The 72,089-nt window shown below is 33.3% G+C and overlaps 3 protein-coding genes across 3 annotated transcripts; 1 reads left to right on the top strand and 2 right to left on the bottom strand.

Moving 5' to 3' along the window:
* Positions 1–32,467: 32,467 nt before the first annotated feature.
* LOC126657192 (uncharacterized) lies at positions 32,468–33,575 on the bottom strand. The gene is made up of 3 exons (XM_050351847.1): positions 33,375–33,575; positions 33,186–33,290; positions 32,468–32,881 (listed from the first exon to the last, which is right to left on the bottom strand). Exons 1-3 carry the CDS (start codon positions 33,573–33,575, stop codon positions 32,468–32,470), a joined length of 720 nt encoding a protein of 239 aa, XP_050207804.1.
* A 9,216-nt stretch (positions 33,576–42,791) lies between these two features.
* On the top strand, positions 42,792–48,480 carry LOC126655674 (potassium transporter 6-like). Its single transcript, XM_050349921.2, has 8 exons — positions 42,792–43,296; positions 43,459–43,954; positions 44,073–44,126; positions 45,163–45,423; positions 45,513–45,565; positions 46,373–46,496; positions 46,589–46,843; positions 47,279–48,480. The coding sequence occupies exons 1-8, from the start codon at positions 43,258–43,260 to the stop codon at positions 48,340–48,342; spliced, it is 2,346 nt and encodes a 781-aa protein (XP_050205878.1). The 5' UTR covers positions 42,792–43,257; the 3' UTR covers positions 48,343–48,480.
* A 2,451-nt stretch (positions 48,481–50,931) lies between these two features.
* LOC126656469 (LOB domain-containing protein 29-like) lies at positions 50,932–52,510 on the bottom strand. The gene is made up of 2 exons (XM_050351044.2): positions 52,122–52,510; positions 50,932–51,606 (listed from the first exon to the last, which is right to left on the bottom strand). The coding sequence occupies exons 1-2, from the start codon at positions 52,398–52,400 to the stop codon at positions 51,169–51,171; spliced, it is 717 nt and encodes a 238-aa protein (XP_050207001.1). The 5' UTR covers positions 52,401–52,510; the 3' UTR covers positions 50,932–51,168.
* Positions 52,511–72,089: the final 19,579 nt, after the last annotated feature.

Below are 72,089 nucleotides of genomic sequence, written 5' to 3'. Positions count from 1 at the left end.
ACCAAAAATGGATAAATATAGAGACTCGAATATGTATTTTACCTTAAAAAAAACCATACATGCATGGTTTTACCGACCTAAGAGCGACGTCAATGCCCTCTTTAAAATTGTTAAGCTCACTAATTTAAATAATTTGATAATAAACTAAAGAGCTAATGACTCTTTATTATTGAAATTAATAATAGAGAGTGAAATTGACTCTTCAAATATAGAAAGTCAAATTCATTATGTATTTCATATTTTATCAACAAAATTTCAATTTTAAAATAATTTTTATTATTTTTTCTCTTAAAAATATATTATTATCTCCTTTTCAACATTAAAAAACTATAAAAAAGTAAACTATAAATAAAAATAAAATGATATTATTTAATATTTATAAAAATAAGATAAAATAAAATAAAAATTTATAAATTAAAAAATATGTTACACTAATTAAGAATTAAACTCTTTATATTTGAAATTCTCTTTATTTTACTAAAAATACTTTTTAAAGTAAAATGTATCATGGGAGATGTTGTAACTCCATCTTAAATTTATAGATGTGCATTGATCATTATAATAACAAGGAATTATTCAAGTTTATATGTATATGTTTTACTAATGTTTTTTTACATATAGATAAAATAAATATTAGTTTTAATTATAAATTTATTAAAGTTTTAAAATAATTTTATGAACATTTTGATAATTTTAGTTTTATTTTAAAAATTATTTATGATTAATAATAGAAATTACTGATTTAATTTTTAATAGTAATAAGTTGAATTATTTTTAAAAAATCTAAATAATATTAAGATCTAATTAAAAAATAATAAAAATAATAATATAATAGTAAAAGATAAAGGATTAAACTGTAATTTTTTATTGAATTAGCGCCATTAATACTTTCTATGACGGAGGGACCCGATGATTATAAAATTAAAAGTGTAAGGACTAGATGCTGATAAATATAAGCATATGGATCCAATGATAAAAACAGGATAAGTGTAGGGATCCAATCCGTAATATGCCTTCTTTTAACACATATACATGCACGTGCTCCTACTTAAGGTAATTTTAAAAGAGAACAGCATTATGTGTAGCTTTACCTTTTGAGATTAATTAATTGACTAATCATTCACAATTTCACATGTATGTATATTAATTGGACTATAATGGGCATTAATAATCAATTGGGTAATTAATTTATGCCTTTATTTCTTTTTCTGGTTCTTTTTTTTGGAAATTGAAATTATTTCACTAAGAACAATCAGACCATATTACATCAAAAATAAAATCAGGGTTGACTAACCCAAAAAAAAGAGAAATATCAAAAAAAAGTCATTTTGAAAAAAGAACAAAGCATCAATTCATTCAATTTGGCACGAAATATCAAAAAAGTCATTTTAAAGACTTTTGGGTCAAACTAACCCACACCTTGCATTTTCGTATCGAAAACACCCAAAAAGAGTGGGAATATCACCCCTCCTAAACTATGTAAACCGGATCTATTCACCCCTCCATTCCCACCGGAAACAACTCTAATTTAACTACCGACCGCCGCACTCATCGGATTCGCTGCTGGAAAAATAATTCCAGCAGGCACCACCCACTGCCAGACTTTTTTTTCGCAGATTTGTTCTTCTCGCGAAGAAGAACAGTCTGTTCTTCTCGCAGAGAACAGATGATATGTTCTTCACGAGAAGAACATCGGATTTGCTGTTCTTTGTGAAGGATATATGCATATCTAATCGTTCGAAGAACATATCTTTTGATAAGTTCTTCAAAAGAACAGATCTGCCGGAAAAAAAATTCTAGCTGCCGATTTTTTTTCCGGCGGCGGTTGTTGGTAGCGGCGGGTCGGTGGTATCCGGTGGATGGAGGGATAAAAAAATTACAATAAAATCCTTAAAGATATAAGATTATCATTGTTTGAAAGTATTAATTTAAAAGGTTGAAAAAAATATTAAGGACTATTAATTTTTTTTATCAATTCTTTTACAAAGAGAGTGTTTCAAACGCTCGTTGAGAGTGAGCTAGGATGGGAGAGGGATTGATTTTATGCATTTTGACATAATTGTGGATTTTTTGATTCAAAATCTCCTAAAATGACTTTTTTGATATTTTGTGCCAAATTGAGGGGTGAAATGATTCTTTGTTTTTTGAAAAAAACATAGCTTGAAACTTTTGTTTTTTTTTTTTGATGAAAGCTTAAAACTTTTTATAATTGCTTTGTTTTTTTTTTTTGGAAAAAAACCTTATGATCAAGTTTAACTTATGGAGTACTATTAAATAACTTTCTTCTTTAGTTATTTTATGATTCTTGACCTAAACGAACAGCCATACAAATATTAGTTCTTCAATTTAATTTAGTGCGGCGTTCGCTAAAGTTGTTACAAATTAATTAATTAATTAGCATATGACAGGAGATACGACCTTGATTGTTGAAATTTACCTAATCTCATGTTAAAAAAATCAAGGCTTAACCAACAAAACAAAAAACTAAACTTTTTATACGATTAAAATCGTAAATTGTGGCATATTTTTCACATTTAACTTTTTAATTGTAGCTATTTATTCAATTTAACGTTCTATTGATTAGAAAAGATCAATTTATATAACTCTAACTGAATATAATATTTTTCAAATGAAAGGTATTTAGCAAATTGAGGTTATAGTTTACGGAATTAAAAGATTTGATTAAAAATAAAAATAATTAAAAAATCTAATTGTTGATGAATAAATTCTCAAATTAAATAACTGGTTATAATTGAAATTTATAATATAAAAAGTGATTGATGATTTTATTAAAAGTTTTCATTTTTATTTTTTGAATTAGAAGCATATGTAAATATTTTGTTTTTTTTAGGCCAATTGTATTAAGAAAAAAATACCCCCGGTCCCCCCCCCCCCCCCCACCCCCACCCCACCTCCCTCCTCTCTCTCTCTCATAATAATAAAATAAAACATTATATAATCATTATTATTATTATTTTAATATTATTTATTACAGTATAAACTAGTTATAAAATAAATAATGTTTATAAGTTCACATCATTAAATTTCTTATATATATTTCAAATTATTTACATGCCTATAATAACAAATTGAGTTTACTTTAAGAAGCTCAGTCTCAATAGACAAATTGCTCTTAAATATTCTATACATTTATATACAGTTGGCAACTTGGACACTTCAAGGTGCATCCATTTTTAGAATAGTTAAGATGATCAATAAAAGAGAGAATAAAGAAAAAAAATACTAATTCTGAATTTGTTCTCACACCTACTAGGAGGCATGGTTTATTCAAATCTTGATCAAAGTTATGAATTTATACTTTTTTTATCTTGCTGAAATGTCCTTTTCAATGAAATAAATTAATAAGTAATAATTCATATAAATATATAGATATATAAGGTTCTAGCATCAATCCATTGTTTTAAAAATTTGTATTAAAAATTTGTATGTGTCTCCTCTCTAATTATCATTTACAATATTCGCAAATTTTGTGGTCGATCGTGCTAATTTTGAATATATTAATTTGTTTTATAATGTGTATACAATTATTTCTATATTTTTAATGTATATTGTATTTAGTGATTCAAGATGAGATTATCTAGTTTAGTTAGGCAAAATTAATTTTATATCCATATTTTTTATCATTTTGTCAAATAAATTCTTAAAAAATATACTTTCAAAGATATACTTAGTTAATTTTACGATTTGAAATAAATACATCTAACTCTCAAATTAAATTTCTTTTTTTGGAACGTAATTCTCATAAATTCATATAATAACCTTTTCTAAACTGAATGAAAAGAGCAATTATATAAAGGCTGATCACCTTAAAAACTACCGACCTTTCATTTTGTTTTCAATAACACCCCGACCTTGCAATTTCGTCAATTGCACCCTATTTCGTATTTTTACGTTTCAATAGCATCCTAATTTAGAAAAAATAGATGATTTTACTATTATAAGGATTAAATTTTATAAAACAATCAAATTTAAGGGTCATTTTAAACCTTTTTTTATTTGGACAAATTCTAATAAGTTCCTTAACTTAATTTTTTTTTAAATAAATTCTAAATAAAAAAAACTAATTAAATACATATACAATTAATCATTTAATTCAAAATTAAATAAATACTTAAAATGGAATCTGACATCCCCGCCACCCGCCGCTCTCATCGGAGACGAGCTGCTCGTCTTTCATGGAAGACCAGATCGGCTGGTCTTCAATGGAAGACCAGCAAATCTAGTCTTCCTTGGGGAAGACGAGATCGTCTTCCCCAAGAAAGACCAGCAAATTTGCTGGTCTTCTTGGTCGTCTTCCCCATGGAAGACCAGCATATCTGCTGGTCTTCTTGGTCGTCTTCCCCATGGAAGATCAAATCGTCTTTTCCAAGGAAGACCAGCAGATCTGTCTTCCATGGAAGATGCGTAGCTCGTCTTTCATGGAAGACCGGTGACGGAGAGCGGCAACGAATTTTTATTTAATTTATTTATTTATATATTTTTTATTATAGAGAAGGGGGTTTATATGAGTAATTTAAAATATTATATAACATTTTGAGTTTTTAAAAAAATATGAAGGATTTGTTTTGAATTTTATTCAAGTGAAAAGAGTTCAATTTAATATTTTAGGGTGCTATTGAAACATAAAATTATGAAATAGGGTGCAATTGACGAAATTACAAGATCGGAGTGTTATTAAAAAAAAATAAAAAGTCGGTAATTTTTAAGGTGATTAGCCTTATATAAAATAATCTTTTTGATGAATATAAAAATAATTATGTATAGAATCAAAACTAAATTATCAACTATAAAAATATATTCTAAAATAAATATTATTTGGGACAAGGGTATATTGAAATTTTAAGGATCCGAATTTATAATTTTTTTTAAAATATATTTGATAAATGATCATAATTTATGGATATAAAAAATTATTTTGGCTTTTAGTTATTAGGTGAGCTTTGCGAGATAATTAATGTATGAAAATTTAAGAAAATAACAAGATAAAATATAAAAGCTGAAGCAGCAAAAGTTGTTTAAAATTAATTTCAAGAAGAAATTAAAATCACGTTTGAGCAAATTAAGGAGGAGAAGGCAAATCAGCAAATGGATTAATTTGTGTTTTTTTTTTAAATTAGAATTATTGTTGAAGATTAAATTATAAAAAGTGAAAGTCATATAACAGAAGTCATATATATAATCTTTCTAATTTTGAGATAGTAAATAATAAGCAACGATTCAAATAAAAGCTATAAAAAATCGAAAAAATAGAGAAAAAAATCTAAACTTGAGTCCCGGAACTTAAACACAACGATTTCGTTGAGCGGGTGTTAGATGATTCTTTTTTCCGATCTGCCCGTCGATCAGCTTGATCCGTTGAAGTCTACTATTTCCGATCTCCATCTTCATTTAGATCTTAAAAAGATATATCCACAACCTCACTATTTTAAAGTCTTGAGGAAGTTTCCTTGTTTTTTACAAGCGGATTCTCTTATTACCATTCACAATTTTTACAGTATACTCAATGATTACAACATGGTTTCGTCTGACGCTAAAGTTTTTCTGAACGCTTCTCCTCCTCCCATGTACTTATTTGTTTTTGAGGAATAATTGTTGGGTGGCCTTCGTTTTCCTCTGGATCCTCTAGTGCTTTGTTTTCTTGACTTTTGGGCTATTGCTCTTTCTCAATTGCACCCAAACTCGATTCGCCATATTATTTGCTTGAAGTCGCTTTTTTTTTTCATGGCGAACAGTTGACGCTGACTCGCCTTCATTACTGGATGAACTCCCCTTTTCGCAGTAGAGATTGGTCTTTAATTACCTTAGGTTTTAGGTCCGGTCTGAAGATGTTCATGGATATTTCTGACTCCGTGAAGAAATCAAAAGATAGATTCATCTTGGTTTCTCATCCAAGTGAGTCGTTCGGACCCCGATCATGGCGCTCCTACGTTGAGCAAAAACCTACTCTTGAGGTCCCTCGCGCCGAGTAAGCCATCATGAACCGGATAGACACTGCTTATTTTGAAGATCAAATTGTGTACACCACATATATCAGTGACTATGTCTGGCGTTTGTCCGCTCTTACACCGCTCCTTCGACAAGTATCTGTCTTCTTTCCTCTAGCCTTGTTTGATGCTATTGGCGAGTTTCCTTGTGTCAGATATTTTATGGATGTTTTGAAGGTAAATCTTTACCGGTTGTTTCTATTCCAACCACGAGGGAGGGGGTTCCAGCCGTTTCTCAAAAACGTCAGCGGGAGGATCATCTATCCTTATCAGCGAAGAAGAAGGGATTATCCAAGTACACTGCTTCTTCCGAGAATCGTGGTCTTTGGAAGGACCCTCTTTTGCCTGGTCTGCCTTCTTCTTCACCAACTGTATCTGTTTCTATTAGGGGAACGTTTACCTCTGCTTCTACTAAAGTTGCTTAGGACAGCGCTTCTCCTTTAGCCCTTCATATTTCATCAATGAATATATCTGCTTCCTTGGTGCGTCCACATGCTTCTCGTCTCCTTCATGTGGTTGTGTATGCTGCTTTATGCCTCTTCTCCTAAGACCGTTGGTGATACCACCGTTGCTTTTCCGAGCTTAGCCATTCATGCCGGTTTCGTCTCGTACTTCATTACAGTAGCCCACAAAAGGACTTGAGCATTCTTCGCCATCTTCGTGATTTTATCGGGAGGATGGAGCCTTCGTCGCCTTATTCTCATCTTAAAGATAACGAGCTGTATAATTCTATCTCAAACGGTTTTCTTACTATTGTTGATGGAATCAGGATTCCGCAGGAAATGTATGTTGTTAAGGAGTGTGAATTGGAGGCAGAGAGGGCAGACCTTCGATTTGTATCCAATCAAGTTGAATCTGCTCTTGCTGATCAGGAGGCTCAGAGAAAGGATGTCGTTGCTCTGAGGACTAATCTCCAGAACCTTCAATCAGGTCACGCTGCTCTCGAAGATAAGTACGAGGATTCTTGTTTCCTTTTTTCCCGGATGTTGAGGTTAAACCGGAAGACTATTTGTGTAATACCCAAAAATATTTAAGTATGTAAATGGGATCACGTGTCCAGTGTTAAGTCGCCGGAGTGGCGATATCGGAAAGATTTCCGAGAAATTAAGATAAATGTTAAAATTTTAGCAGGACGGTTTTGAAAAGATTATCGCGGGAAATTTAATATTATATTTCAGTTCTCAAGTTAGAATTGGAATTTGAAAAGAAAAATATTAAGATAGTCGCAAAATAAAGTATAGGGACTAAAATGGTAATTTAGCCATATAAATTCCGAAGTGAAAATTATTTCGCCAAGGTCCGCGAAATGTTTTATAGTATATGTGGTAAACGTTTCGGGTCGATCGGAGACCTTTTAAAATTTGGACGCGGATGCGTTTTGGGCTAAATTGCAACTTTTGAGAAGTTTAAGGGCTAAAGTGTAAATTAACCAATTAAGCTTCGAGAATAGTAATTTGAAGATTAATGATGAAAAATAAAAATATTGGGTTAGTATTATTTATTGGATATAAATAATACCTAAGTAATCGAGTTAAAAGGATAATTTAACCGTTTGGTTAAATTAGAAAGTTTAATAGAGAAATGGTTTAAGTTAAAGAATTGAAGGATCAAAATGGACAATTAGCCAACCTATATATATAGAGAACGAATGAATCAGATTATTCACGAAACTTACAGAAGAAAAGAGAAAGGAAATGGCGATCGATTCGATCCGCCGCCGTTTCGCCGTTTCTCGTCCAAATCGAGCGTCCTTTATATCGATTTGTTCAGAATTCGATTCTCTATCGATTTTAAGCTTCAAATTGAGGTAAGCTTGACGTGTTTGCTGCGAGAATTAGTAAATAAAGGTTATTTCGTTTTAACGAATTAAACGAATTATAATCGCGTTCCTATTATCGTTTTGATGAATTTGGAGTTGAGTTTGTGTTAAATTGAGATAGGAGCATGGCGGAATTGAGTTTTACCACGTCGGAATGCCCAGAATTGGATTCCGGGGTGTGTGCGAATGACCGCACCCAAAAGTGTGCGGGGCACACAATTGTGTGCGGGCGCACACAAAAGTGTGCGGGGCACACAATTGTGTGCGGGCGCACACTAAAGTGTGCGGGGGCACACTAATGTGTGCGGGGGCACACAAAAGTGTGCGGGCGCACACCAGATCGTGCGCGTGCCCAACATCTTGAGCATTTCCGACCTGTTTCAACCTAGATTTCTGACTTTAAGTACGGCGGACATTAAAAATGAATCACTAACCCCGGAAATAAGAAATTTGGATATCGAACATAACGAGTTCGAATAGGGTTTTAAGATTAAGTCTACGTTTATGAATTAAACGTACGTATGATTTGAATAGGAACTGACGTATCGACGGGCTACCATGCCGATGAGCTGGAATAGCTGTGTGATCAAACGACGCATGAAGTTCATGGGATCTTTATATTATTATTATTCGGAAAGCGGTCACTGTGAGTGGCAAATTTATTTTCGCGTATTATTAGTATAAAAGTTATTTTCATATATATACGTATATTGTTTATACGCATCGCATTACATATGATTGATTGAGATGTTATATGTTTTATCAAGTTTATATATGAAAGACTAGTATGCGATCCGAAGAAACTAGCTACCTATTGGGTGTCAATAGGCTGTGTGATCACCAGTATTGAATCAGTCTAGTATGTTTGCATTTGAGAAATGACTTGACACAGCTGGGAGCTGATGATGATTATGAAATTTACGTGGCTGGGCCACCAGCGAGTTGGACTCGCAATTGATATTTACGATTGGATTTTTGATACGAGTGAGTACTCGGCTACAGTGTAGTCTGGAGTCCCCGTATCTAGTGGCTGGGCCACCAGCGAGTTAGACTCGCGATTGATCTTTACGATTGGGTTGAATGATAATGATTATTCGAGAAATGTGTCGCATGTTAGGATATTAGTTTCGTACGGATCAAATACATGTTTATATGTTTTATATTATTGTTTTCTTGAGATGCGATGTTATATTCTTATGATAATACCATTAGTAAAATGCAGACTCACTCAGTATTTCCCCAAATGCTGACCCCTCACCATTGTTGTTTTCAGGTGATCGGAGTCGGATCAGATAGACCATCTCCTTTGTGTTGGAAGTCGTTTGACTTGCATAAAGCACGTTGTCCTTTAGAGTTGCAGTAGTCCGTAGGTGTCTACATGAGATTTACGCTTATTTTCAAACGGTATTTGAAATATAAATTCTGATATAAGAAGCTGTGCATAACAGTAATGTTTAACCGTTTGAGTCAACCAATTACCATATGTGGGATTGGTAGTGACTGTGACTAGAAGCAGGGCAGGGCTGGATATGGGATATAGCACTGTAAGACCCTAGCTATGACGAATCGTGTTTTAATAGTTTTCAGAAAGTAATATGAGATTTTGATATTTATTAATAAAATGTTTAAACGAGCTTTCTGAAAACGTTTTATATATAATAATATGTTTTTAATTGCGAAAAATTAATAACGATTTTAGGCTTGCTACGGGTTTCGGAGCTACCACTCCCATTCCCTAGCGCCGGTCGCGACTCAATAATTTGGGTCGTGACAATTGTGGTATCAGAGCAGTTGGTCCAGTTACCTCTGCTAATATGTGTTTTGTTGGTTAAATGACCTAGGAACTACTGCAGCTATAGAGTTGAGTCTGTCTGATCCAAGTCGTTAGTGTGATTTGATTTGAGATAAGTATGATAAGTTGATTTGTGAAATGTTTACTTGTTTCTTGTGACACGTATATACGAGATATATACATATATATTGTTTTGATGAGACATGCATATATGATTTGCATTTGAGATGAAGCTTCTAGGAGATGTATTGCCTCCTATGAATAGAATATATTAAGATAATTGCAATTTGATGATATGTATGTATGTGTGTTTAACATCATATAAAGTGAGAAATGTTATAGGATTCGATCGATCGAAAGTTTAGAAAGAGTGTGAAGAAGGAATGCAAAGTTGTAGAAGTTGAGGAACTTTCCAGAAGCAGAGTTTAAAGGTCTAGAGAACTTACAAAACTCTAAGTTTATAACTTTTAAGAGTTATTTGTTTAACGATTCTGAAAGCATAATTGTGCCTAGACCCGATATAGAAATACATGATTGTCACGACATTGATAGAAATGCATCACTACATACATCAATACATGCATTAATAGGACATGCATCATATGCATTATGTTCAGACGAAGAGGTGAGATGTGGCAACTCTTTGGGGATGAGAGACGTCATCACCCTAGTGCACAATTTTGCTAAGATTTAAATGAAATTTTCAAATGATTCGTTTTATTTGAAAGAGTTTTCAAAGAGTTTTGTTTTTAATGTGAGTATACCTAGACCAGAACTCTGTGACAGAAGTAAAGTGCTCGCGAGCAAGCTGCGGTCAAGACTATGAGACGAATGAATACGTATAATTGAGAGAACATAGGATTTGTGCCTCTAGTTATTGAACTTAGCCTTGATTAAACAGGCTAGTACACAGCTAGAATAATATATGTGTTCGATTAATAATGTATAGAACATGTATGATGTGATTTGATACCCATGATGTTTGATTAAGTCCATGTGAGTGGAATGCTCGCAAGACTTAAGATGCGATATGTAATCAAGAAAATCTAGGGAACAATGATTTTTTTGAATCCGGTCAACATAGATGCTTATAGCTACGATAGTAATATGCGTTTAACATATACAACGCGAGTATATGTTTAGATAATTGGCCAGTCTACGGTGAGTCAGAACACTCATACGACTTGCAATAAGAGACGTAATCATAGAAGGTTTAAAGGAAGGAGACGTCCCTAGAGTCCAACATACGTGGACATCGATTAGACGTGATGATTAGTAAGGATTATATTTTAAGGAATTTATCGGTATTCCTTTATATAATCGTTATACTAGGAACGTAGAATTGCGCGAACGCGTGCTGTTGCACAGCAAGTATATGAGGCGCAAAAAGGAAGATCGAGGTGACAAAGGAGAATGCAACCTAGTCCAAGGCCTGCAAAGGTCAGAAATGCGATGAAGGTCAACGGGAACCTAACAAGGTAAAGTGGGAATATACAAGTATCAGAAGTACCGCAATAACCCAACGACATTAAGAATCAGTTAGCAGTAAAAGTAACTGATATAAGGAATTGTGTGCCAATGATAGGACAATGGATATAAAGATAGTATCAACGTGAAGAAAGGAACACCTATAGAGATTTGATGTTAGTATACTTAAGTTAAGACTAAAAGAGTTTGACGGATCAAGTGGTATGCTAAATCCACTAGGGAAGTAAAGTAAGATGCTCGTACACATCGAGCGGATGAAGGACAAACAGTAATGTCGATAAAGATGTCGATGAAAGGTTCAACCTATGATTAGTTCCGACATGCAATTAGAGCAGTGAAAGACCAAATAACATGAACTAAGTTTGTGACCCGATTTGGGAAATTCTTTCAACTATTAGTTCCAGTTAAGGATAATCGGGAAAGATCAAGGTACTTAGGTCAAAAGACAAACAACAAGAACTGTAATCGGTGGATTGAGAGTTGAAACTTCCACCTTAAGATTTCGGTTATGAAGTGGAATAGTAAGTTGTGAAAGGTACAAACGTAATGGATGTTTGTGAAGTGTTAGCCTTAAACTTCAAGTTAGATCAAATAAAGAGTGATGTGATCAGTATAGAAGATTGACTATGATCCTTAATGGATTAAGATGTATTAGGCACGATCAAATTTGTTTGATATATTCCCAGAAAGAGATCCTCAAGAAGAGGACTTCGGGAAAGAAGAGTTGTCAGACGAGTTCGATGTCGAGAAGTACCGGAGCAAGTATTTCTGGTCCAATGTACGGAAATATCGCAATCTAAGGAAGGATGCAGAGATAGCCAATGGTCAGACTCGAGTGGCTCTGATCAGGTTAAGAAGCAAATGCGCTCCTTTCCACAAGGAATACTACCAGTGGAACAGTATTCCACTAACTTCCTGCGTACGGTCGAGGGATTGCCAAAGGTACATGACGTATATGATAGAGTATAAAGACGCAAAAGTAGATTATGGATAATAAGAAATTAGTTAAAATAAACAGAGTTAAGGAAAGTACGGATAACCTGCGTATGTCGCAAGGAACTTGATAAGAGTTATTGAGAAATGAAAAAGAGAAAGTCACGTGGAAAGATGACGAGAGGATCATATGGATTAAATTCTATGTAGTCATCAACGCATAGAGAAAAAAAAGGGATAAAGATGATAGAGTCATATGAATGGATCCACTGACAGTTAAGATGTCAGTAAGGTACAATAGGACGATATGTAAGTAATGGAGAATGCACTACGTCGATAATTCAGGCAAAAGAATTGCGACCCATTATTTAATTGGTAATCGACGTTCAGAGTGCCGAAACAAGAAATATCAGGAATACGAGATGCGATAGAGGTAATACCCGCATATGATCGGCTTTACAGACGGCCATGATGATAGTACAAATACGATAAGACGCAAGTAAACAAGAACGTACCATGTCAAGGAATTCAGACGAAATAGGCTACGACCACAACTCATGATCAATGTTGTGAATGCTAAAAGAAAAGTACACGATGTACAAGATGCGATTAAAAAGAATACAAGAGATGCAACAGAAGATGATCGAGACGCATGATAAGAGCGTGAATATGGAACACAAGGAAGGTACCGTAGGGTTATAGCATTACGACTATTAATCCTATTGGTTGATTAGGAACAAGAAGTCAAAGAAGAATTATGAAGAAATACATCTATGATTTGGACAAAAGTAGGATTAACAAGATCATGATTAGTAGTGAGACGTAAGCTTAACGCTACGTGATAATAAAGATAAATGATTTGGAAGCAAAGAGTCAGATTAAGATTGAGAATTGGAAGGAAGAAAGAGATAAGAAAGAGTTGGATTATGACGATAAATGCTAAAAGCATTCTTAAAGGTCAAAAGACGAATAATATCAAGAAGACGACAGAAAAAAAAAGCGTAGATGAAATGAGAAAGGATGATAAATAAAAAGATCAAACATGGACCAAGTAACGACGTCATCAGAGGATATTCTGATGTCAGTATATAATTGGAAGAAGATGAAGATCCTTATTTAAGGATTATAAGTAAAGAAAGCTTACGAGAGCATTAGTCACACGCTGTCTTATTAAAATAAGAAATCAGCGACCCATATGAAAATCCTATCTGGTTGAAAACCAGATTAATGAAACAGATCGACGTGAAGTAAGAAGAGACAAGAAATTTCAAAGAATAGTACGTCATGTTTAAGAAAAGGAAAATAGATCAATGGATATACAAACAAATAAAGAAGTATACGAGATATCAAGATGCAAGAAAAAGGTTAAGTAAGCTTTATAAGACAAGTGAAGACCTTATCAGGATACGTCATGAGAATTCACCTCATGGATAATCATGATAAGCGGCGATAACAAAGGAAATTTCGTACGAAAAGTGAAACACGAGTTGTTTGGGTGTCCACATTACTCAACTAGGAATAATGATAGGATTAGATGTATTGAACAAAAGTAAAGCATCAAGAGCAGAGAGTCGTAATTACAGATGAATACGACTAATGTCGGCATAAAGGGATGTATTGAGTGACGAGGATTATCATCCTTAGTAATAACGTATCATTAGAACGAACTGACATTGGATATCAGTAATGAACTGAAAGTTCAAAGAGATGAAATCAAAAGTAAGGATTGTCAGCGATAACTGACATCAAAGTGCAAGAAGTGCAGAAATTAGAATGACAATTCCTTGCGCTGACCAGTGTCGTAAGACAAACACGGTATCTCTACTATAAATAAAGATTCTAGATGTAAAGAGGATTAAAGTAAGAAAAGAATATGAAAATTCGAGGACGAATTTTTATAAGGGGGGAAGAATGTAATACCCCAAAATATTTAAGTATGTAAATGGGATCACGTGTCCAGTGTTAAGTCGCCGGAGTGGCGATATCGGAAAGATTTCCGAGAAATTAAGATAAATGTTAAAATTTTAGCCGGACGGTTTTGAAAAGATTATCGCGGGAAATTTAATATTATATTTCAGTTCTCAAGTTAGAATTGGAATTAGAAAAGAAAAATATTAAGATAGTCGCAAAATAAAGTATAGGGACTAAAATGGTAATTTAGCCATATAAATTCCGAAGTGAAAATTATTTCGCCAAGGTCCGCGAAATGTTTTATAGTATATGTGGTAAAAGTTTCGGGTCAATCGGAGACCTTTTAAAATTTGGACGCGGATGCGTTTTGGGCTAAATTGCAACTTTTGAGAAGTTTAAGGGCTAAAGTGTAAATTAACCAATTAAGCTTCGAGAATTGTAATTTGAAGATTAATGATGGAAAATAAAAATATTGGGTTAGTATTATTTATTGGATATAAATAATACCTAAGTAATCGAGTTAAAAGGATAATTTAACCGTTTGGTTAAACTAGAAAGTTTAATAGAGAAATGGTTTAAGTTAAAGAATTGAAGGATCAAAATGGACAATTAGCCAACCTATATATATAGAGAACGAATGAATCATATGATTCATGAAACTTACAGAAGAAAAGAGAAAGGAAATGGCGATCGATTCGATCCGCCGCCGTTTCGCCGTTTCTCGTCCAAATCGAGCGTTCTTTATATCGATTCATTCAGAATTCGATTCTCTATCGATTTTAAGCTTCAAATCGAGGTAAGCTCGACGTGTTTGCTGCGAGAATTAGTAAATAAAGGTTATTTCGTTTTAACGAATTAAACGAATTATAATCGCGTTCCTATTATCGTTTTGATGAATTTGGAGTTGAGTTTGTGTTAAATTGAGATAGGAGCATGGCGGAATTGAGTTTTACCACGTCGGAATGCCCGAAATTGAATTCCGGGGTGTGTGCGAATGACCGCACCCAAAAGTGTGCGGGGGCACACAATTGTGTGCGGGCGCACACAAAAGTGTGCGGGGGCACACAATTGTGTGCGGGGGCACACAATTGTGTGCGGGCGCACACTAAAGTGTGCGGGGGCACACTAATGTGTGCGGGGGCAAACTAAAGTGTGCGGGCGCACACCAGATCGGGCGCGCGCCCAACAGCTTGAGCATTTCCGACCTGTTTCAACCTAGATTTCCGACTTTAAGTACGTCAGACATTAAAAATGAATCACGAACCCCGAAAATAAGAAATTTGTATATCGAACATAACGAGTTCGAATAGGGTTTTGAGATTCAGTCTACGTTTATGAATTAAACGTACGTATGATTTGAATAGGAACTGACGTATTGACGGGCTACCATGCCGATGAGCTGGAATAGCTGTGTGATCAAACGACGCATGAAGTTCATGGGATCTTTATATTATTATTATTCGGAAAGCGGTCATTGTGAGTGGCAAATTTACTTTCGCGTATTATTAGTATAAAAGTTATTTTCAAATATATACGTATATTGTTTATACGCATCGCATTACATATGATTGATTGAGATGTTATATGTTTTATCAAGTTTATATATGAAAAAGACTAGTATGCGATCCGAAGAAACTAGCTACCTATTGGGTGTCAATAGGTTGTGTGATCACCAGTATTAAGTCAGTCTAGTATGTTTGCATTTGAGAAATGACTTGACACAGCTGGGAGCTGATGATGATTATGAAATTTACGTGGCTGGGCCACCAGCGAGTTGGACTCGCAATTGATATTTACGATTGGGTTTTTGATACGAGTGAGTACTCGGCTACGGTGTAGTCTGGAGTCCCCGTATCTAGTGGCTGGGCCACCAGCGAGTTAGACTCGCGATTGATCTTTATGATTGGGTTGAATGATAATGATTATTCGAGAAATGTGTCGCATGTTAGGATATTATTTTCGTACGGATCAAATACATGTTTATATGTTTTATATTATTGTTTTCTTGAGATGCGATGTTATATTCTTATGATTATACCATTAGTAAAATGCAGACTCACTCAGTATTTCCCCAAATGCTGACCCCTCACCATTGTTGTTTTCAGGTGATCGGAGTCAGATCAGATAGACCATCTCCTTTGTGTTGGAAGTCGTGTGACTTGCATAAAGCACGTTGTCCTTTAGAGCTGCAGTAGTCCGTAGGTGTCTATATGAGATTTACGCTTATTTTCAAACGGTATTTGAAATATAAATTCTGATATAAGTAGCTGTGCATAACAGTAATGTTTAACCGTTTGAGTCAACCAATTACCATATGTGGGATTGGTAGTGACTGTGACTAGAAGCAGGGCAGGGCTGGATATGAGATATCGCACTGTAAGACCCTAGCTATGACGAATCGTGTTTTAATAGTTTTCAGAAAGTAATATGAGATTTTGATATTTATTAATAAAATGTTTAAACGAGCTTTCTGAAAACGTTTTATATATAATAATATGTTTTTAATTGCGAAAAATTAATAACGATTTTAGGCTTGCTATGGGTTTCGGAGCTACCACTCCCATTCCCTAGCACCGGTCGCGACTCAATAATTTAGGTCGTGACAATTTGTTATAATTTTTTGTCTCTCAACTTGGGCGGGGATACTTCAATTTTTGGCCGTGGATGCAAGCTTGTTGAGGGAGGAAGCTCATCGTGCTTTAGCTTACTCCAAGAAAAAGGCTTCTTCTATATTCGCTAATCCTCCCGGTCATGTTCATGTTCCTACTTCTTCTGGCGCTCCCCTAGCCGTGCATCCCAGTTTTCCTCCTCTTTTCTTGGGTCTGTCTGTACCTTTTGCTTCACAACCGTTGATTAATCCTATTGCTAGTATGCCTTTCTTGACTAGTGAATTTGGCTTTTTAAACACTCTAAATGGCCAGTAGATTTTATAGCTTTTTGTTGTGTTTGATTTTGACTGGCTTTAAATTCCTTAGTAGATGTATTTATTTACTTTGTTGTTGATCACCATTTTTTGGAGAATATGTGCTGCTTTTTTTGGCTGTGTTGTGAATGTGGTTTCCAGTGCTTGCTTCTTCGTTTTTGTGTGTTTCCTTCTTTTGTCATAGTAGTATTTTTTATTTTGTTTGGCTGTTGTCTTAGAGAAATGTTTCTCAATTAATTTAGTCGTTGCCTTATGAGAAATATTTCTTAAATAATTTGGTCGTTGTCTTATGAGAAATGTTTCTCATATTATTTGGCCGTTGCCTTTTGAGAAATGTTTCTCAAATAATTTATTATTTTGCTTTGTCGCTTCTTCCTTTTTTTGATGCTATATTTTTTGGAGGTTGATACTTCATCTATTCTGCTTTCATTTATGATTGTAAAGATAATTCGTTATACATTTTAGGTGCTCTACGTTCGAGAACCTTGACACTTCTTCTCCTTCTCTTGTGTCTAGTTGATACACTCTTCTTCCCATTCATTTCTTTATGCGATATGGTCCTTCCCATATGCTTTTTAATTTTTCTATGCTTGTGCTGCCTTTGCCTATCTCCGCATCCCTTGGGACCAGGTCTCCCACTTGAAATTTGTGAGGTCGTACCCTTTTTGTGGTACCTTGCTGCCTGACTTCGGTAGGCCTCTATTCTTACTCTTGTCTAGTTTCTTCTTTCTTCTAGCTAGTCCATGGATAAGCGGGTTTCTTCTTTGTTTGTCTCTTTGTTGAACTGCTTAATTCTTAATGTTGGCATTCCTATTTCCACTGATATAACAGCCTCTGTTCCGTATGTTAATTTGAAGGGGTTTCCCCGGTTCCTTTCCTTGGTGTTGTCCTGTACGCCCATATGACCTTATGAAGTTCTTCCGCCCAGTTTCCTTTTACTTCATCCAATCTTTTCTTCAGTCCTTTGTATATTATTCGATTCATGATTTTTGTCATTCTATTTGTCTGCGGGTGTGCTACTGAGGTGAACTTTAGGTCGATCCCCAAGTTTTCAGAAAATTCTCTAAATGTGGTACAGTCAAATTGTTTACCATTGTCCATTATTAGTGTCTTGGGTACGCCGAATTGGCACACCACTTCTCTCCAAAAGAAATCTTCTGCCCTTGGTGCTGTTATAGTAGATATTGCCTCTATCTCTGTCCATTTTGTGAAATGATCTACTGCCACAAAGATAAATTTCTTCTGATTTTTGAACATTGGGGACGGTCCCAGGATATCTTTCCCCCATGTTGCAAATGGCCATGGGCTGTTCATAGGCTTTGTTTCTTGGGCCGGTGTGTGCGACCTATCGCCATGCTTTTGGCATTTGTCACAACTTTTGACTATTTGCTCAGCATCTGCTTCCATTGTTGCCAGTAGTATCCTTGTAGGGATGCTTTTCTTGCTATTGTTGTTATTCTTTCGTGCGCTCCGCATATTCCTTCATGTATCTCTCGTAGGACGTATTGTCTTTCTCTTGTTGATACGCATCTAGACCATGGATGGCTGAATGACATCATGTATAACGTGTCATGGTAGATAGCGTGCATATTGGCTGTTCTTCTGAGTTTTTCCGCCTCCTTCTGGTCGTTTGGGATTTCTCCCATTTCAAGGTATTTCACGATTGTCTGAATCCATGAGTCTATCTCATGTAGGTAATAGTTTGTTGATGTGTCAATTGTTGGGACACTTATCTCTTCTTTCAGTTTCAAGAGTTGGAATGTCTCGTTCTTTTCTGAAACTGTTTTCACTATCAGATCTGCTTCGATGTTGTCTTCTCTTCCTATTTTGATGAGTTTCCATCGGGCCCCTCTTCTTTATATTTCTTTTAGCATTTATTTTGCTCTTTTGTGATATTTTGTGATATTTTCTTCTTTTATGGTGAAGGTTCCCCCCACTTGTCCTACCACTAGCTGAGAGTCACAGTAGATTTTCAGATATTCTGTTATGACCTCCACTGCTAGCTCCACTCCTAGAAGGAGCGCCTCGTATTCTGCGACGTTATTTATTTCGGCAAAGTCCGGGCTGATTCCGTATTCGATACGTACCTTTTGCGGCCCTTTGAGGACGACACTTGCTCCTGCTCCTTTCTCATTTTTTGCTCCATCTACATGAAGTTCCCACTGAGTATTTGGATCTATCTTTGTTTCTGAATAGCTAGTGAATTCTGCTGCAAAGTCTGCCAAAGCTTGTGCCTTCATTGTTTGCCTTGGTTCGTATTAAATGTCATGCTTTCCCAATTGTACAGACCACGTGACTAGCCTACCGAACAGTTATGGTCTGTCCGTTCGTACTACCACCGAATGTCGTTGGAAGTACGGCTTCAATTTTTTAGCTGTTGCTGTTAAAGCCAACGCCATCTTCTCAATTTCCGGGTACCTATTTTCAGCGTCTTTCATTGCCCGAGTGACGTAATAAACCGGAAGTTATTGGCCTCCTTCTTCTCTTGCTAACACCATTATTGTGGTATCTTTGCATATTGCAAATGTATAAGTAAAAGACTTATGATTCTGTGGGTCTGCTTAGCAATGGTGGCTTGAGCAGGAACTCTTTCAAGTCTTCGAACGCCTTTTTACACTCCTTCCCCAACTTGAACGTTTTGGTTTTTAGTGTGTTATAGAATGGGAGGCACCTTGTGCTGATGATGATATGAATCACCCTAGCGCCGTTATTCTGCCATTCAGAATTTGGACCTCCCGTTGGTTTTTTGGTGGAGCCATCTCCATGATAGCCTTAATCGTTTTTAGGTTTGCTTATATTCCTCTATGAAACCATGTATCTTAGGAATTTTCCTTCTTCCACGCCGGATTTGCACTTATCAGGGTTCATTTTCATGTTGAATTTGTCGAATATCTCTATCATTGCCTGAAGGTCCCTTAGGTGATCTTCTTCCCTTTCATTTTTCACTATCACGTCGTCTACATATACCTCTATTGTTTTTCCAATTTGATCCTTGAACATGTAATTCATCAACCGTTGGTAGATTGCTCCTGCAATTTTCAACTCAAAAGACCTCATTGTATAGAAAAATGACGCGTACCTTCGTTCGTTATGCAAATTATTTTGGCTTGATCCTCTTTCTTCATCGGGATTTGGTTGTAGCTTTGCGCCATGTCTGCCAAGCTATAGAGTTTATATCATGCGGTGGCGTCCACCAGCTAATCGATGTTTGGTTAATGAAAAGCAATCCTTGGGACAAGCTTTATTAAGATCTGTGAAATCTACACACATGCAAAACTTCCCAATAGCCTTTGTGACCAGTACCACGTTTGCCAGCCATTCCAGATATTTTGATGGGCTTGATGAACCCAGCGTCTTACAGCTTCTATATCTCCTTCGCGATTGCCTTATGTCGTCCCTCTGAATGTCTTTATTTCTTTTGCTTAACGGGCTTGGCCACTGGATCCGCATTCAATTCATGGCAAGCGACCCCGGGGTCTACTCCTTTTATCTTTGAAGCCTTGGCCGCGAAGGTCTGTGAGATCTTTTTGAGTACTTCTTTTATGGCTTCTTTTATATGTTTATAAACTCCAATTCCGAGATTTACAAGCTTTCTTGTATAGACTTTTCCACCTTTCCGTATCTCCAACTGGTTCTGATATTGGTTCTTCACATGGGAGGTTGAGTATTTCGCCTATCGGTAGGAGTTCCGCCATAGCGGCCCTGTGACACTCTTCTTTTTCCTTCGAATCTCCGATTATTATGATCATTCCTTTTGTTATGGGGAGCATCACCCTCAGGTTCTTGATGTCAATTTCCGCTCATGACTCATATAGGAACGGTCGTCCTAGTATCATGTTGTAGGGTAGCTTTACTATGTGCGATTTGTCTTTCTTTTTTGTTTCTTGTTTGGGCGTTTCACCTTTCATGATTTCTTCCTGTTATGATTTGTTTGCTTTTGGGTGTTTCACCTTCTTTTTACGATTTATTAGTTTTGGGGCGTTTTCGCCTTTCTTTGTTTGTTTTTGGGCGTTTCGCCTTCCTTTTACGACTTATCAGTTTTTAGGCATTTTCGCCTTTGTTTGTTTGTTTTGGGCGTTTCGCCTTCCCTTTATGATTTTGTTTTTGGGCGTTTCGCCTTCCTTTTTTTGTGTATTAAAGAGTTAATCTAAACTCTTTTTGCGTTTCATAGTTAATATAAAAATCTCTTGATTTTCTTTTATGTTTATTCTAAATCTTAAATTCTTTTTCAGAATCAATCTAGATTCTTTTGAGGGAATTGTTAGGGTTATACTTGTCAATTCTTTTATTTTGATGAGGTATTGGACCTTTTTCTTTAATGGAGCTTTGAGCTCTTTATTCTTGTGGGGTTTTGGACCCTTGTTTATTCATGGCAAGACTTGTGAGAATAAAAATATTTTATTGATGTAAAAAATTTGCTTACAAAAAATAAAGAAAATCATAACTTTCATCGGGTAGGTCCTAAGTTCCTACTAGCGATGTGTTATTTGCCTATTTCCCTTCATTCTTCCTTTTATCTTTCTTTGGTTCTTGGAGATCAACTATGGACTCATCATAGCATTTTTTTGGCGATCTTCTAGTCTCCTCTTAGAGTTACGACCCCTTTTTCGGTTGGAACTTTCATGGCGAGCACCCTGATACTGGTCACCGTCGCCGAATCATGGAGGAACGGCCTTCTCAAGATTGCATTGTTTGTTAAATCCATGTCTATTATGTTAAATAGAGACATGATTTTCTTGATGATTCCTTTTTCTGGTCCAATTATGACCTCCAGAGTCACTGCTCCAAGAGGATTGATGGATGATCCTCCGAGTCCGGATAGTGGGATCGGGACTCGACGCAGTTTGGCTGTTGTTCCACCAAGGCTTTTATAAGCTGTATTTGTCATTAAATTAGCAGCGCTTCCCTCATCTACGAGGATTCATTCCATATTCTAATTTTCGATGATTGTCGTTACCACCAAGGCATCATTATGAGGCGCTTTGACATGCTCGTAGTCTTCGACATCAAAGATGAAAGGGGGCAGATGTTCATCACTTTTTTCCTTTGTTTTTTCCTTATGGTGGAACTGCTAGAGCCACCACCGTTGATCATGTGGATTGCCCCCAAGATTTTTGAGGACCTCTCTTCCTCCTTTTCTTTTGTTTTTTCATCTCTGTGCCTCTTCTCTCCCTGGTAACTGCTCCTTTCTTTTTTGGCGACGAACTTCCTAAGCTCGTCTGAGTCAATCATTCTTTCAATTTCCACCTTGAGATCCCGACATTCGTCAGTGTCATGTCCATGCTCATCGTTCAATTTGCAGAATTTCTTGGTGTCCCTTATTTCGGCTCTCAGCTTTGGCGGCCACTTCATGTTTTTCACATTTTCCTTGATCCACATCAAGACATTGATTCTGCTCGTGTTGAGCGGTGTGTAGTTTTGTTCATCGTCTCGGGGGTCATTCCTTGGCTCGAATCTACTCTGTAGGGCGAATCACTTACTTTCTTCAAGTCGATGACTTCTCTCCTCTATTCTCGACCTTGCCTTATCCTTTGATCGTTCCTTGGATTCTTTTGTTTTTGCCTCTTTTCCTCTTATATCTCTCGTCCTTCGTCAAGCTCGAATTACTTCTGTGCTATTCCCATCAAGTTCGTAAATATTGTGGGTTTGTTGACTAGCAGTCTATCCATCAACTTTCTGAACCGCGTTCCCTCTCTAAGGGCTTTAGTGGCCAAGTCAACGTTTATGTTGTCGGTCTTCATGGCTTGCTTGTTTAATCACTCTATGTAGCTCCTTAACATTTCTACCTCCTCCTAGATGTATGATCTGAGGATGATGGTGGTGGTTTTGGCTTGTATGTTGGTGAGATATCTATTCAGGAATTGATTTGATAGGACAGTGAAGTTCTTAATCGACCTTGGTTTGAGCTTATTTTACCACCTTTGAGCTAACCCGGTCACGGTGGTAGGGAATACGCGACACAGAATGGCGTTTGAAATTCTTAAGAGCCCCATCATCGCAGAGAATCTCGACGTGTGGTTTCTCGGGTCTCCTTTGCCATTGAATGTTGGTAGGATCAGCAACTTCATATAATGGGGAATTGTTTCCTCCGTAAATTCAGCGGATAAAGGCGAGCCTTTTAATCTCATATCATTTATATTCAATTCCTCAACTTTGAGCTTTTTTAGTGCATTGGCTATCTTTTCTTGCAGGTCTTCTTCAGCTGCATACGTTGTTTTACTCCGTTATGGAGATTCAGAAGAATCACCTTCGTCCTCTTGGTTTTTCTTTTTTGATTGGGCATTCTAGGGGTCTTTTCCGCCCCTTTTTCTTGCCTTTTGCTCTTCACTGGAGTATTTTTTTCCCTTCATTCTTCTCTTCTTGAATTAGCCCACTCCTAGCTTCGTTCTGATTCTCGCCGTTTCAGATGGTATTCCCTCGGTTTTCCTCGTTTCTTCCTTCTTCGTTGTTAGGGGTCTTATGCCTATCTTCATTATTACTCTCAGCTCTATAAATTGATTTCTTTGCAAATTTATGCTCTCCACGTGAGTATTTGTAGATTTTCTAGCTTCTTCCGCAATCTTGTCCAGGTTAGCCTAGAATGTTTCCTGCATCGTTTTTAACATCTCATGGTAGATTCCTGGAAAAACTAGACTTAGGGCTGGCGTTCCAGTTCCGTCTGGATTAGAGAAAACGATTGGATTTGTTCCCCTCCTCGTTAAACTAGTACCTTGACTACACCCTTCTCGGCTTTGTTACCCAGACACTGGTTGCGTTTGATATTGTGGGGTTTTGTTTTGATGAGAACTTTCTTCCACCATAGAGTTTACTTTAGTGACATCAGTAGTGTCGACTCTAGTGACATTAGTGGTGTTGGGGGTGTTGAAATCTTGCCCCAGTGTTTGGTTCAAGTCTTTTGGATCCATCGGTTGCTTATTTTTGAGATTTAGTCTATCAGAGTTCATCCTTCAATGAGATTTATTTTGAATTCAGAAAAGCTCCTTTAAATTCAAAGTATTCAAGCTTTTCCCACAGACGGCGCCGATCGATGGAGTCCGTCCTCTTGATCGTAGATTAAACCTGCAAAACTGTATAGAAGGTCAATCAGATGGTACATTTTGATGCTTAAGTTAGTCTAGGCTCAAGCAGCGTATTTTTTGTATTGTATTCAGTTGTGATTGTAGGCATTACCTCATGTCTTTACATAGTGCATGATGAATATCTTATATGAGTTGGAATAGGAAAATGATTTCTATTTAGTAGTATATGTTTGAATAGGAAAAGGTTTCTTTCTTCAATGAGAGTCATATTTAGGAGTTTCTTCCTAAATAAGTTTATCTTCCCAGATAGGAGTATATCGTTATATCTGGTCTTCTAGATACTATTACTTCCGTGTAATCAGGTATTCGGCGACGCGCTTAGGACTTGATTTCGGATCTCACCGAATCCTATGAGATTCGTTCTTGTTTGGAAATTCAGGCGAATTCTCTTTTCACTCTTCAGGCATGGCGAGATCTCCAGAACTCGGATGCCGTTATCTTTGGGTTTTCGCCTTGAACGAGTTCTTTGATTCACTTGAATGAGTGGATCTTGTATGACTCGATTCCATAGTAATTATGCTAAAATTTGGTTTCATAAGTTAGCTTAATTCTAGTACTAAATTTGGCATGAATAATTTTATTTATGGTACACTATTTTCTAATTTTATTTATGGTATGTTATGAACAATTACATTAATAGTTTATTTATGGAGTATTTGAAATTTTGTTTTTGAGAACAATATGGAGTATTTGTTTAGTTAGTTATGCAAACATTATTTTTTTCAATTGAATGATTTTTTTATTAATTTTTTTAATATATATAACAGATTAGTCAAATTTTATCTTTTAAAAAAACAATAACATAGTAATTTCTGAGAGTTTTCTAAAGATAGTAATAATAAAAGACCATTTTCATCAAGATGTAAATATCAAAGTAATAATTTTATATTTAGTGATGAAAAAGACAGACATATATTAAAAGAATAATAGGACAAATTTAGAGTAAATTACTTTAAGGCCTCTCACGTTTGTTATAATTCATAATTTGATACCCCTTGTTTGAAAAATCAAATGATTTGGTACTTCAGTTTTGATTCTGTCAACAATTAGCAGCTTCTAATAGTTCCGTTAATAATTTGATATTAACTTTCAAACGATTTGGTACTTCACTTTCAATTATATTAACGATTTGGTACCTCAACTTCAATTATGTTAACGATTTGTTACCTCATTTTCAAACGATTGGGTACTTCACATTTCATTCCGTTAACGATTTAATACCTATATTTAACAGAAGGTTGTAAGTGTTTGCAAAATCAAAACTGAGGAACCAAATCGTCTGATTTTCAAACAAGGAGTACCAAACTGTGAATTATGACAAACGTGGGGGCCTTAGAATAATTTGCTCTTTATTTTAATAATCAATTTAGAAGTGCCATTATAAAAATTTGGAGTGCTAAAATGCCGTCCATGTTAAAAGAAGAAAAATAAATAATACTATCATACAGTATAAATTATAAATTTTAGCATATTTTATAAATTACAATACAAACTTTAAATTTTGATGATGTCAGATAGAATTATTAAATTTTAATAACTTAAAATATTGAATAATTTTTTTATTAAGAAAGTTTATGTAAATATTAAAAACAATGTATATTATTGTCGTTAACATCAATATTCTTATTAAAAAATCGGTCAGAATTTTGAATTATTAAAATTGAATTTTTGTATTTTACTTTGTTAAAATTTAATATTTATTTTATTATTATAAAATATGCTAAAATTTATTGTTTAGTTTGTATTTAATCCATTTATTTTATATGTTATTTTCATAAAATTCATGATTTGATGGGTATACATTAATGGCTTAAATGTAAACTAAATTAATATATATCCAACAAAAACCAATCTAATGGGCCGATTTTGTTTGATTTTGAAGAATTTTTTTTTAATTTTTGTTCAATTTGGTTTAGAAAAATAAAATAAAAATTGGGCTCAGTTTGCTTTTAAAATTAAAAAAAAAAACAGCTAGCTTGGTTCAATTTTTTATTATAAAAAATTATTATTTTTCATTCAGTTTGGTTTTTGACATAAACTCGTATTGGTCTGATGTTTAACTTGGACTTTTAAGTTTTTTTTAAAGTGATACATAACATTATTAAAAAAATGGACCCTCCTTTCACAGATTATTTTTTGATGTCATTCATACTGCGTGGATAATACGTGGCATACACGTGACATTAATAGAGGGTCCAATTAATTTTTTTATAACATTAATTTCAAATTGAAATAAATCAATATTTTAATTGAATAAAACGTCACGTGCGTGTTATGTATTGCTCACATCATTAGAGATAACGGTGGAAAAAAATTGTTAAAGAAGAGTCTATTTTGTCATTTTTGATAATGCTGGGTTCCACTTTTAAAATAAAAAAATATTAAGGTCTGGATTAAAAATCGAGGTCTAACATGAGGATCAAAATTGTACATTTAGTCCACAAATATTTTGTTAAGTTCTAATGTAAATTGAACCAAAATAACCGAAATAAAAAACCGATCAAACCGACTGAATCGACCAATTTGTTTTTTTGATTTGAAAATATTTAATTCTTTAAAATTTCGATTCAAGGCGGTTTTGAAAAAAATATAAAACTCAATTCGGTTCTATATAATACAAAAATTTAACGGTTTTGAATATAAAAAAGTTTAGTTAAGTTTTATTGTAAAAGAATTGAAATAACTAACAAAAAGGTAATTGGAATGGGCAGTTTGGTTTGATTTGAAAAATTAATTTATAAAGATTTAAATAAATGATTTTTTACCTCTATTTTTTTTTTAAGTATTAGTATTTGAAAACTTTAACAAGAAATCCAAATGTGGAATACTTGAACTTCTTTTCGAAAAGAAAGTTTTCTTAATTTTCAAAAGGAGCATGAAAAGGAACGAACCAAGCTAGATTTGTGGACCAAAAATAATAAAATATCATGAATGGAATGAATGAATATAAACAATACAAAAAGCATTGGGAAAAGTTAGGTAGGCTACTTGCAAACCATTTGTTTAAGTGGCCGGGTAATATCCTAAGTTCTCCATTTGGATGCAAGTTAAAATTACAACAATCAAATTTATGGTGACAAATATTTTTGGCTTAATACATAGTTTGACCCCTGAATTTGTACCCTTTTACCCATCTAACCTCTAAACTTAACGTCTCAGCTATCGAACCTCTGAACTTGTTAAATAATCCGATTTGACCCCTGAACTTGATAAATATGTAAATATTGAACCCTTCGTGTCCACCTGTCACTTGAAACATTCTAGAAGAAATTGTGTACGGAGGGGTTCAATGTTTACGTATTTATCAAGTTCGGGGGTCAAATCGGGTTATTTAACAAGTTCAGGGGTTCGATAGGTGAGACGTTAACTTTGGGGGTTAGATGGGTAAAAGGGTACAAGTTCAGGGGTCAAACCATGTATTAAGCCAATCTTTTTATATAATTTATGTAAGTAAACTCTTCAATGCCATAAAAGTTAATAAATATAGTGTTCATGATATAAAAATTTATCAATATTTTTTTTTAATTTCATCACATTTTTTCCAAAATATCATATTTAGACACTAACTTCCGTTTTTTCTAAATCGATACACGGAGTCGTAATTTATTGAGGCGACAGTCAAAAAATGACTTCTACCTCAGCAAATTACACCAGAAAATGGATGTCAGCGCTGCAAATTATAACCCCGTATATTGATTGGAGAAAAAAAATTAAAATTGGTCCCATAATATGATATTTTTAAAAAAACATGATTAAACTGAAAAAACTTTTAAAGTTGTTGAATTTTTATGGTATTTCTCAATTTAATCATGTCTTTTTAAAATTATCATATTTAGATACCGACTTTCATTTTTTTTTTTCAATTTGATACAACAGGTCGTGATTTGTTGAGGTGACAGCCGAAAAATGACTTCCACCTCAGCAAATTACACCAAGAAATGGGTGTCGTCTCAACAAATTTTGACCCAATGTATTGATTTGAGAAAAAAAAATGAAAGTTGGTGTCCAAATATGATATTTTGTAAAAAGCGTGATTAAACTGAAAAAACGTGTAAAATTAGTGAATTTTTATGATCTCTACCCATAAATACATTTAAATTATAAGATCATGATTTTTAAGTAAAAAATTAGAATTAGAGATGTCAAGAAACACATCCTCGGCGTTTGCATCACTTTTCTGATTAAAAAAAATTACATAAATTAAATTGAAAAAATTATACAAATGAAAACTAAAGCAATATCAAAAGCATACGCCACAACGGAGGTTGGGGACCACCTTATTCAAGAGGATATTTGAGCAACGGAGGAGACCCCTTGTATGACAAAAACCCGGAAGAGGTGAATGCAAAGACTGCGACAAGAGTCACGATCACTGGACAAGGGAGTTAATGAGACAAAAGAGAAAGAAAAGGAAGATAAGGTCTTATCATTGAAAGATAAATTAACTTTTACGGCGACGCACGACATTGCACAAGACGTCGAGAAATGAAGACCAGATACAGAAAGACTAGGGGAAAATTCTACGCCGAAGAGCATGGAAAATAAAAAGGAGGCCGATTATTCGCCGGATAACGCTTTGTCACAACCATCAAAAAGGATGAAGAAAGTCTGGGTGGGAAAAAGGAAGGTTGTGCAGATTGGCATGGATGAGAAGACAAATCTCGCCCCCCAAATTACTAGAAGAGAGGTAGGGAGAAAGTGAAGTTCCCAAGGCTGGGAGAAAATGCTTCTACAGGGATGTTGTTGTGTCCAATACATATGGACAATTAAAGGCACTGATTGAGAGATTATTGTGTCACATAAGAAAGGGCAACTGAAGGCATGAGTTCTTGTGAACAAGGACAGCCTTGGGGTTAAAGTGGTAACACTGCCCGACTCATATCGAAAGAAACGTGGCCTAAAGGAAACTTTGGATGGGGATATAATAATTCCGGACGAGGATAACGTCGATAATACGGTTGTGGTATCCTAGAGCAAACCGCTAGTAAGAATGACCCGTCATATTTGGCCACTGTATATTATGGCTGATTTAAATAGAGTTGCTGTCAACGGGGTCTTGATAGAAAATGAACAAAGGATTATTTTACCCCCTCAACTTGGCACGAAGTATCGAAAAAGCCCAAATTCACGCAAGTGGATCACTTTTCCCCTGTACTTGGCAAAAACATATCAAATTGCCCCCCCCCCCCCCGCACTCTCACCTCCGAGAATGAACACACTCTCCGGTTTTTAATGGTAAAAAGATTAAAACAACCCCTTATTTTATTCTATTTTTGAAATTGACATCAAATCTTTTTCAAATTTTAAATATATTCAGTATATTTGTAAACTCCACAAATTAAATCAGTTTTTTAAGTAAAAGGCGAGGGATCTATTTTTACCTTTTTTATTATTTAACTTAAACCTAATTTAGATTAAAAACTTAAAACTACAAAAAAAAAACAGAAACCTAAAAACATCAATATTCTTCTCTTCTCCGTTTACCCCACCCACCGCCGTCCTTCTTCTCTTCTCCGTACACCCTCACCCATCACCGTCCTCAGCATCTTCTTGCTGCCACCACCGTCCACTGCTGCTCGATGTTCTTCCATCTCCGTCCTCCTTCTTCAATCTTTTAACGCCGCCACCATTTTCGTACATAGCCGTCGTTAAACTTCAACAACAAGCACCATCGATCAACGGCAGTCTTCAATCCCATCAACGGCAGTCTTCGGTTCCAGCCGGCGATAGATTTTGTTTTCTGCATCTTCAAACGGCGGTTGAGGACGACGATGGAAGGAACATTATGTGTTTGATGATTTGATTAGAAAAGGGAATGCCTTTTCTGGGAAATTTTCATTTCTCAACTTTTGTTTCTATTGACTTTATATTAATCTCTTTACTATTTTTTTAATTTTTTCCCATGATTATTGTAAATATTCCAACTTGTCCAAGCTTCCATTAATTTGTTGTTTAAGTTTTAGTGATTTTAGTTGGGTTTCATTTTACAAATGGATATGGATAGGTTGTGGTGTATCGTGGCGGCGGCGGAAGTGAAGTGAAGAAGACGATAAATTAGGTTACTTGGGGTAATTAATTAGGTTAGTCTACTAGTAATTAGGAGTAATTAAGGTTAGATTAATTAGAGAAAAAGGGAAAAAAAGCTCCCTAACTTTTTTTAATTATGGTTTTAATTAATCAGGTTTACTTAGAGTTTAATTATGGTTAGTTAGAGTTAATTAGGGTTAATATATTTAATTAGAAAATCTCACTCTCTTTTTTTGTCAGAAAGGTGAAACCGATCCGGTTTTGCCAAGTACAGGGAAAAAGTGATCCGATTTTACGAACTTGGACTTTTTTGATATTTCGGGCCAAGTTGAGGGGGTGAAATGATCCTTTGTTCGATAGAAAATAGAGCAGGGGTAAACATTTTACCAGCAAAAATGCTCAAAGGATGGGTATTGAATAAGATCGGTTAGATCCAACCAATATATATATGACAGACTTTGTAGGAGGCGAGACACCAGCTAGAGGTTACACAATCCTGAAGATCAGAGTTGGCCGAGTAGAGACCAAAGAAGGGTTCTTCGTTGTCAATGCTAGGAGAAATCACAACATACTGCTCAGTTGTGATTGGATTCATTCCCATATGTGCATGCCATCCACCAAGCATCAAAAGCTGATTATATGGAGTGAAGAATGTGTCGCTAAAATGGTACAAGGAGACCATAATCCATTCGGCGAGGATAATAATGTACTGGAAGCAAGGTTGTATGATGAACAGGTGCGAAACATCCAGTCACTTGGTCTTAAAGGCCAAACAAGTGTTGCTCGTTTGCTAGTCAACGTAGATCCACTACTAAAAATAGGGGTTTAGCGACGGATGATTCCGTCGCTAAACCCATAAATTTCGTCGCTAATGGTGATTAGCGACGGAATGGCGATGAATACACTCCGTCGCCACAATTCTGGTCGCTAAACGAGTAGCGACCAACATTCCCAATCTGTGGCAAATTTAGCGACGGAAAATCCGTCGCCAACTTTGCTAATCCGTCGCCATTTAGTCTCATTTGGAGACGAATTCTGAGACTAATTGGCGACGGATAACTATATATTAACGACGGAAGTATCCGTCGCTAAGTGGTTACAGTTAGCGACGGATAAATTCGTCGCTAATTTGTCAAATTCTGTCTCCATTTGTCCATTCTAGCGACGTAAATGTCCGTCGCTAAATCAGACAATTCCGTCGGCAATGGTGTAATTTTTTGGCAAATTTCTGCCGTTTTCTGTTGTTTTTTTGTTTCGCTGACGTTTAAAACCTGCTAAATACAATAATTAAATTTTATTTTAGATTACACCTAATTGAAACTGAATAAAAGTATATATATAAAATAAAAGAACAAAGGATCAATTCACCCCCTCAACTTGGCACGAAATATCAAATGAGTCATTCTCGCCGCTTTTGGTACAAACAGACCCAAAACTTGCGTTTTTAGCTCAAATCAACCCTCGTTTATTCATTTCCCAGTCGCACCTCGGTGAGTGTATGACACTCTCCATTTTAAAAATAGAAAAATGTTTAAAAAGATGCTTAACATTTAATTTAATATTCAAATTGACCATAATCATTTACAAAATTCAATTTTATCCTTATCAATTTCAAAAACTTAAAAGTTAATTTTATTCTAATTAAAATATTAAGGATTATTTCGCCCTTTTTACCTTCTCCCCAGAAGGAAAAAACTCGCCGGAACCCACTGGGTTCCGACGAATCTTCTGTTCTCAGGCTGAGAGGAGAAGATCCGTCGGAACCCAATGGGTTCCAACGGATCTGTTCTCTAGCAGAGAACAGAAAACCCGTCGAAACCCACTGGGTTCCAACGTTTCATCTGTTCTCTGCCTGAGAACAGATTAAATCGTGGAACCCAGATGGGTTCCCACCATTTCATCTGTTCTCAGGCAGAGAACAGATGAAACGTTTGGAACCCAGTTGGGTTCCGACGGTCCATCTTTTCGCCGGGGACGTAGCATAAGTGGGGGGACGACGCGAGGAAGACAGAAGGTAGCGCACGGCAGAGATGTGAGGAAGATGATTGTTGTAGCGGCAAAATTGTGAGGAGCGGCGGCAGAATAGTTAGGAAGATGATTAGTATTAGCTTTAATTTAATTAGGTTTAGATATAATTTAATTAGGGCTTAATTGTGTTTTGTTAGTTTAATTAAGGTAAATTAGGGTATAATTGTGATATAATTAGGGGTTTGATTAATTAGAAATTAATTAGAAATTAAATTAGAATAATTAAGTTAATTAAATAAAATTAAGAAACTCACTCTCCGATGGGCCTTTTTGATACGAAAACGCAAGTTTTGGGTCTGTTTGTACCAAAAACGCCGAGAATGACTCATTTGATATTTCGTGCCAAGTTGAGGGGGCGAATTGATCCTTTGTTCTAAAATAAAATATCAAAGTATACATATAACGTTGTCTGAAAAAAAACATCGTACATAATATATTTTAGAAAACAAAATAAACAGGAAACTACAAATCTCTAGTGTCGCCACCGTCTGGCGGGGGAGGAAGAAACTGTGGCTGATACTCTGGTGGGAGATCCGGCATCATCCTTGCAATCTCATCACGTATCATCTGTGCCATGCTCGCCTGCTGTGCCGCCAACCGCTGCTCAACCTGCCGCAGGCCCTCCTGGACGCCAGCCTGCACACGGCGCTCGACCTCCTCATTCGCCTGCTGTGATGTCCGTGAAGAGCTGCCTCTCTGCGGTCTGATACTCGGGCCTACATACCTGCTGGTAGCCGAACCCAGGCCGTACACCCGGTGCTTCTTGTTGACGCCCTCGATATCCATAAATATCTGCGTCTCATCCACAGGACTCGAGGTGCTCCCCTCTCCGGTCGGCGACTGTGTCGCAGCAGCAAGCCTCTCATCGATGGCGTCCTACGTACAAAACAATTACAAAACATATCAGTTTAGTTTTATAACAAATAAAAAAACATAACACTTTATAAATAATTCTAATTATTAAGGAAATTTCGGCAGCATTTCCTCTGTAATATGAGCATCACCCATTTTTCAGGGAAGTCCTGCAAGCAAATTACAATATATAACCCAACCAACCAAATATATTGAGTTCTAATTACACAAACGTTAAGCCTATACAGTTTAACACTTCATGTATAATATATTCAACACTTAAACCTATATACACAACTTATAGAATTTTAATGTGATAAGAACTTACAGTCATATCCTGAGCCCTCTTGTCGACCGGTTTCTTCTCAGCCTTCGTTTTATGAAGGCGACTGTACAGCTCTGTTGCAGTCGGCTTCCGGCCGAGCTCCTTAGCCTATCAGAAAAATACAGATTTATTAAGTATTAAAATAAAACAAATATGTTATTTAAGTAATTTAATTACTGATTAGAAATAAACCATCACATCCATATGCTTGATAGCGGAGCGAGATCCCCCGGTATGGCGGACAGGACCAGAACCGGGGCCCGCAGGCTCACTCATCCGGTTTGCCCGGGCTGTCTCTGACTTCTTTTTCTCCTTCTCTGTGTCCCAAAATGCATTCCAGACTTCCCAGATCTCCTGATTCACAGATGTATGCTTCTTTTGCATTTTCCTCATCTTGTGGATGTTGTCTTTGTACCGGGTGGCTGCATGAGTCGTGAAGACCCGTCTGATTACCTCCTCGCTGTACGCAGAGTCATCCCACCAGAACTTTTTCTGCAAACAGTAATAACATGAGCTTTGAGTTAGAATTTTCACAAATATCAAAACTTAAATATATTAAACTGAAAATTTAATTACCTGAAATTCCTGAAAATAGAACTCCCTCTGGTCCGCTGTCAGAAAGCGCCATGCTGATCCAGTCTCGAACCAGCACTGCCTGAAAATATCCCGGATAGCTCGAGAAACAGGCCCAGAGTCCAGCAACAGTGTCCTGTGATTTAATAAGCATAATTTACTTTACATACATATTAATTCCATACTAAAAATCACACAAATTAAAAAAACTTTAATCATACCTGCTAGGGTCCGGACGAACCATCGCCCTACCCTGGTTGTCCAAAATGGCCGGGGGCTCGCCTGCCTCACGCTTCTGCAAAGGCTGAACAGGTCCTCTAGCCTCCTCACGATGCTGCTCCTCAACGGGCTCGGTAGGGTCCCCCCGTCCTCGGCCTGATCCTCGGTCTGAGCCTCCGCCTGAGCCTCGACCCCTCATACCTGCACTAATTGTCAAGTTAATTGTTCCAAAACTAAACAACACATTATAACACTACATACGTGAAACATATAACTAAGAAATATGAATTCAATTTAAAATAGTACACTTGAATAATATAATTATGAAACATAATTATAATTAAGAAACATGCTAATACATAAAATACTCTAAGCTACTAAAGTTCTTCAATTTCATCTTCGTCTTATGAGGATGCGATAAAGTCAGATTCTGTTTCATCAGGAGGCACGAACAACGGGGGGACCAGTTTTGCGAACTGTACAAACTGTACAATCCCGTGTCGTTCAATCGCTTGAACACACGGGACGGGAAATCTATGGCTAGGTTTACGATTTTATTCGGTGGGAATAAAATCGAGGTCATTTTAGGTTGAAACAGTTTATAAAATTAAATAATTATATAAATAAAAATAAAAATAATAACGGTACTTACTTGTTGCAGCAGAACCACAATAGATAAAAAAGATCGATGAAATCTGGGACCGCTGCGACCAACTGACGGCTATCAAACCTATCACACAAATAGTTTCAGTTTTTAAATTTGTTATTATATAATTAATAAATAAAATAATTTTCTAAAAAAATTGGGCAGCACTTCCCTTAAAAAATGAGCATCGCCCATTTTTCAGGGAAGTCCTGCCAGTAAATTACAACAATACACAATTCAACATACTACTAAAATTCAATTTAATTATATATTTAAGTATTAAACTAATAACCTAATAACCTAATTATCAATATAACAATTCAATTTACAATTTAATTAAATAATTAATTACAAAGTAATATAATTATCAAATTAAACTAAAGAACACCTAAAAATTATATTAAACATTCATATAATGTTTTCACAATTAAACTAACAATGATACTAAATTTAAATATTTAGCTTACTATTTTTCCTAATAAATAAAAATCTAATAATTGAAATTAAAAATTAACCTAAAATTATAATAACAATTAAATTAATAATTCATTTAACTTTTTAACAAATAAACTAACAATTAACCTAAATTTAAATATTTAACCTAATAATAAAAATCTCAAAAATTGGAGCTACATTTAACCTAAAATAATAATTATACTAACAATTAACCTAAATTTGAACAATTAAAGAATTAACCTAATCAAATAATTAGCATTAAAATTAATCTAACAATTAAACAAAAATTACCCTAAAAATTAATTATTTTAACCTAAACTAACAAAATAGCCTACTTATACAATGAATTAACCTAACTAAATATGAATTAACCTAACTAAATCTAATTAGCTTAAACTAAATTAACCTAACTAAATTAATTAACCCAACTAAATTAATTATATAATAATTGAAAACACCTTACCTGACTGAAACGGAGCTGACGAGCACAGCAGACAGAGGCGGCGGCAAGGCAGCGGCAACAGTGGGAACCGCCGGTGAGGAAGCCAAAACAGATGGGAACCGCTGGTGAGGAAGGAATCGCCAACACAAATGAGAATCCCCGGTTAAAATGGAGGAATCGCCGGTGAGGAAAAGGAGAAATGAATCGCCGGTGAGGAAAAGCTGCGTTTTTTATTAACTGCTGCTGAATGAGGAAGAAGAGTTGCGTTTTTTATTTAGGTTTAATTTTAGCGACGGATATTGGAATCCGTCGCTAAAATTGAACTTAAATGAAACGCAGCGTTTCATTTACAAAACTTAGCGACGGACAGGAGATTCCGTCGCTAAATATTGGCTCAAAACGCAGCATTTTGATACGTTAATGAATAGCGACGGATTTAAACATCCGTCGCTAAATTTGGGACAAAACTTAAGCGCCAATTATTCCCGCCTTCAATTTAGCGACGGAAAAGTACATCCGTCGCTAAAATTGGCACCAAAAATCAGCGCCAAGTCTTCCCGCCACGTTCCCGCCAACTTGGTGACGGAATAGCGATGGACTTTCCGTCGCTAAGTTATTTTAGCGACGGATCCCAAATTCGTCGCTATATCCGTCGCAAATGTTATCAAATAGCGACGGATTTGGGATCCGTCGCCACTATCCGTCGCTATTTCCCTGTTTTTTTAGTAGTGACCGGCTAGCCTCTATAACCCTCAAGGGAAATGGCCGATCCACAATCATTAACCCTTTAAATGATTAGACGACATAAAGAGCAAATGAGTAATATTTGTGACCTCACCATGCTTCATGGTAATCTGTCAGCCGAGTGCATTTATGAAGATCAAGATCAAGACCCAACCGGGCACCTAAGATTGGAGACCTGCAAATGCCACTGGAAAGTTAGATGCTGATCTCGCCCAAGTACAGGACGAGCTCCAAGAGGTGAATTTAGGGACTGATGAATCTCCCTAGCCGATATACATCAACGCCAATCTAAATGACAACTTCAAAGCAGAGGCGATCGCTTTGCTGAGCGAATATCAAGATTGCTTCGCCCAGTCTTATTTCGAAATGTCTGGACTTGATCGCACAATTGTAGAGCACAAGTTACCTTTGAAAAAAACAGAAATTAGGCCGATTTCACATAAGAGAAAAAAATGAAGTACTTTTTTACTTGGTATCCTATGGTAACCAGAGAGAACTAATTCTTTCAAGGCCTTTTCATTAGGATGACACCTGATACCAGTACAAGTCACCCCTCCGTTGTTTATATTCGGCTTCTGATTTCTTATCTTTTTTATCTTACGTGTTGGAATAGGAACGGTCGCATACATATTGCAACTAGGGACTGGTGGGATTTTACATTTAAATTTTGGTCGAATTTCTCAGACGAAGTATTCGTAAGGGAATGTACTGTACTTTTTTTTTTCCCAAACTTGTTTAATTTTTTTGTTATAATTAGACCGAGCTATTGTCCTACGATTTTTCATTTTAAGGTTTATACCGGGGTGATCCAAAGGGTCATATATAAATTTGTAAAAGCGTTCAAATTTTTGAATTTCATAAAGGAGGAAGTTTATACATGTGAATTTGGGGCGTTTTGGTGCCTGCAAAAGAAACAAATCGGCATGAGTTGGATTTCGTTTTAAAGGAGGTAAACAAAAATTATGAAGGGCGAGAATTTCTTTTTGAGTGAGGTCGAAGAAAGATTCTACGATTCAATCCCACCAGCTACCAAACTATAAGGTACAACCGGGAGAAAGGTTAGGGCGAGGTAAATCTGAAATAGGAGGGAGATAGGATTTGTACAGACAAGTCAGATATTGAAGGTCCTTTAAAGTGTAAAGAGATGGATAATGGGTCTCGCGATTATTGAAGATGAACAGTAAAAGACAGGGGAGGCCTTAGCATCATCCGAATTGAAGAGATACGAAGTTGGGGCAGTAGACTTTGATACTACTTCGTTCATATTCCAGGCCGACGATCAAATTTCTGGATTTTAAGGCACTACACCAGTGAGGGCCCCCGAGTTGAAGTCTAGCATCGGCCCTTGTTTCCTCATTGTCCTCGCCCTCCCATATGAAGAAAAGCTAAGAGGGCAAGTATTTCATTCTTAGCGCCGAACATAATAATTCAGGCGTTCGAAAAGAGTTGTTGAACACCGTTAAGACATCCAGAATATGAGGAAGGGGCATTCCTGCTGAAATATGTGAGAAGATGTAGTATTCGGCTTTGATGGAAGGGTCGAGCTCAAATAACTCCGGAAAGTACAAGGTGAGCCATAATTGAAGTGCCCACATGGGTCCACTTGGGCAATTAAAAATCCTTTGAGGGTCTAAAGGAGAAATATCATTCAATGCGTGGTAGAGGTGAACCAACATGAATTTTCCCAAATTACATCGTCTTCCTTCGGCCAGAACAAAAGCGTTCAGGAAACAGTCTTGGGTTACCCGGAATGAGGCAGTGCACAAGATGTACTTCGCAACAAAGAAGGCAAGGAATGCGACATGTTCCTTGTAGTCAGGAGTACTACCGTCTTCGCTCTTGGAGAGTTTTATAAAAGGTCCATAACTTCGTTGCGCCTTGGTCAGGACAAATTTAGGTATATCAGCATCAATGTTAGGGGTGATCTTCTCGCTATTTATGGGGATGTTGAGCAGTAGAGCGAGGTCGAGTAAGGTGACTATCATGGGGCAGAACTTGAAACAGAAGAAATTAATGGCACTTGACCAGTATAAAGATGCGCCCATGATATAGTGCTTGGCGATGGGTCTGCTTGCTTTACAAAGGTGGATCAAATCATGAATGTCGATAGCAGTCCAAACTTTACCGAAATGGGGTCGAAGTCTAATGGCCTACTCTTGGAACCCAGTATTCTCGATTGGCCAATTTCTGAAGGTTGTATTGACCCAAATGGATGAGAAATGGGGGATGGCGAAGCAGTGGAGCTTCATCATGGAAAGGAGAAGTTGTTTCACATAGTTGACTAGGCGAAGTAAGGATAGGGCCGAGACAGATCTGATCATTTTCAACATCGGTTATTACCTTGAATTCAGTCGATGGAGCAGCGGAGCGAGTTTCTTCAATTTTGGAGTTGACCCGAGCGATGAGTTCATTGTTTTGAGCAGCCGTTGTAGCTTCATAATAAGAAAAAAAATCGCCCGTTAAATGAAATAATGTGAAGAAAGAGGACGAGACAATAAGGGCGATCCAGAGGTTAGAATTGCAGAGAGTTGGAGAAAGAAAATCTTTTGGATTGCAAAATTTAAGATAATGAGAAAATGAGTTGGATTTTCTTAAGAAAGTGAAAACTAGGATAGTCGAAAAGTTAATATGTGAAAGACGTGACAACGTGAGGCATCCAGAGGGTCTACACATGGAGTGATGTGGCAGCGTGGGGTACCAAAAAAATAGGTGCGCTCAAGTTGGGCCTGTTGGGGAGCCCAAATTATTGAGCCCGACAAGAACAAGCTCAAGATTATCATATTAGGTTTGTTGGGGGCAATTATTTACAGCGGCCCAAAAACAAAGTTCAGAAAAAACAGACAGGCTCATTTAGGAATTGAGGCCAAGCAAGCCATTAGGTTAGCGATAGGTTTTAATAAGAAATTTAATCTCACTACAATTGTTTTTCTTTTTAAAAATAAGAATTAGACTTGGATTAGAATTTTAGACTTGATGACTATAAATAGCGGAGCATTTATTTGTATTTTTTTTATCATTCAATCAATCAACTATAAACCAAAATCTAGTGCTTTTTATCTCGCAATCTCTGGATTCTAATTTAGGAGTAGTTTTGATATAATCTCGTTTGAGTTTCTTAACCTCTATATTAATCCTTATAGATTTTTCGATTGACTCTGTTAACCTAAAACCCTGTGTGAATATGAACACTGCTTCGATTAAAGCATCAAGTCTAAATAATGCCTACTAATAAATTCAAAGATTCGAATTTAGAGAATATTTCCTGGTAAACAATATCTAATATGGGCATGCAAAAATTTGTCAGAAAACGATTTAGGCTATAAAATGTCAAAAATGGAAGGAATAGGATTTGTTTTGTAACATTTTAAACATTGAGATTAAATCGTTATAAAGTTGAAACGTTAAAATTTATTTTGTCAATATCCCTAATGTTAAATTAAAGGCTTAAATGCACTAAACATCACCAACTTCCGCGTGTTTTTGGTATTTGACATGAATTTTTTATTTTGGCATATAAATACACGAACTATCAATTTTTTACATATATGACCAAGTTTCCGTTTTAGGTGAAAAACGCTGTCGTTTTAGGTATAAAACGTTGCCGTTTTAGGTGAAAAACGAGCCGTTTTATGTTAAAAACGGTGCCCGTGTTATATATGCAAAAAATTGATATTTCGTTTATTAATATGCCAAAATTAAAAGTTCGTGTCAAATACCAAAAATACGCGAAAGTTGGTGATTTTTGGAGCAATTAAGCCTAAATTAAATGATAATATTTATATTATATTAGTAATATTTATTTGAATTTATGAAAATGATAAACAAAAAAAAAGGAAAATATTTTAATTAAGAAAGTGAGACAAACCGAAAATAATGGTTAAAGTAATTATCTAAAACATAAATCTCTGTTGCTTTTATGATTTCCTTAATCAATTTGAATAACTAGTCAACAAGCCGGCATTCACAGCACAAGGTTGACTTGATGAATCAACATGAAAGCAACTTTAAATCTTTTTGAGCAAAACTTCAAATTATATGACCGACAACTCTCTTATCAATATTCAACCCTAATTTTTCTTTTTATTTCTTAGTTTGTATTTTCAGAATAAATTTTTTTGCCAAAGATTTTCAGAATAAATTGGAAAAAAACAAATCTCCCTCCCTCCCTCCAATAATAATTTATTTATTTTAAATTATAAATATGTCATTTTTTCAATTGAGTATCTATTTATTACTATATTTTATTAATTTTGTGTTGATACTAAATAAATATTAAATATTTTTTGATTTCTTAAAGGAAACATTTAGTATTAGTTACTTCATATAATAAAAAGAAGACAAAAGGCAAACCTTAACCCCTAAAGCCGGATCGAAAAAATTAATAAGATCTTAAGGTCGAATTCTGCTCACTTTGACCCCTAACGTTGTCCAAAATGGCTCATATCAGACCAAAAATTTGACTCCGTCAGTTTTTCTGTAAAGTGATGACATGTATGGAAAAAGTTTAAAAACATCCTTAATATTAAAAAAACTTATTAATTTTATATTTATAATTTTTTTAACCATTTTCACCCTCTTCTTCAATTAAATATCAATAATTAAAATTAAATTTTTTATTAAAATAATTAAAACACAATTAAATACTTCGAAACTTAATTAAACGCTCATCCAATTAAATAAATCGGAATTTAATTAAACTAATTAAAAATAATTTAAACTTAATTAAATTAAAAATTAAAAATTTAAACTTAAAAATTAAAAAATTAAAACAATTAAAAGAAATTCACTAGAGAAGACTAACGGGCGAACCCATCTGTACTAATACCCGTCTGTTCTTATCCGTCTCTTCTTTAATTAAATATCAATAATTAAAAAATAATTATAATTAAAATATTTATTCTCGTGACTATATATTCTGGTGTTCACGTCCGTACTTTTCAATAAAAAATAAGCCAGTATTTCAATTTGTCAAAAAAAGAAAGTTAACTAATGATGAATTTGCAAATTTTAAAATTTATATTTTATTTGCAAATTACAGTAAAATTCGTAATTTAATTTACATTTAATCTTTTAATAAAATAGATAGTAGAGCGTCTAAAGTAGTAGTCTTTAAAATAAAATTAATTTTATAAAATAAATAGAAAATTGTATATAAAAATAAGTTTTTAATTTTAAACTAATACATTCTCTAATTTATAATTATTTATTTTAACTTTTTTTTATAAATATTCAATTATTTATTCTCTCATAAAATAACTAATTAATATATATTAAAAAGTATAATATCTATATTTATATAATTATATAATTGAGAGAATCAAAAGAATATTTTCATGAGTTCCCAACTTAGATAAAACACTCATTTATTTAATTTTTAAGAGTTGTTATTAAAAGAGAATTCTAATTAGATTTCCAACTTTAATAAAATACTTAAACTAAATGAATTTTTTTACGATTTTCAAATTTAAGTAAAATATGTAATTAATTATTAAAATTTATTATCAATAGATAATTTTTATTAGTTTTTTAAATTGTTCAAAATATTTATTTAACTTATTTAATTTTTAAAATTTCTATTAATAGATAATATATATATATATGTGTGTGCGCGCGCGCTTTAAAATAATTTATTGTTGGAATACTATAATAATTTTACTAATTTGAATTTTTTTTGACATTCTTTATATTATTATTTAAATTAAATACTCCTTTTTTTTTATTTAGTTGTACATTTAACAAAATATATTTAGTTGTCCATTTAGATTTTTAAGATGACTTTTGTCTTTAATTTTCAAATTTACCCATCCCTAATAAATGATTATGTGTTTTAACTTAAAAAGTATTTATTGACTAATAGAACTATATTAGTATTTCTCCTTATAGAGAAATTCTTAGGTAGACTCGGTCCACCACGTCATCCGTGAACTAAATCTACCATATTATGACAAGTCATTAAAATAATGGCACTATCGTAATATTACTATTTAAAAGTGTAAAAAAGTAATAAATAAAATTACGATGGTACCACTATTTTAATGGCTTACCATAATGTCCCAGGCTAGTACACGGATGACATGTTAAACTGAATGTACCTAAGAATTTCTTATTCTTAGAATTCAAGACAAAAAAAATACTATCTTGGTATGTAAAATTTTGACTAAATGGATAATTAAAGAAAACGGAGGGAGTATTAACTTGATTTTGCGCAAATACTCGAATTTACGACTAGTTATTAAGTTGGGAATAGATAGTGAATTTTGTTTTTTCACATGAAAATAGTAAACTTTTGAATTCATTTCAAATTGCTAAATTCTCGAAATGAAAGATCTTGAATCATTCATGGAAATCTTATGAGATTATGAGACGTGTGAACTAGCTAAACCAAAAGTCCAAAAGAAAAAATGTTACCAAGAAACGGTTTATTTCAGTTTTCTTACCCTTTTCAACCGAGTTAACTCTAACCCGACCGAGTCAAAACCCAAAAAACCTCACACAGCATAAGCATTAGATGCCAAAGCTCCGATTTTTGGCTGCTCAGTTTTGGAGTGCACGTTGACACTTTGAAACCCCAAAAAAGAAAGAAGAAAAATTTATATAAATTGAAGAACAGTTACCAACTACACAACAAAACACTCTCTCTATTTTTTTAATTTTAAAATTCTCCCTATCTTTTTCCAAGAACCACACTCAACTTATATATAATACATTCATCTTTTTGTAAAATTATTTTTGGGTTTTGTTTGATTTCAAGTTTCTAGAGTGCCCATTTAATCAAAAGGAAAAAAGATTAAAGCTTTTTTTAGTGTTTGCATTCATGGGGGTTGTTCAACTAATGAGTTAATAGGTTAAACAGAAGAAAAAGATTGTATTTTTATGTTTGAATTGTTGAACAAGTATTTAACTGGTGAGGGTTGTACTTTTACCAAAATGGTATTAATATTTGAACAATATTAAGTAATGGGTTTCTGTTTTTCTACTTTTTGAGGATTACAATTATGGATCTGGAACCTGGGTTTTATCAAAACCAAGTAAAGGTGAGTTGGGTACTTTAGTTTTCACAGAAAGTTTATGCATTTGAGGTTTTTTAAATTGTTCAATTATGTATGCATTTGGTAAGGGAGTTTAGTTTTGGTTTTATGATCAACTTACGATTGTTGAATTGCAAATTTGATGTTTTTTATGGTGTTTTTGTGCAGAAGGAATCATGGAAAACAGTGTTAACTTTGGCATACCAAAGCTTAGGAGTTGTGTATGGAGATTTAAGCATTTCACCATTGTATGTGTACAAGAGCACGTTTGCTGAAGATATTCAGCACTCAGAGACAAATGAAGAGATTTTTGGGGTTCTGTCTTTTGTGTTTTGGACACTTACTTTAGTGCCTTTGTTGAAATATGTGTTTATAGTGTTGAGAGCTGATGATAATGGGGAAGGAGGGACTTTTGCTTTGTATTCTTTGTTGTGTCGACATGCCCGAGTCAACTCGCTGCCTAATTGCCAGTTAGCAGATGAGGATTTGTATGAGTATAAGAAAGATGGTCTTGGTTTGAATTCGGTGCCGAATACTTGTTTTGGTGGGAGATTGAAATCTACTTTGGAGAAACATAGAGTGTTGCAGAGGTTTTTGCTTGTCTTGGCTTTGATTGGGACTTGTATGGTGATTGGTGATGGTGTCTTAACCCCTGCTATCTCTGGTAATCAAGAGTGCTGTTGTTTCTTTTTGGTCTAGATTCTTAACTCTTTTTCGGTTTTTCTTGGTGTTCTTTGGCCTGATTGTTTGATCATTGGGGTGGATTTTTCGTTTCTATGCAGTATTTTCTGCAGTTTCTGGCCTTGAACTTTCAATGCAAAAAGAGCATCATAAGTGTAAGATTTATCTCCTTTCTCCTCTGTTTCTATTCAAATTTTTAGTCTTTGCAGTTTGTAATTATTGGCCTAATAGTGTATTGATCATGATTGGTCAACCTCTTTGATTGGAATAATTTGATATTTTTTGCCAACTCGAAACAATATCTTTTTGGATTCCGTTGGGTTCAGTTAGCTTTATAATTGATATATATACTATGAAGGCCATGATGCTATTCTGTTGAGGTATGAGGAATTTTGTCAACTACCGAGCTGCACGGGTGTGTTTCAGTAACAATTTTTGGCCTTATTCAAACTAATAAGATCAAATTCATTTCTTTCTAATTGCATCTTGCTGATAATCTTTTAAATGCCGCCGGCCTTCTGCTACCTAATATTTTTCTACTCTTATAGAGTACAAGTTTGTTGAATTATATAATATCTGGTAGGTCATCTTTACAAGTGGCTGGCTGGGTTTGGTGTGGATGGGGTACACGTAGTTATAGTTTTGCAGGTTCTGAATTATTCAAGGCCTGAAAGGTCCAGAAAAAGTATTGAATGTGAGATTAATTCATTAGTTGTCTGTACTTTCATCGGGAACTCCCGACTCTCTATTATTTTTGAATGAGGGAGAAGCATGTGATCGTGGAGAATTATGCAGATAAATCCAAAAATGTTTATGCTAGCAGTTCGGTCCTAATGTCATCGCATTTCATTCACCTACTACAGTTATGACATGCATCAGATAGTCTAAAAATATTTTGTACAACAGAAACAGAGTGGCTATTCTTTCTGCAACAAATTAGTAGACCTATTTTTGTCATTTTTATGAGAATTTATTTATTTAATATTTACGTTAAGAGTTTGCAGAAAAATAGTTGCATGTTGTTCTTTTATGACTGCTAATATCATTGCGATTGCCATCCATATTGCTTTGATTGATGTTGCTGCTAGTGCTTGCTTCATCAGCAGATTAAATTACAATGTTTCCCTACTATAATATAAATGACACGCTTTTTGAAGTAACTTTTGCTTCTGAAAATTCGACAATGTGCAGATGTAGAAGTTCCAGTTGCATGCATCATACTGATAGCCTTGTTTGCCCTTCAACATTATGGCACCCACAGGGTTGGTTTCTTGTTTGCGCCGGTGGTTCTGACATGGCTTTTGTGCATCAGCACCATTGGATTATATAACATTTTGCACTGGAATCCTCATGTTTATCAAGCCTTATCACCGTATTATATGTATAAGTTTTTGAGGAAAACTCAAAGAGGAGGCTGGATGTCCTTAGGCGGGATTCTATTGTGCATAACAGGTAAAGTATTTGATTTTTTTTTTGGCCTGTTAGCTGTTTACCAGCAACATGGCTGTGCATGTTTTTTGATCAACTTGTTCGTTATTCAGGCTCAGAAGCTATGTTTGCTGATCTAGGACATTTTTCTCAATTGTCAATAAAGGTATTCACTTGTTAAACTCTATCCATTTACTTGAACCTTATAAATTCCTTTTCTAAATACTCGGTAGCTTTTTATTTTTTCCTATTCCGGCAAGGACCAATTAGAAGGAAAGCGGTTAACTTAGTTTATGGGTTTTAACATTCAAGAGCTAATGTTTGTTTATGGATGAATGTGGGACAACAAATTATTCCTTGTTTGCTAATATTCACCTGTTTCCTAGGCAATGAAAAATGAAAGTAAATCAAAACGTTTCAACACAGTATGAAGGCTTATGGCTTATTATTGTTTCTCCTGCCTTAGCTGAAGCTTGTAATCTCATTCGCTGAACCCCTACTTCTATAAAAGCATGCTACATGTTGTGTCATGTAGATAAATGCATATATACTTTAACTGCTTCCAGCTGCCATGTTTACCATAATAAATAATCTTCACTCTCATAAACAAATAATAATTTTCTTGACGTGTGCAAGTTAAAGTTTAAATTGCTTTTGCAATATAAATTATAATCCTCACTTTTCATAAACAAATTATGAATTGTTTGAGGTGTGGAAGTTGGTAGAAAATGTTGTTTTGAGGGTGAAAATATGAAACACTCAATTTAGCACTTGGATGCAATAACTGAACATTCTCCAATTTCAGCTTCCTTTAGTGTATAAACTGGTTTTCGGATAGAATTATTCAAAATCCATTTTCTGTTTGTCCTCCCTTTTCTTTACAACAATAAGAAAAACAAAAAGTTAAAAAAAAAAGCATTCTTATTCTTCATGTCATCGCCACTTTGTCTAATGTTTCTTCCTTCTTCTCCAGATTGCTTTCACCTCATTGGTTTATCCATCCTTGGTTCTTGCATATATGGGGCAAGCTGCCTATCTATCTCAACATCATTTTGAAGCTCGTGACTACCGAATTGGATTTTATGTCTCGGTACCAGGTATGTCCTTGAGTTATTTTTTGTGGAGGTTATGATTCGATTATTGGCGACTTTCAGCTTGTCACAATTACCCTACATTTTAACATTTACAGATAAATTAAGATGGCCGGTTCTTGTTATAGCCATACTTGCTGCAGTGGTCGGAAGCCAGGCTATCATCACCGGAACTTTTTCAATCATCAAACAATGCTCTTCTTTAGGTTGCTTCCCTAAAGTTAAAATTGTCCACACATCATCCAAAATCCATGGCCAAATCTACATCCCTGAGATTAACTGGACTTTGATGCTGTTGTGTTTGGCGGTAACTGTTGGTTTCCGTGATACAAGACGCATGGGCAATGCCTCAGGTATGATTTCACAATTAAAAATCGGTAGTCATATGGTGTGTTCTGATCAATTACCAACCCAATAACTGTTTTTGTTGCTTCTATGATGTTAATGGAGATGCTTGTACATTTTCCATTGAAAATTAATATGTGAAAAATTACATGTTAGCTCCAATCCCGAATAAAGCATGATGTTGGCTTTAACATATAGTGGCACTGGTGCACTTTCTGTGAGGCTCTGTCATGATAACATCCAGTCATTTTATTTGATGATATTTTCTGGAATTTTTAATATTTAGGCTGATTTACATATTCCAAGCCGAATTGCTTCTCCGAAGTTAGATGCATGGCCAGTTTATTCTTTACAATTATTGTATGTATGTTCTGATGTTCATAGTTTATATTTTTGGAATTTTTTTATGGACGTTCTTTAACGACTTGCTTATTGTGCAACAGGTTTGGCGGTTATAACTGTTATGCTGGTTACCACTTGCCTAATGTCTTTGGTCATCGTCTTATGTTGGCACAAGAATGTCTTCCTAGCGATATGCTTCGTTTTCTTTTTTGGCGCAATTGAAGCTCTGTACTTCACTGCTTCCCTGGTAAAGTTCCTAGAAGGGGCGTGGGTCCCAATTGCCCTTGCATTCACATTCTTGATCATAATGTGTGTCTGGCACTACGGAACGCTTAAAAAGTACGAATTTGATGTCCAAAACAAGGTCTCTATTAACTGGTTATTAAGCTTGGGTCCCAGCCTTGGTATTGTGCGAGTCCGGGGAATTGGCCTCATTCACACTGAGCTCGTCTCCGGAATCCCAGCAATTTTCTCTCACTTCGTCACCAACCTTCCAGCGTTCCACCAAGTCCTAGTCTTCCTCTGCATTAAATCTGTTCCGGTTCCACATGTTAGACCGGAGGAACGGTTTCTAATAGGTCGTATTGGTCCTAGAGAATATAGGCTGTATAGATGCATTGTAAGGTATGGATATCGCGATGTTCACAAGGATGATATGGAGTTTGAGAAAGATCTCGTATGTAGCATTGCAGAGTTTATCCGCTCTGGGAGTTCAGAGGCCAATGGTGGTGCAAGCGATGATACGACAAAGGAAGATGATAAAATGTCAGTAGTTGGGACATGTTCGACTCATACCGACAGGATCCAAATAAGTGACGATGAAGTTGGTAACGGGGAGTTGGCGAGCACTTCCGAGTCGAGAGAAATAAAATCACCACGAGTGACCAACACACGGAAACGTGTAAGATTTATCATCCCTGAAAGCCCTAAAATCGACCAAGGTGCAAGGGAAGAGTTGCAAGAACTCATGGAAGCAAGGGAAGCCGGAGTTGCTTACATTCTCGGGCACTCATATATGCGAGCAAAGCAAGGATCGGGTATGATAAAGAAGCTTGTAATTAATTACGGATACGAGTTCCTAAGGAGGAACAGCAGGGCGCCGGCATATGAACTAAGCGTGCCTCATGCATCTACTCTAGAGGTAGGAATGGTTTACCATGTTTGATTTTGGTATACAGGATATATACTTTTTCATGTACAGTTTGTAATTTTGTGCCATAGATTAAAGCCACCAGAGTTAAAAGTGGTGGATGATAGAGCTAATGTAGCATCTTGTTCAGTTTATCTCATACCTTTGATGCTATCTGTTATTAGGTCAGTCTATTATTAACTTTGTGAAAAATAATAAACTAATTTCAAAGTTCTACAAAAATTAACATTAAGTGTTCCAAAACCAAGCTTAACTAACTTAACTGAAAAATTAAATTCATTTCGGTTTGAAATCTAAAAATAAATTAAATATTTGTTCTGTTTTAGAGGTAAAGTTTTATTTTACTTTTGATACAAATAGAATTAAAATTCTAAAATTAAACTCAAAAAATAAAATGAACTAGTAATTTTAGAAAATCGGATTGGTTGAGAATTGAAAAATAAATAAATTAAATTTAAATTAACATTAACATTAACATTATGATTAACAAATTCACTTTGATGTATTTGGGAATCTTAAAAGTGGGCTTTGTTTGGCAGTATTTGGTAGGAAAACAGGCAGAAATTGTAATTCAAATTAAATGAAATACTATATGAAGTTCTTGTCTTTTAATCCCCATGACTTTTTAGCTATATATTCATAAGGATTTGAGATCTTTAGGTCATCTTAAATCACAATAAGCACATATATTAAAAGAATTGATTATGCACAAACCTGATATATTAGCTGCAAAACACCCAATTTAGAAGTTATAGCCATTATTTTCATTTCTGTGCTTCTTTTACTCCACATCATTTTTAGTGGGGGAATGAAACTTTTAAAGTCTAGCTCATGTATCAAATAATTATGAGAAGTTATGGAAACGTTCAGATTTTATGGCAGCAACAGAATGTTAAACTTTTTCAATTTTCTAAACTTTTAAAATATTGTAAATCTATCTTAATTTAATCGATTTGCTAATAATTTATCTAATTTCTTAAAATTAATTTAATTGTGCTTACATGAAAATTGAATGTGTAATCTTTTGAAAAGAAAAGAGTTGTCAAATAGGATGCCACAATAATTTGGATTAATTAATTTTTAAAGAATATTAAATCGATTTAAAAATTAGATAGATTTCTAGTTAATTGACCAAATTGAGATAAATTTACAATTTTTAAAAAGTTTGAATAGATTTTTAAAAAATTGATTTTTTTTATTATTTTGGCATCATTAGACAAAAAAAAAATTAGGAAGAGGGACAAATTTACAATTTTATTTTCATAAACATTCATTATACTAGAAAACGACAATTTACCGAATAACATATATATTTTTACCGACGGATTTAATGACAAAATTAGAAGAAATATCTAACAACGGATTTTCCTACGAATTTCCATAAAAAAATGAAGAAGCAACAATTCATTATTCAATCTTACAAATTAAATCCAACCTCTAGATAGCTTCTACTAGCCAGTAGCTCATGCAGATGCTTAAACTAACCAACACCAAAGCTGAATTTGCATTTACACTTCTCTTGCTTTATCATATAACGTCTTCATCTTTTCTCATTATATCATTCTTCAAACTTCACATTCACAAAACTTTTCAATCCTCTTAACAATAAATAACTTCCATTATTTACCTGAGTTCAACGAACAAAAAATTAAGAAGTTAGTAATAATACTACCAAGTACTAACAAAGCTTATGAGAAGCTCAATCATTTAGTCTTTGAATTAAGTTTGAATTAATCAACCAATAAACAACAAGGTATCTTCATATAAAAGCATTAGCAGATTTTTAATTCAATATATATCCCAAGGAATGCATCACATTTAACAAACCTAATCTCATTGCTCTTCGAGCTTGTGACATTTTTATATAACAAATTTGATAATCTTATATACACAAACAATAGAGGTTAGGGCAACAACTATATATTTATGCATATTTCAGATTCTTGATGATCTTTTTCGGAGACTGTGATCATATTATAAGCAATCATCAAATAATATTGAAACAAAACAAAACCAGTATAAAATTGAAAATATGCATTAATGGATGATGAAAACAAGTATTAATGAATATCTAAATGGAATATATTAACTTTCTTGGGATCATATGCATATATATATATTATGGAAATTAATTAGTACAAATTAAATTGTCGTATATCTTTAATTAGCTTATGTTGCTTATTCTTGATAGTTTACCAACAAGCATACTTCAGCAAATGCTGGAGCTAATGCTCCAAAACTTCATTTTTTAATTAATTCCAGAATCTTGTGGTTTGCATTATAAATGTAAATTATAAATGTAACTAAGTTACTTGTAGATATAGAATGATCTACTCTTTTACATTGCTAATTAATATCATGAAATATTTAGTTAGTATTCTTATGAATTTGCAGGCTTCATCAAGTTAAGAAAGAATGTTTTAAAAAACACTGAAACTTAATTACCAGTTTGCATTAGGTCAAGAAATTAAGGTCCTTATAGGTCAATAAACAAAAGGGAATAGTTAATTAAGAAAAAAAAGTTAAGATTAGAGATTTTCTCAACTTTCTTGAAGAGATTGAATTAGTTATATTATATTATAAATATTCAAGAATGCACTAGATTTCAAAGAAGAGGATAAATATATAGATAGAATTTAGGGTTTATGATTTGCCTAAACAATATTTTCTAGGGTTCCTAGCTTTTTTTCTTTCTTATTTATAGCAACATAGCAATATAGCAACAATTCAAAAGTGCATATCTCAAAGTATGCAAAATCTAGCTAGTACTAATTCATACTTCATTCAAAAATTGACAGTTATAAATCTGTCTTCACTTCACCACTCATTATGTCTTTGTTCTCATGATTGCTGCATATAGCCAAAGGCGACGGACCGGAGATCATCGGAATCTTGATGATGATGACTCCACTGCTTGTTGTCAATTTGCATGTCAAAAGATGAATTAATGGATTGAGAAGCTTCTTCAAAGCTATCAAAAGAAGTTGTTCTTGAAGAATTTCCTCCATAATGATTCCCCATTGATGAATATGGATCCAAGAACCCATTTTCACCATAGGATCCATTGTTATTTGGATTGAACTGGCCGGGGATCATGTTTGAATTATTATTCTCTGAGTACTGAAACCAGTTTTGAAGATCTTGTGGAAGAGAAGAAGATGAAGAAGGTTTTCCATAGTACTTATCAAGATTAGGGTTTGCAATTGTAGCAGAGCCATTAAGCAAACTTTGAGTTGCTTGTTCTTTAAGAGAAGCAAGTTGTGCTTGTAGATTCATAACCTGCAAATTGAACTACAAAAGTTAGTACTTCATCAAATTAGAACAAACTAGTAAGGATTAGGGTTTCTAATGTTAACCAATCAATTAAAATTACAAGGTCAAAAGGGCGGGTTAAACTTTTTCGTGATTACAAAACTATAGATTTTTTTACAATCATTTCATTTATTATATTTCGGTAACTGAACTTTCATTTTTACATTTTATATTGACGAAAGATTTCTATAGCAATCAAGGTTACTAGTTGCTTATATGGTAACGGAAAATTTAGGCGACTATACGATTTTCCATTGCCACATAAGCAATTATTGATTTGAATCGCTATAACAACCTCTCGTTGATAGAAAAAATGAAAGTTCAGTTATCAAAATATAGTAAATTGATTGATGATAACAGCTATGTAAAAAGCCTTATGGTTGAGTAACCACATTTTTTTTAACCCTAGAAGAAAGAAGTAAAGCTTAGGGTTTGTAGTGTTAATTAATCAATTAAAATTTCAAGGTGAAAGGGATCAAAACCTGTTGTTGAAGAGCAAAAATATGAGAAACACAGCCATAAATGGGATCTTGAACCCTAGCTTGAGCTTCATAAGAAATCGTAACAGCCGCTTCGCATCGATCATTAACGGGAAGATGAGCAAGCAATTTTGATACATTACTTGCACCAAAAACCTTATGAATTGCTGCAAAATGTGTAGCACCTTGTTCATGACAAAAATAAGGTGCAAAAACACAGCCTCTAACACATTTTCTTCGCAAGAATTTGCAAGCACCACAAGGAGAACCAGAACCAGTCATTTCTTGATGATCAATAATTAATTTGAGTTTAATTTTGGGTTAATTTGGAGGTTTTGATTTTAACTTCTTGATTGTGTTGTTGTTTATCAGCTTTGTTGAAGCTAGCAATTATCACCATGCTTATAAACACTTGAGATACAGAGAGATAATCATATAATAATGAATTATAAATTCCAATTTGTTTCCTAAATGGCCTACAAATTTAATTATTTATTCATAAAATTATTATCTTCCACCCTTAAACCATTTTCATTTTTATTCTTAAATTTTGATTCCTTTTAACATCACCAAACCCATTTCTATTTGCTTGATGATTGGATTTATTATAGTTTATTTTAATTTTTTGTCCTGAGTTCCTTTCATTAATTTATAGGATCTCTAAATAAAACCGAAGATTTTGTGATGAAAGTGTATATATAATTGAAGAAATGTGTACAGAAGCTGGACTCTGAATAGGATTCGAACTCTAAATTTTATAATTTCAGAAATAACTGCAACATTGAATGATGAGTTTTTCTTGTGATTTATTAAATATTTAATAGGAACTATCCAATAAATAATATTATATATTATTATATACTATTGAGGTAAAAAATCAAAGCTAAATAGATAGATGTATTTTTAAAAAAAAAAATATTTCATGAAGTAAGAATATCAATTAGAACACTTTGGTAATTGATAAATATATTATTTTTATTATAAGAAATTTTAAGCTGATTGGAAAATGTATATTTGTTTTATTTTTATTATATTTTTGTACTATATGTTAATTTCATTCTACACAGCTGGCATTAAATCAGATGTGACTAGATAACCAAGTCACTAAATATTTAATATCTTTCTTGACCCTTATCTATAGAAATGACTGAAGCCTGGATTTTATGAGTTCCAAAATGTACTAATTGCGATAGTTTTACATAGTAAATTAATCATAATACTAATTGAGATCTTTCTCCATACTATGTATAAAAATTACAAATCACAATTTCATATAAATTTTTTCCCAGCATTTTAAAAAATACTAAATTGAGAAAAAAAAATGATTTCAACTGAAAAATATGCTTATACAAGAAAATCTATATGTATAACTAATTAACCTAATAATTGTAAAAATCAGCTGTGGCAGTGGCATGGCAACTGAACCTTCCTAACATGTGAAGCAGTGAAGAAAACTTTTATTTGCTAGGTAGCTGGATGTGCATAATGGTCGAGGTTTGCAAAATATCTGACCGGTTTAACCAACTGAACCGATGACTTAGGTCGATTCGGTTTTGGTTTCTACTTTTTTACTATATGGGTTGTTTTCGGTTTTTACTTTGAAATCAAACCGATTTGAGAAGATTGGTTTGATTAAAATCGGTTATGTTACAAACAAAATTAGATGGATGAAGTGAACAGGTCATGATCCAATGTAGTTGCCTCCTAAAAAACAAGTACATAAATGGTATGTAAAGCTGACACATATTAGGTTTTAGCCAGACATTTATATTCCATGCAATCAAACTGCCTGTGTCATTAATTAACTTTGATCTCTATAGAAGTGGATTCCAATATTCTTCCAAAATCTTTAAAACAATTATTTTGATTAAAAGTTCTTTAGCCAATAAATATATACTACAAAATATGGTTGAACAAAGGGTCAACGCGCCCCCTGAACTTATGACATGGGATCATATAATTCAATTTATACTTTTTTAAGCAACTAACCCCAAAACTCTTCATTTTTGGGTCAACTAACCCCATAATTTATATTTTTATTTCAAAAAATGGATTTAGGATAATTATATTGCAACAATTATGGAAGTATCTATTTTTTTTATTTCCCTCACCTCCGATTTGTATTTTACGCGTTTTAAAAATACAATTATGGGTTATTTGACCCAAAAATGAAGAGTTTTGGGGTTAATTGCTCAAAAAAGTATAAATTGGGTTAGATGACCCCGTGTCGTAAGTTTAGGGAACGCGTTGACCCTTTATTCAAATATGGTATCCCATTTGCATCTATTTATATAGCTAATTTATTCTTACCATGGCCCTATAGAGCAATGTTTTAAAAACCAAATCGATATTATTATACATTCAACTGTCGGTTAAATCGGTTAAATAAAATTATATAAAAGATCGGATCTAGCTTGTATGGTTCATATAACCCAATCATGGTTCCGCCGCCGGTTCACCACCGATTCATCCAGTTCAACTGCCATTCCAGTTCGGTTATTTCGGTTTTATTTGATCCAATCTGATTATATCAAATTTTTGATTCGTTAAGTTAATTGAGCTAGACAGCTGATCAGTTTTTGATTAAACAGGTTTAACCGGCTGATTTTGTACAATTATTTAATCATGGGCATAGTGTTCTTTTTCATCAATAAAATACATATCAAATTCTTTTTTATATGCGGATCAAGAATTTAAAATAGATAAATACATATTGATTGGTCAAATCAATTGAACCGACCAAAACGATAAAACCATAAATCAATAATCTATCAAAGTAGGCGATCAATATCAATTAAATATAACTATCGAGATATATTTTCAAGTTTTAATTACGGCTCAAATAAAATGAAAGAATGTTTATTAAATCTTGTTCACATGGAATAAACATATGGTTTCAAATAGTATGATTGTTGTTTTTAAAACTTATGATAAAGATATGACACCAAAAAACTTAAACAATCGATCAATCTACACATTAACAATAAAAGTTTTTGTAGATCAAAAGACAAAAATATTCTGAATGTTTCATAGTAATTAAAATTAGAGAATTTTGATTAAGTACAGATAATCAAAGACCATAAAGGAACATAAAAGGGAAAATAAATAAGAAATAGCATATTCGAAAAATGAAAGAAACAAAAGATAGTGACACTATAATAGAACACTAATTGACTCACTATAAGGGAAGAACAAAATAGTTCTCTCCTTTCTTGTCTTTGATTGCTTTAAGGCATGGAGGTCACAACTTGTCGAGCAATACAATATTACTTAATTATGATTAATTAATCTAAATCTATAGTACTAATTATTAATCATTTTCAGTCACTTCCTTTTGTCACACATAGGCACCAACATGTAGACCTTGCCCAAATGTGCATTTAGGCCCCACATTCTATCATAATAATGACTCCCCAATTTAATTAATTAATAGCAAATTACTATAAAGGTTTAATAGCGTAAAAAAATTCATTTATACCCTAACGTACGTGTTTATGTTTCACGTCTACTTCAATTTTTTTTTAAAAGATGATTTATTGAAAACAACTAAATATAAGAATTATTTTATACTTTTTTCTATTAAAAAAATACAAAGAAATACTTCATCTTTAAAAATGTTCAAAAGTAAGAATTATTTAAAACTTTTTTCTAAATGAAAAGAGGTTAATTTAGTGCCTCGGGGTAGAGGTGAAACATAAACACATGCGTCAGGGTAAAAATGAATTTTTTTCTAGATCAGGGTATAAACAAAAAAAAAGTTTAAGGTGGGTGGTTTTGAAGTAATTAAGTCATTTTTTTACTCTTATGTTTTGAATATATACTCAAATCTCTTCCAACGAGTTAGAAAAAAAGATTTCAAATGATTTCCAAATGGTTATTAAAACACAGTTTTGAGACAGTTTTAAAAGACAGTTTATAAAAAGAGTTTTAAACGGTTTTAAACAGTTTTTAAAAATAGAATTTGCAAGCTTTTTTAAAAACTAGTCTCGTCTTACGTGGTACACACGTGACTCGTAACGTTACTCGTCTCTCTATCTCATTTAAGAAGGTATATATGTTTTTTTCATATAAATTAAAAAATATTAATTAATATTGTGTTTTCTCATTTTATTCTATTAGTGGTGGTATTATAAGTTGTATTTAGAATTATAGTTATTAATATAAGAAACTAGTGCCATAGTTTTGAGGAGGTGGGTTTGATTTTTTGACAGAGAAATCGCCTCCTCAAACTTTTCAATCTCTACTTTCTTTCTTTAATAAGACTCAATATTCGGAGGACTCTCTTATCTTATATGATTGAAAGATTCCAATTAAAGGAGACGGTTTTTGTAATTGGAAAACTACTCCTGTTTTTATCTAAGAGGAATTTGCACAAAATACTCATTTTTTAAAAATATTTGCAAATATACTCCGTTTTTTGAAAAATTATTTTTTTACTTTTTTTCCGAAAATTTATTTTTTTACTCTGAAAATTTATTTATTTTTACTCTGAAAATTTATAAAAATACTACGTTTTTTTTAAACTGTTTGAAACTGTATTATAAAAGGTTTTAAAAAATGTCAATTTAGAAAATTTTTGAAACCTTTTGAAACTGTAATAGAAACAAATTTTTTTAAACGGTTTCATAATAGTTTTTAAAAAACCATTATAAACTGTTTGAAATCCAATTAAAAACTGTCTTTGAAACCGTTTATAAAACAGTTTCAACTTGTTTTTTTTTAAACCGTTTGAAACTCTATTATAAACTGCATTTGAAACGTTTTGTAAAACAGTTTCAAATTGTTTTTTTTTTTGAAACTGTTTGCAACTACGGAGTAAAAAAATAAATATATAATTTTTTAGATATGTTTGTAAACTTTAAGTTTTCGAGTTAATTTGGACAAATATTTTTAATTTTTTTAAGTATTTTTGTAAACTTCCCTCTATCTAATGGTTTTTTCTTAAAAATTTATTGTTGGAGTTTTATTTATCTTCCTCTCGTTTTGGTTTGAAGGATTTTCGACCTGATTAAAAAAAATGAAAGTTTTCTTGAATGAATTAAAATCCTAAACTTAAAAATACAATTCTTTAAAAATCTTTAAATTTGATTTATTTTTATTAGGGTTCTATGACAATATTTCTTATCTTGTTAGATAACTTTTGTGAAAAATTTAAAGTTCCAAGAATTGAGCAGTTTTAAGATCATAGTTTAAAAATTTGAACTATTTATGTATTTGGGTAATTTTTTTATTAATAACTGTATCTACAACTCTCATCAATTTCTTACAATAGTTCATTCAATTTGTTAAGTAACTATTCATCTATATCATTATCATCAACGAAAGGCCTTTGATAAAAAAAACGTCAAATCCTCTAAAAATACCAAAAAATTTGCGACTTTTTTCAGTTACGACCAAATCTTTCAAAATTGCCAAATATAAACAATTTTGACAAACTATGTTCCTTTTATTGCCAAATTCAAATCAAACTGGTTTCATTGTCAACATGGCAGCCTTGTATATAAGATCAAAAAAGGTTTAATCATAATAAAATAACAAACGTTTGTGTGTTCTGTCAGTTATACCTAAATCTTTTGCATGTTGTATGAGTTATATCCAAACCTTTACGTGTTCTGTTAGTTATAGCAAAATCTTTTAATTCGACCCGACGTCGTGTTGCTGAGTTAGATCTGACGTGACCGACATGCTAGCAAAAAAACCGAACCGTTTTAAAAAGGGCTACAAAACAATATAATATGAAAAAACAGGTTATACTTGCCGATTATAAAAGATTTAATACAACTGATAGAAGTCGTAAAAGTTTAGTATTTTTCGAAGGTTTTGCCAAAAATAAAAATCATAAGAGATGTATATTTCTAGAACCTATTGCAACTTTAATTTTTGATAATTCTGGATTGGAACTTTAATTTTTGAAAATTCTAGATTGAAATCTAATTTAAAAACTGATAATTCTTCCCTTCTCTTTTTTTTTTCCTTTACAGTTTGTTTGGTTGCGAGTCGATACCCTACAATAAGATGTTCTGTCTGAATAAGGGCTTGAATTTACCAAATTGATGTGATGGTCTAAAGTGACCTATATCTTCAGATTAAAACAAATTAAGCTCCTGATTATTACATCCTCCGTCTTTTTCTATTTGTCATTTAATTAAAATTATATATATTAAAATATATTTTCTCATTTTAAATTATTAATTTAATATTAATATAACTCTATTAATTAATTAATATTTTATTAAAAAATTATTTGTTAGAAACTGATTATTTTAAAAAAATATTTAAAAAATAGATAAATAATTGTAAAATTAGTTGGAATAAATAATTATATTATTTACCCTATTAATATACTACAAAAATATTTAGGAAACAAAATTTAATTCAAACATAATAAAATGATGACAACCGCCAATATTGGAAGACATAGATGGCCAAATCGGTCAGCTGAATTAGTCAATTTTTTTTGATAAATTTATATTTTAGATAATATGGTTAAAATATAGTTTTAATTTGGTTACAGTTAATTTTTTTAAAAAAGGTAAAAATAACTAAATTAAGTGAACATTATTATATTCTTAAAAATGTGAATATTTTTAATGTTATTTTTTGTATTGTAATCAATTTTTAATTGTTTAATTCAGTCGGTTTGAGTTTCTTTGTTTTTTAAATTTTAGTCAATTTAATTTTCCTTAGTTTTATTAAAATGATATTATAAGTTGATATATGTAATTTTATAAAACAATTGATTTTCTTTATCAAATTGAACGTTTGTTCATTTCAATAGACGTTTTATCAATATTGTTGGAACACGGTGTTTGAATCATTGACATTAAAGGGAGAAAGGCTTAAGGTTCAACCGGCATAAAATCTGTATTATAGAAATGCATCAAATATTATGTATTATAAAATTATAATAAAAGTTGCTGATGTTTTTTGGATAATTAGAGTTGCTGATTTGAAAAAGTATTATGGTTGAAGTTGTACACAACAACAAACAGTTATTTTATATTACTAGTTTCGCATTACGTGATATACACGTGACTCGTAACGTAATTTCAATGTATACATTAATAAATTTTCTATAATTATATCAATTTTTTATTTATAATTAATATTAAATTAGTTAATAATTTTTGTAAAAGTAAATATAATATATTCGATTATTAAATTTTTTTCAATACTGAATTTATTCTTCTTTTGGTTTTGTAATAACCATAATTAAATAATTAATTTTATTTTATTAATAATATATTTAAAAATAATAAGATAGAAATTTAAATAATAATATATTGACTAAATATAGTATTTTAATTTTGTAGTTAAATCAAACTAAAAGATAGGTAGAACTACTAATTTAGAGACAATTTAATTATTTTTTACATACTAAAAACTAAATTTGAGGTAATTTAGCTACTTATTCTAATTAGATTTTTAATTAAAATAGTAATTAATTAAATAATTAATTAATTAATGATTATAAAATTTTTATTTAGTAATAAACTGAAAAGAATTATTCAGTAAATTTGTCTGTCTCTCCCCTTTTCCCATTTATGCTTTTATATATAGTATAGATATAGATATGGTACATAAATAGAAACATAGACATACAGTTCAATTAGTTTGATGGTTTTATATAGTTGCATGCAATTGTTCATATAGGCACCGGCTTGAATCCTATAAACAACAATCCACTTTTTTCTCTTTAATTAGGCGGTATAACCTAGTGGTAGCCGGTAGGGGCTCTCTCATATGGTGGAAATTTTGGGTTCAAGCTTACACACTCATATTTTAAAATATTGATCTTTTAAAGAAGTAGATGTTGAATTTCAATGATAATATAGTGACATTAAATTTCTAATTACTATATTTGAAACTATAACAATCGATCCATATCTATAGAAAAAAAATAACTTTTTTTCTGTTTTTAATAAAGGCATTATGCAGGCCTCTAGGTCATACGAACGAATCAGATCCAAATTCACCGGTTTAATCAGTCTAAATCAACAGTCACATGATTAGTTTGATAAAAAAAACAGTCATCCTCTATTTAATAAGTTATTAATACAACTCGAACTACTGACCTGACCAGTTTACGAGTTTTGCAGTCAAAGAAGCCGGTCCGATTCGAATTTGACAACACTACATTTTATGCATGGCGTCGACCTTATCGGTGGCCATGGAAATGGGACTTTAAAGTGATGTGTACTTGTTGGCCACTTCAGCCTAATAAAGGAAAAGGGAAACAATGATTTTGTGGGAAGAAGGAATGTTTTAATTAATAGGTTATTTTCTTAAAAATATTTAGTTAATAATGAATAATCTATATCTTTAGACAAAGAATGTAGGATGAGTTCAATTTCAACTAATCTTAAAAGCAGCACACACTTTTAACTTATCTGTAATTACTTTGTTTTATATTTTGAGTTATAATTATATTTTACATAAACAAAGTAGAAGATGTCTTCAATGTCCCTTTCCATTCCAAAGGTTTCTTCATTTTCTGGAAAAGGAAATTAGACTTTTAATATAAATAGAAACTTTCAATATATATATATATATAGGCCTAATTATTTAAAAACCACTCAACTTATAACTTTTTTTCATTTATACCACGACTTAGGAAAATTTTCAATTGTACCCTTTTGATTTTTATGTTTCGTTTGTACCTCAAGAGTATTTTTTTTGATAATTTAATTAATTTAAAGATGAAAATATTAAAAACAAAATACATACATGATTAACATTAACGTTTTATTAGAATATAGGTTAAAAATGAAGGACTAATTTAAACTTTTTTTCAAAAAAAAATAGGTCAATTCAACTCATTAGGGTAGAGATGAAACATAAAAATCAAAAATATGGTACAATTGAAAATTTTCCTAGACCATGGTATAAATGAAAAAAAGTCACAAGGTGGGTGGTTTTTAAGTAATTAAGCCTATATATATATATATATATATATATATATATATATATATATATAACACGTTCTCCGCATATATCGTCCTTCATAACCTTCAAAATTAATATTTGATCTTCCAAAAAAAACATTATGTTAGAATTTTATTTTTGGTATAACCATGAGGTATACTGAACGAATTCAAACTTTAAAACTCTTTAAAGTTTTTATATTCAGACTAATTCTCACTTGAGTCAGATAGGTCCCTTGCGGGACGTAAAATTCTGACCCTAAATTTTCAACTGCTGCATACATGAGTACGATTCGAATCCGCGACCTCACTCGGAGAGCGCATTATCAACTCACCTGGACCTTGTGAGTTTACATATTGGATTTTTTAATCAATCATTCAAAAATAAAAAAGTGTCATTTATGCGTATTTCGGAGAATTCTACGATATGAATGAATGTTCACTAAGTGAGTTTATCATGTGAAATATAATGACTTTCACTGTTCGTCCAACCGACAAACCGGTTAGTTTGGTTTGACTTGATTTACTTTTACTCTTTTGATAATAATAATAATTATTATTTAATGTTTAAAAAATAACATTTTAGTTAACTTGAGATGCTCCCTTTATTTAAACTATGATCCGTGTTGTTATAGGACTTTTATTCTATAATATTAATATTTTAATTATACCTTAGCAAATTATTATAAAATCCTCACATATGTCATAATTCACGGTTTGTTATCTCTTATTTTAAAATCAAATAATTTGGTACCTCTTTTTTAATTCCGTTAACAGTTAGGGCTTTTGTTAGTTCTGTTTATAATTTGGTATTCACTTTTAAACGATTTGATATCTCATTTTCATTTATGTTAACGATTTGGTTCCTCACTTTCAATTATATTAACAATTCGGTACCTCATTTTCAAACGAGTTGGTACCTCACTTTAAATTCCGTTAATGGTTTGTTACCCAGATTTAACAAAAGGTTGTAATTGTTTGCAAAACTGAAAGTGAGGTACCATATTATTTTATTTTCAAATAAAAAACACCAAACTTTGAATTATGACATATGTTGGGAGGCCTCACACTAATTTGCTCATTATATTTTAATATCAATTATTATAAGCGAAACAGATTTTGGAGGCGCTCGCTCAAACTTATAGCTGACCTCGAATCTGGTTAGTTTTGAAATAAATGGAGTTGCCACCTAACTTAGTTAGAAAATACCTTTTATATAGACTAGATTGACCTTACATGCCTATGTATGAGGAATCGTGTATCAGACCAAAAGATCATGTTCATGGACAATCTCTTACTCTCGACTTGCGTTTTATTGATTGAAACGACTTAAAAGACATTTCCGGAACATCCCATCTTAACAAGCATGTCAATCCAAATGATATAGTACTGAAAAGTAAATTGTAATTTTCTATGGGACAAGGCAAACTGGGTTTTTGAATATGAATTGAAAGATTAAATTCTTTTTAAATGGGATAAATTTTTTAGAAAGAGTTTAAGAGATATATGATTTGACACAAGGAGTTTAGAGCGGTTCGGATCACAAATCGATCATACTCCACTATTCAATCGAGAATTAAGATTTAGAATCCAATAAATGAGATTCACAAAAAGTTTTCTAAGTTAATTTCAAACTTAGTGTTTTATAGCTAAGCACCAACTAATGAAATTTCTCAAAGCTAATCTTTAATTTACAAGGTTTAAGTTTTCTCAAAACTAAACTCTAACTTACAATGATTAAGAGATTACAAGCTTACTTTAAAACTACAACAAACAAGAATATTTAAATGAGATTTTTGTTGTTTCGAGGTGTAAAAATCTCTAACCTTAAAATATTGCAAATTGGTTTATATTTATAAGGCAGAAGGTATAAAAAAGCCTTCGAATTTTTCTCAAAAGTACAGATCAATCCTTTTACTTTATCTGCGCACAATTAAGTCCCCGTGTTTTTAAAATTGAACAATTAAACCCTTATTATTTTAAAATCGAACAAATAAACCCTTTTAATTTACTTTTGGGACACTTACCCTCTCAAATTTTCGGTAAATATTTTAAACGAACAAAGGATCACTTTACCCCCTCAACTTGGCACAAAGTATCAAAAACGTCAAAATTAACAAAATGAGATCACTTTTACCCTGAATTTGGCAAAATAGGTACAAAAACCCCCTCCCCACTCCCATATAAGAGAGTGAGATACACTCTCCGATTTTAATAGTGGTTTCGGTTTTTAAGGTGGTTTTTGATAGAAAAAGGTTTAAAATGGTCCTAATTGTTTTTAAACATTTTAAATTAATACCTAATAATTAAAAAAACAATTTAATCTCTTTAATTTAAAACTTTATATAGCAAATTAACCCCCAAATTATATATATATATATGACAAATTAACTCCCCAATTAAATGTTTAACAAAAATATTAAAACTTTTAAATTTTTAATAAAAAAAAATATTTTTTAAAATCTAAATAGACCCATGGGTGTTGATGAACAAAATTTATATTTATTTGTGAATAACTATACATGAAATGTGATTTCACGCATTTAAACTAAAATAATTAATTTTTAAATTAATTGTTCGTCTTTTTAGTTATTTTGATTAATTGGTGCAAATCAATTTCAAAGACCAAAAATTGAACAGTATTATAAAAATAATTGGATCAAACTATATTTTTTTCAATAATCGAATTATTTTTACAAATTTTAGTCGACTCGGTTATTTTTAGTACGGTTCGATTTTTTACGCCCATAATTAGGAGTACAAATTATACTTTCTAAAAGTAGGAGGATTCATATGGATTTTAAATTGAGGTACGTTATTGTAAAAGAAAAGGGGCGTTATTACTATTATTCCTCGGGATTGCGGTGCACATGCTAAATATAATAAAGACGCACTGACGTTTTACTCCTTCTGTCTTGAAGCGGACGCGCCGGCGCGGCGCCGCACGAGTGCACTATTTTAGTCAGCTTATACACCACGGTGGGTTCAACAAAGCTAGTTCCACGTCATAATCTAGTGGAGGAGCAAAGAAAAAGATAAATTAAGGGTCGTTAACCATGAATCATGGTCCATGATTAAGTAACTTACAATGGCTCTACAGAAAGATTATAGAGAAAATTACACAGAATATTATAATAGGAGGTTTTATTTTTGAATGGACTTCAAAATAAGATAGATAACTGATCGGACGGTGATTATACAATAAGTACTCTCATATTTAAGAGTATCGAGTTTAATAGAGCATTATCAAATTATAATTATTATGTGCGTAATATCTCAAATTCTTTATAATGAGCATGGAGGAATACTTTATAGATTTGAGATAAAAAAAAAGTGATTTCTATTCAGCGAGTGAGGCCAAATAGAAAACAAATTCATATTCAGCAAGAGTCCTATTTAGAGATGACTCTTAAATAGGATGAGATTTTTAAATAGAAACATGATTCCAAATAGAATAGTATCTCCCGAGATCTGAAATATCCAAATTTGGTGATTGAATCGTATATTGAATTAAGATCTTTGGCGAGTCGTGCCAGATCTGATTACTGAAACTTACCAAATCCTATTAGATTCGGTTATTCTTGAGAAGGGATGAATCCTTTTTTAGATTATCCTTGTTGGGCGAGTCTCTTGTGATTCGACTATAATTTGTTTGAGCGAGTCCCCATGTTTACTTTGGTGGGTGAGTCCTGTGTGACTCGATTTATTATATCATTCTGGAATTTAGTTTTCATCATTAGTTCTCCCCCCTCTCCGCAAAAAAGCTAATATCTTCGGTTTTTATGCAATTATGTGTTAACACTTTTAATAAATTTAAAGCGTCGGATCTGAATGGGTTCAACTTCAATTTTTACAAGTGTTCTTGGGACTGAACGTAACCAGATATTATAAGCTTTTTAAACACTTTTCATAGGGCTGACTTTTCTCCCTTAAGGTATTAATACAATTTCTATGATCCACATTCTGAAAGTGAAAGGTTTGAATAATCTCTGACACTAGAAAATGGGAGTTATAGCTCCGAAATCCGTAACAAGTCTGAAATCACTATAACTTTTTTGTGAATAACAATAATAAATTGTAAATGATTTATGAAACCGATTTCAGAATATTTTTAAATCATAGTAATATTTTTAAAATTATTCATAGAACACCGGTAATAACTCATGTAGAAACCGGGGCATACATCAACACATGCATTTTCCTATATCAATATCATACCATTAATATATAATCCAGTCCATATAAGTTTCACTAGAAATTATCCAAATAGTATGAAATGTGTAGTCAAAAAAATTTTTAAACATACGTTAGTAGTTTTATATCAGAGTTATAAACAACATAAAGTGAACTATTGATAACATAATATTAAATTTCCCAAAATGCCCAATTAATGCAGCTTTAGTGTAAAAAGAATTTTAGATATATTACACCAAAAACAAGTACCAGAACAAGGGATTGAAATCTTGTTACGTCAAAAACCACTATTCACTTGAAAGGAGAAAATATCAACGTGTCAGTTAAAACTGAGTGAGTTCACATATTTACTAATGAACATGAATATAAATACAAATCGCATGTAAAACAATTTATAATGCAGGCACATATCTGATCCAAATGATATCCAAATATGTCATATTTTATACATTATAATATAATCTGGACCGTACACATTAGCCTGTTGTCTTAGACTCTCACTTATTACAGCATCTGGATCGTGAGCCTTGTACCGTCACGTCAAATTTATATCGGGGCCAGGACCATGAACTATGTACTATCGCCTCAGATTTTCACCTTAAGTTTAGGTCGTGAGCTATGTACCGTTTGTAATCCCCCAAAATATTTTAAGATAATTAAGTCGTGACACGTGTTGAGATTTCCGATAAATTAAATTAAGGAGAATTTAATTTAATTATATCGGAAATTTGGAATAATTTTATTAAGCGGTTTTACGGGAATTAAGTATATAACTTCGAAAATTAATATTAAATAAATTATAAATCCCGTAATGATAATTATTTCGCCAAAGTCCGCGAAATAATTTATAGTATTAGTGGTAAAGCTTCGAGTCTATTGGAGATCGTTTAAAATTTGGACACGAATAGGTTTTGAATTAAATTAAAACTTTTGAAAAGTTTTAAGGACTAAAGTGCAAATTAGCCAGAATATATATATATATATATATATATATAATCTTCATCATGAAGGAACGAAGCATCCAAAACCTAAAGCTATCAGATACTTTCATTTTCCTTTTCAGTTTTCGTACTGTTCGTCGCTCGATCTCCATTTCTCGTTCGTTTCCGACGTTCTATAATTTGAAAAGATTGTATTTCAGTGGCGAATCACGATAAGCTTGACGTTTTATCGTTTGGATGGATGAATTTCATTATATATCGAGTTAAAGTTTTAGGCCACGAATATTTTTTATCATTTTATCGATTATAGGATTGAATTTGGATGTTTTGAGCTTAGAATAAGCGTTTTGGATGAGTTTAGAGCGTTTTTACGCCTATAGCACATCGGAATGCCCGGAAAACGACTCCGGGGATCGTGCATGACAGTGAACAATCGCGCACACGAGGTGCACGAACGTGCACCACCAAAGTGCACGATCATGCACCCCAAGGCACGAACGTGCACCCCGACCCTTGTTCCGCCGCTCGTGTGGTTTTGATGCCGTTTCGTATTTGCATTCCGGGATTTGAAATCGAATAGCATTCGATCGATTAATTTGAATAGTTAACCTAACGAGGTTGAACATGAAATGATATTCGATCCGTAAACGAGTTAGATGCCGTTTATCGGAATATACACGTGAGAAGCACGACGATTAATTAAAGTAATGTGTCGTGTCACGAGTCTGGGGTCAATCTTAGAATAGGATTCTGACGTGAGTCACTATTTTGAAATTTGTTTTAGATCCAGCGAGACAAGAAGCAGCTGGACCTGGAGCTCGGGAAGCTTGACGTTTTTAAGCCCCGAAGCATTTTTGGATAAGCGTTTTCAGTAAATTTATATGAGTTTACTTTTAAAGTATTTAATCAAGCAATTATTTTAAATTGCTTTATGTTTGATTGTCATGTTTGAAATGCGAAAGCTTTTTATGAATTGCATGTACATGTTTGATTTGAAACCAGTAGAGACCCGATGGAACGTGCTACCTATTGAGCAGCAATAAGACTGTGTGATCACCAGTTTTGATTTGATACAGCTGTGAGTTTGATTATGAATATGAATTTCGAAGTTGGATATATGAATTTCATACGAGTGAGCACTCGGTTTCGGTGTAACCTGGAGTTCCTGTATCTAGTGGGTTGGACCCACCAGTGAGTTGGACTCACAACTTGAGATTAAATGATTGGATTAGATAATATATGATTAGCATGTTTGAGGATTAGGGTTTCAATCAGATCCTGTACTTGGCTGCACATGATTTGAACGCCATCGAAATGTTTTAAGTTTTATTTGGATACTTATTAGTAAGTATATGAACTCACTCAATATATTCCCATATACTGACCCCTCACAGATTTCATTTCAGGTGAAAGACGTTTTTGAAGCAACAGACTTCTATCCTACTTCCAGAAGTCTGTATTTTTGAAAGTATGTAAAGAAACAGTACTTTACTCTTAGAGCTGCAGCAGATAGATGTTTTATATCAAATAGTTTCTGTAAATATAACTTTATGTTTTAAAATTATTAATGCCTTGCGCTTGCTGCATTATTTAATGTTTCTAACTGCCAGAGGATTTACATGCCTGGCATATGTTTTAGCATGGCATGTGTTTACGTCTGTCATGCATGACGTTTATGATTTGCGAAAAATTATTTTACATTTTTAGGCTTGCTACGGGTTTTGGAACAACCACTCCCATTCCCTAGCACCGGTCTCGGCCCATGAGATTGGATCGTGACACCGTCGCCTTAGACTTACAATATGATCGATCCTTATGTCACATGCTTATTTTATATAATCAATGCTGGTGATCACACAGTTCTATTGCCGCTCAATGGGAAAAATGTTTCAATGGATCTCTATCGGTTTCAAATTAGTGAATGTAATGAAATTCAAATAAATATTTAAAGCAATAAAATATTTTGGATATCAATATTTAAAAGTAAAATTGCAAACTCACAGTAACCGCTATTTTTCAAAATAAAATACTGCCCCTCAACTTTGTTAATTTTTGTGATCCTTTGATCCAATACTTGTTGATTCGCTAGATCTAATTAGGATTCAAATATCAATTCTCAAATTAATAAATTTCTAATTTTAGAATTGAGTCTAGACGTAAATTATACATGTATAAAATAAATTCACTTTCGATAATTATTCTTTTGACTATTTTCTCTTTTCATAAATTGTTTTAAACAATTTACAATTTCACATATCAATTTTTAAAAAACAATAACGATAATCCTTCCATTTTTTGATTTATAAATCCAAAAATTATAATTTTTTTTATTTTTCATAATTAATATTTACATTTCGTTTGTCATTTTTATTTAATTATATCTTATCTCTTTTTATTTCATTTTGTTATAAATGAAATTTTCACATTTTTCAAATTTTTTGTTCGAGGGTTTCAGCGCCCAAGGGGCAGGGCATGTTGTGCCCTATTTTGCCGAGAGCTCTTGGTAGTAGAGCTGGGCACGTTGTACCCTATTCTGCCGGGAGCTTACAGCATCGGGCATGGCACTTTGTACCCTATCCGGCAGGTGCCGAACGCCTGTTCTCCTCCATAACCCGTACCTCTGAGCTCCTTTCTCAGCCCACAACGACTCAAATCCGTTACAAACCAATATTATTAATAATCAATCCATCCATACAACAGCTATGTATATACCAATTTTTAGCAACTTTTCTCATCACCAAATCTTCATTCTGTTAGCATATTTTCATCACAAATCATGTTATAATCCTCCAAGCTTGTGTTAAACTAAATATTAATGGTGAAAATTTGATGAAAAAAAAAAAAGAAACCCTAAGCTTACCTTGATGTGCCGTACGAGAAAGTAGACGAGAGTTTTGTGTTTTGATCTCTAATTCATAGGTTATATATATAAATGGAAAAAGTCAAGTTAAGTCCTTAGGTTTAGGTGCGTAGTTAGGTGACCAATTAGATACTTTAATGTAGGTTTTTAAGTATTCGACTATACCTAATTATAAAACTAGCTTATTTTTTGATAAAACTTTCCAAATAAATTTTAAATATTATATCACGGATAATAATCTCAAAATTATCATCTCGAGATTTTTAATTTTATTCTAATTTTTATTTTATTTTTTGTAGTTTCGCTTAAATCCACTTTCTTATATAAAAATTTCCAAATTTAACTTTTACGATCCAATAGTTTAAGTGAACTCTCCCGAACATTTAAATTCTAAATTTGAATTTATATTATATTTTTCATGTCCCTGTTTATCCAAATCATTACATGTGGCTTAATTTAGCAGTTAAAATTATAGGGTATTACACTTATAGACTACCACACTATTAGTATGGTTAATGGAATTTATAAACTTCTTTCCAAAGTCCTCTCAATTAGATTGCCCCCTTGCTTTCTTATGTTATCTCTGATAATCAACATACCTTCATAAAGGGTATGAGTATCTTAGACTGCTCCATGTTGGCCAATGAGCTTTTGCACCTGACTTCGAGATGGACAGATGGATTATTGGTTCTTAAACTTGACTTCCACAATGATTTTGACAATATTGACTATCATTACCTTCTCTATATTATGGGTATATGATGCACTTCCCTACAACTTAGACAAACTAGATGTCTAAGTGTTTCTCGACAACTGCTATTTCTATTCTGGTTAATGGAAGCCTAATCGTCTCGTTCTATTTTGAAAGAGGAGTGAGGCAAGGGCGATCCAACCTCATCTTATCGTTTTATCCTAGCTCTAGAAGGGCTTAATGCTATTTTGCAAAAAGAAAAGTCTCTTGATTTAATTACGGGGTACTCCTATACTGACAACCATGATTCTATTTCGTAGTAACATTTTGTAGATACACCTTGTTTTTTGTTCCTTATGATACTATTAAACTGTAGAACTTGACTAGTATCCTTCGGTGTTTTGAGCTTATATCATGATTGAAGATTAATTATCACTAAAGTTCTCTTATGGGCATCAACATTGGTGAACACGACCTCTGCATGGCTTCTAATATTATCGGTTGCAAAATTGGCAAGCTTCATATCCGCTACCTAGGGTTGCCTCTGTCACGCAGGAAGATTTCTTCAAGTATACATGGTTCAGAGATTTAAGACTAAATTATTTTTATGGAATGATTCGTTATTATCTCCTGCTGGCCATTTAATTCTTATTAAGTATGTTCTTCAGAGTATTTCAATTTATTTCATGTCGATTTTAAAACATCGGTTAGCATTCAGAATACTCAAGACTCTTATATGAGTTGTTTTTTTTTTATGGAAAGGTGTTACGACAAGAAGAGTTTTGTGCAAAGTTTCTAGGGATTCTATTTTTTGAGATTATGATGATTGAGGTTTGGGTTTATGCCTTCTCAATGATCAAAATCGTCGTTTACTCTTTAAATGGATTTGAAAAATCTGTTTTGCAAACTCTTATTCTTTATGGGTTAAAGTTATTTCTTCTTCTTCAAGAATTAATAATTACTTGTCCTCTTGACAATGCCAATTAATCCTAGATTTTACCTTCCAAATTGATTCTAAGACGTTACCTACAACTAGAAACTCGAAATAGAGGGTCGCAAGAATTGTATTTTCTAAATTTGCAAGTGGCCGAGAATCAGCTTAAGTATCCAAGGCATAAATATTATGAGACATATCATTTGTCCGCCTTTTCTAATCACAAAAAATCTGCTTATTCCAATCTTTCAGACGATTCCAAAGATCTCTAAGTTTAATGACTAAAGCAGTATTGGAATGCCCCACTTCCAACCAAGAATTAGCTGCAGAAACATAAAAATTGTCATGCTTCCACCAAGCATTGATAAAGCAGAAAGGTTTAAGATCCCAATCCACATCATTACCGGACTTGAAAATTAGTAGAGTTGTCTGATAAACCTTTGGATAAAGCTGTAGGTGACATAAAAGGACATTCTGAAGCTTGTACAACTGAAATGAGACCACGATCTATCCAGGATCTAGAATGAGAGTTATGCCACGTAAAAGTTCTTCCTTGTAATTCCAAATCAATAAGCTCGGCTTCTATGATAAACTCCTTAAGATCATCCATGGAGGGAGTGAAAATGAAGTTGAATAACGTCTGCATCTTTCCCTTATCATTGAAAATGCCCATAAAATTCCCCAACTCCCATGTTTTATTAGCTTCCAAAATTGTAACTTCCTTGTCTGTCACTAGATGTTGAGAATGAGGTATATTTATTGCATTAACATTAGGGTTATGGTTGTTCGAATCCCTCCATTTTTGCCTCTGTGTTATATTTAACAAACTAGCATTATCAAATGAAACTATTGTTGGGGGATCAACTAAAGTAACCACCAATGAAGGTGATCTAAAATCCGTGTTTGCAACATCCTGCATAGATGGAGGGTGAGAAAAAGATTCATAATCGGACTAAGATGCTGAATCAGAATTAGCCATTCCGTTTGCTAGGACTAGAAAGTCCATTTCCTGTGTGTGAATAATGAACTCCTTATCATTGATGACCACTGGTATATCAAGATCAATGCGAGTTAAGATTGTGATGATTAAATCTGAGCCAATATCCATGTGATCTCGAGCTGTTACCGATGGATGGACTAAGATAGCCTTGTCAAGACTATCACCAAGTAACAAAAATAGCTCCTCCTTCCATGCTGAAATAGAAATCCCAAAAAAGAAAATCCAAACATAACGCTTGCTTGGAGTAAAATTAAGATCTCATGGAATAACTGATTTGAAATTAATCCACCATGCTAGGGAAGTCAGAAGTAAAACTATTCATGTAATTCTCATGATGAAAATTAATCATGATGTTACAACCTCCTAAAAGGAGATCGATACATAAACAACATTAATGTCATTAAGGAAACTATGAACATGAAGGAGT

The sequence above is a fragment of the Mercurialis annua genome, linkage group LG7 (genome assembly GCF_937616625.2).
Source record: "Mercurialis annua linkage group LG7, ddMerAnnu1.2, whole genome shotgun sequence".
Taxonomy (NCBI): domain Eukaryota; kingdom Viridiplantae; phylum Streptophyta; class Magnoliopsida; order Malpighiales; family Euphorbiaceae; genus Mercurialis; species Mercurialis annua.
The sequence above is the reverse complement of the archived record's forward strand: the minus strand, read 5'-3'. Positions and strand labels throughout refer to the sequence as shown.

What these genes read in the sequence shown, in the direction of transcription:
- LOC126657192 (XM_050351847.1), bottom strand. Translation starts at nt 33,575, where the DNA reads ATGAGGAAAATGCAAAAGAAGCATACATCTGTGAATCAGGAGATCTGG. An exon ending in TCAAGCATATGGATGTGATG is followed by an intron (nt 33,291 to 33,374) that starts GTTTATTTCTAA and finishes TTTTTCTGATAG; the next exon opens with GCTAAGGAGCTCGGCCGGAA. An exon ending in AGAGGGCTCAGGATATGACT is followed by an intron (nt 32,882 to 33,185) that starts GTAAGTTCTTAT and finishes TTTTGTACGTAG; the next exon opens with GACGCCATCGATGAGAGGCT.
- LOC126655674 (XM_050349921.2), top strand. Translation starts at nt 43,258, where the DNA reads ATGGATCTGGAACCTGGGTTTTATCAAAACCAAGTAAAG. An exon ending in TTTATCAAAACCAAGTAAAG is followed by an intron (nt 43,297 to 43,458) that starts GTGAGTTGGGTA and finishes GTTTTTGTGCAG; the next exon opens with AAGGAATCATGGAAAACAGT. An exon ending in GCAAAAAGAGCATCATAAGT is followed by an intron (nt 44,127 to 45,162) that starts GTAAGATTTATC and finishes GACAATGTGCAG; the next exon opens with ATGTAGAAGTTCCAGTTGCA.
- LOC126656469 (XM_050351044.2), bottom strand. Translation starts at nt 52,400, where the DNA reads ATGACTGGTTCTGGTTCTCCTTGTGGTGCTTGCAAATTCTTGCGAAGA. An exon ending in TTTTTGCTCTTCAACAACAG is followed by an intron (nt 51,607 to 52,121) that starts GTTTTGATCCCT and finishes TTCAATTTGCAG; the next exon opens with GTTATGAATCTACAAGCACA.